This window comes from Brassica napus, chromosome C5 (genome assembly GCF_020379485.1).
Source record: "Brassica napus cultivar Da-Ae chromosome C5, Da-Ae, whole genome shotgun sequence".
NCBI classification, from domain to species: Eukaryota; Viridiplantae; Streptophyta; class Magnoliopsida; order Brassicales; family Brassicaceae; genus Brassica; species Brassica napus.
In genome coordinates, this window is record NC_063448.1 from 45706051 (window position 1) to 45777113 (window position 71063).

A 71063-nucleotide genomic window follows, 5' to 3' on the forward strand; every position below is an offset into this window, starting at 1 on the left:
CATCACCTATATCCCCAAATTCCTCAATCTGGAGAAATTCTTTTCTGTCATCACCATCATCACCTAGACTCCTCTCCGAGTTTACCTTCTGCTTCTTCGATTGTCTAGGAGACACAGGCGACCCGCCATATGAAGTTCCCCGCCTTGTCTTCTTCGCAACTGTTGATGCCAACATCTCAGTCTCTGGCCATTCTTCTCTGTCATCACCATAAGGAGCCACATTTACCTCCTGCTTCTTCGAAACTCTAGGAGACAGAGTTGAACCACGCCTCGTGGCCTTCACCAGAGATGGCGACCCATATGAAGTTCCCCTCCTCGTGGTCTTCTCCGGAGATGACGCAGGCGACCCATATGAAGTTCCCCGCCTAGTCTTCGACGCCTTCGACACCTCTGTAGATGCCAACATCGATATCCCTTCAACGCTTTTACGAATCCTCGATCTCTCCAGCGATGACAAACTCACAGAAGCATCGCGTTCTCCACCCTTCTTCGACTCTTGAACCGCTTCGTCACTCCCGTAATCGAAATTCCTCATCGCTCCGAAAATCATTACCTCCCTTCCATTCCTTGTGAACTTCGTCTTTACCATCTCTACAAGAGAAATCCCCAAATCGATTTGAGAAATTAGGGTTACGTTCAAACACGGATTTCATTTTGTTTGATTGCAATCAAACACATCTTTTGATCAATAAAAATAAACATGTGTGATAACCTTCCGAAAATTCCACTAGCTCAGTAGCAATACCCCTTTACGACCACGAGTGCACGGGTTCGAGTCCAGGCAACAACAATTTTAATTAAGCAAAACGACGTCGTCTTGAGATTTTGTGTTTAACAAAACAACTGAATGAAACGACGTAGTTTCACTAAACGGCAGTAATTAACGGTGAGTTAACATTGTCTTAACTGTCGGTTAACGGTGTGTTAATCTGGTTAGTCAACCGTAAGTTTGTAAATTAACTAAAAAAGTCAACAAAAGATCAGGGTTTTATTGGTCAGGTTCGAGTACAGGTTTCTTTTGGCAATTCCCGCAAAGTTCAGTGTTTTTTTGGCCGATTTCCCCATACAAATCCCTAATTTATCTTTATTTTTATTTTATTTTTAGTCCCATCTTAATCAATATACCGGAAATTTGAGTAACCTTTTAGTTATTTTATTACGGGCCTTAAAATGGGCCGAACAATCATTAAACTCTTTTAAAAGCGTGGGAAGGGAAGTTACGAGCGTAGTTAAAAGAAAAAAAAAGGCAATAAAAAAATCAACAACATTGCAGAGAGAACCCTAACTTCAACGGGAACCCAAAAACCAGAGAGATCTCACCAGATCGACCAAAAGCCAAAAACAAAGGTCAAATCAGATACTCTTCTAGATTCTGGGTTTCGCTTTTGGAATGTAGTGTACTAAGAAAGTTTCTTACTTTACTTGTAAGGCGTCAAGCAGACAGGCGAGGTGGTCAGCAGGAGACTAATGGTGGACGGTAACGGAACTAGTGCAGGCAACTCTCACCAGATTGTTTCTGCGGCGGTGAGAGCTACGGTTTCGTGCCGTAAGCTGAGGATAAACCCTAACAACGAGGTTAGGCCAGATAATTACGAGGATCTGCAGCTCGATTTCCCTAATCCGGTTTACAAGAATCTGGAGAAGTACTTGCCTCCGGACATGCTGGTCTCGAACAGGGAAGAGAGAGTGAGGTTCATGACTGACATTATGCTCAGTCACCTTCCTAGCGGAGAGCGTTCCAAGGTAAAGTTCAAAGCTTTGACCTTTTTTTTGTCTGAATTTGAGGATGGGTATTGTTTTGGAGCTGACCCACATGGCTTCTATGATGATTTGTCGTAGCTTTACATACAAACTGGTGTGATCTTGATCTTGATCTTGCTAAATGCTTATACATGAGCCCAATGATTTTAGGTTCATTTATCTTTGATGTTACAGGCTCAAAAGCACAGTGACTATAGGAGTAAGATAGTATCAAACTATCAGGTGTGGATCCTTTTTTTATTTATCTTTACTTGTGTGCTTTATCTCGCTGCACCAGTCATCAGCGAGTAGTTTGAAATGTTTTTTTTTTTTGTCTTTCTTGTCTCCTGCAGCCACTTCACAGGGAGCTGTATAATCTAGTTCCTAGACTATGTTTCGTTCCCTCTTTCCTAAAGGCGATAAATGAGAACACAGAGGATAGCTTCAGAAGCATCATATCTGAAGCCTCTCCTGGTGTTTTTGTCTTTGACATGCTCCTACCTAGCTTCTGCGAGATGATGCTAGCCGAGGTAATCTGCAATGCATCCTTTTTTATTTTTCAAAATTCTCTATACCCTTTTATGCTATTTTGTTAATGTACTACTGTTTGACGATGCAGATAGACAATTTTGAGAAATGGGTAGGTGAGACAAAATTCCGAATCATGAGACCAAACACCATGAATAAATACGGCGCTGTGCTTGACGACTTTGGCCTTGATACCATGCTTGACAAACTCATGGAATGTTTCATACGTCCCATTTCCAAAGGTAATATATAGTTGAAATCCAGTACACTAGACTATATTTAAGAACTCCATTAGTTATGTTACTGTTTTGGTTAAAAAGTTTCTTTCTATCTTTTGTTTTGTAGTGTTCTTCAATGATGTTGGTGGAGCAACTCTGGACTCTCACCATGGGTTTGTTGTCGAGTATGGTAAAGATAGGGATGTTGATTTAGGTGAGTCCTCTCCTGCAGAATTTTTCAAATATCCTTACTAGTTTGACTGATATTCTAGTTGAATATAAGCTCTTCTTATAAAAATTTGCAGGCTTTCATGTGGATGATTCAGAAGTGACTCTGAACGTTTGTTTGGGTAACCAATTTGTGGGAGGGGAGTTGTTTTTCAGAGGCACACGGTGTGAGAAACATGTTAACACAGCGACAAAGTCAGATGTATTACTCTCTTTTTTTTTTTTTAGTTGCTTTCTTGTCGTATAGCCGTCTGATGGCTAATGGCAACAACTGTTTTATTACGAAAGCAGGAGATATTTGATTATTGTCATGTACCGGGGCAAGCTGTACTTCACCGCGGGCGCCACCGCCATGGTGCAAGAGCCACAACATCTGGACACAGGGTCAACATGCTTCTATGGTGCAGAAGGTATGTATACAAATCGAAAAACTTGCCTCTTGACTGATCTGACATGGAACTTCTTTAGAATAGTCACTTGTTTTCTTATCAAACTTTTCCTTCTTGTTGTTCCACTCAGCTCTTCGTTTAGAGAGCTAAAAAGACTTCAGAAGGACTTCTCCAGCTGGTGCGGAGAGTGCTCTTGTGAAAAGAGAGAGGAGAAAGCACGGACGTTTGATGCTATAAGAAAGGTAAAGCATTTGATTGATCAAGCATGTTGCTGTCTCTCGTATAGATGATCCATATGCTCTTTATTGCTACTGCAGAAATATGTTAAAGCAGTGCATGCACCTCAGGCTTGAAGAAACATGCAGTTCGATAAAATAAGAAATAACTTATATTGGATGACTTTAGAACATGGGATCAACCCTTGTTAGGATTGCTCTTGTTTCAAGGTGACTTAAAACTTGAGCCTTTGTAGAAAATCATTTAAGGTAAATGGCTTTCGGTTTTATCTTTTCTGGACTCTTTGGTAACTATGTACATGAAATCTAGTCTCAAATTCACCTCTTCCACAACGAATTGTATCGTTTTCTGATGCTTTTTTTTTATGAACCTTTTAAAGAATTAGTGTTCTCTGGTTTTATTTGGTGTTGCTGCTCGTTACTAGTGAGTGATGGCTAGAGCCAGAAATCATGGATTATGTTCTTATTTGAGACAGTGTCGATTACCTCTGTAGTCTCTATTGAATAGAGAAAACTATTACGGAGATATTGCACGTTGCTCTAAATAATGGAAGAGAAAAAGAAATATTTGAATGTGTTATGTATATGTCTACTTATTTCATGGCAAGACAAATCGAATTTGGTTGTGAAACGTGTACCACCAACTCTAGTAGTTGACTTTAAGCTATTTCAATGAATCCTTGTGAATATTCGTCTTTTATATACTCGTACATTCATATATGATCGTACCGATTTGATTGAGCTTTCTATCGTGATGTTTAGATGAACACACCATTCATCTTCATTGAATACGGATTTTATGGGATCTCATTGTTTATTCTTAAATAAGAGATTTGATCTCTCTGTGTTTGCCCTTTTATTGTGGCCACACAACCTACGAAGAGTAATTCTGAATCTGCAGTGTAGAAGTTTATACTATTGCAACACACAAGGCAAAAACTCTGTACATACACACATAAGAACTTGCCCCAAAACACAGGATCAATACAAAGGATATTCTAGTTGTTTACGTTCAGAGTTGTAATCAAAATTGGGTTGCAATTAATTTGTGAATAAATGAAAAGAAGATTTAACTGAATCAAGTACGCAGTGGAGACGCAAGTAGTAATTTATATCCTGATTGGGTCTGGTAGTTGACAGACAAACGAACTGGAGAAACTAATGTTCATTCAACTGTGTGTTGTAGTAAGCTTCTATACAACGAGTCCCTAACATTTGTGACCCAGTCTATGATACCACTTGGGGCTGTTTTTTTTTGTCCCATAATCAACTATTCGAGTCACAGCAATTGAAGTTCTGATTCTACTTCTACCATTTGCACATCACCAAATCATAATCAACATATGAAACAAAAAGAGAAATCCTGATATCAAGTCACTAGAAAGAAAAAGTAGCACTAAACCACAAAGATTGACCACTTAGCTGCAATAGCAAATGGTGAAAGCAAAGAGGGTAAAAGTTCAACCATTGCAACAACAACACAAAATAGACCAAAACACCAAAAAGGAAACAAAGCTTTAGATAGATAGAGCAGGAGAAGTGTACTGACGACCGTTTTGAGTGAAACTACCACACTACCTCACAGTAACGATGTCATCGATCTTCAAAATCATCCTTACGCATTCAGTTGCGAGAGTGATTGCGCTGGTGCTCACAAGCAGAGGCTGCACCACGTTTTCCTCCAAGATATTAGTGATCTGCCCTTTCCTCACATTGATCCCAGAGTTGATCTCCCCTTGAGCATGCTTGTTCCTCAGCTCAGTCACAATGGCAATAGGATTCAAACCTGCATTCTCAGCCAGCGTGTAAGGAATAACCTCCAGAGCTTCAGCAAAAGACTTCACACAGTAACCTTCCATCCCATGGAGCACCTTAGCCCAAGCGCCTAGCTGCCTCGAGAGCTCAATCTCCGGCGCACCACCTCCTGCAATCAAAAACCTCTTGCTCACAAGACACCTGACAACACACAACGCATCGTGCAGACTCCTCTCAGCTTCATCAAGAACAAGCTGGTTAGATCCACGGACAAGAACAGAGGTGGTTCTCCCCATGTCCTTGATCCCAGTGATCTTCAAAATCTTCCCATCTCCAAGCGACGCTTCTTCAACAAGATCAGCAAAACCAAGCTTCTCAGCCCTAAAATGCTCAATGTTAGCAATCGGCAAGCAGTTCAACGTCTTCGTCACAAACTCAATCTCATCCCTCTCCACATCCTTAATCACCATGATCTTAGCCTTCGCCAAATAATGAAGCGACAAATCAGTCACAGCGTCCCTCAAAATACTCTTCTGAATCAGCAACACATTGCAACCAGTGGCCTTGATCTTCTTAATCATCCCCAAGATGTAGTTCCTCTCTTCCTTCAAGATCCTATCCATCTGAGTGTAATCAGAGACGACAATACTCTGCTCAATATCAGTCTTGGGAGGCGAGATCTGGAACTGAATCACAGCGATCTTAGCGTTCTCCATCCTCGTGGGCCCACCAGCAGCGTGGCTCACCTTCTTGTCAAATACCAAACCGTTAACAGTGTGCGTATCGTCCACAGTGCCACCAAGCTTCTTTACAATCTTGATATCACGCAGATCAACAATCTCCGGCTTCTCTGGATCTATAACAGATAAAACCGCATCCACAGCTAACGGAGCGAGTAGAGTTGAGTACTGGCTAACAACCTTACTGTTCAGCGACGTGCTCGCCGATTTAACTAACGAATCTCGATCCGTGAGCTCCACGGGGACAGCCATGGCGGTCAAGATATCAACGGACTTCGCGCAAGACTTGTGAAGCGCGTCCGAGATCACGGTAGGGTGGATCCCGGAACCTAAAAGCGTTTGGCACACTCTGAGCAAGGCTCCGGCGAGTACCACGACCGTTGTGGTCCCGTCTCCGGCGGCTGAGTCCTGCGATTTGGAAAGCTCCACCATCATCTTCGCGGCTGGCTGGAGAACGTCCATCTTGTTGAGGATCGTGGCTCCGTCGTTGGTGATGATGACCTCGCCGCTAGCCGTGGAGATCATCTTGTCCATTCCCTTGGGGCCGAGGCTCGTGCGGACGGCGTCGGCGACGGCGCGGGCGGCGTTGATGTTGGCGGAGCGGATGTCTTCTTTACGTTTGTTGTCGACGAAGGATTCGGCCTTGGATGCGCGAGGTCTCGATGCCGTCACCGCCGCCATTGTAGACTACAGAGGAGAGATCTCGAGATTTGATTTGATCTCAGAAGGGAAATGAGTTAGATGAGATCAGTTGTTTACAGTGGAAAGAGCCGCTGTAGGGTTTACGGTGCTCTTTGGTTGCACGAACTAATATCATCCTGATAAAAATGGGCCTGTTATGTATAAACTGTATTTAGCCATAAAGGCCCATTATATATCTCCGGTTTTCTAAGTTAATCCCAATTTTCTAGAAAAAACCGAAACAATAAAAGTAAACCGGAGCGAAGTTCGGTTTAACTGTTTGTTAAACTCAGCCATCGTCTTTTTTCCTCCCGTTCACCAGACAGGGAAGGGGTTTGTGGTCGGAGAATTTGCAGAGTCACACACACATGTTGAGGTCGACTCTTGGGTTAGAATGGAGAAGAAGGCCGAGACACTTCTTTCGCTTATCTCCAGACAGCTTCCGAAGACCCTTATCACGACGTCTCGCAGCGAATGGTGACGGTTGCTGTTTTCTAGCATGAGATTAGTGTTCGTTCTCCACCTAGTGCTTACTTTTGTGTACAGTTTACTTGTGGTTCACAGTCCGCTTGTGAGGTGAATCAATGGAGTTTAAGGTTCTCTACTTTTCTCATATCGAAGCATGAGCAGGAGATTGTGTCTGAGGAATTGTGATGGTTTTCATAAAATCTCAGGAATTGCATCAAGAATGGGACTGTAGAGGTATATCTTTTGTTAAGGTCTTGCAATGAAGTGAGAAAATCTCCTTTGATTCTGAGGTTTTTGTTTGTTCTCTTATGGTCTATTGTTTTTTGGCAGCCGTCACAGTATGATAAAGCTGTTGTCTTCTTTCACTTGGATTCAAAAAGGTGGTTTTGCCTTTAAGCATAGAAAGGGAAGTAGATGCTTATCTTGAGGCTTTTTTCGATGAAAGAGAAGACGGGTATCTACGAATACCTGAAACCTCTAGAAATGAATATTTGGCTACTGGTAATAGCCACTATCCGTTGCCAGAAAATATCTTAGACCAAACAAAGAGTGTCCAACTGAAGAGTATGCAACAGAACTGGCTGGTTGGTTGCTCTAAAGCTTTAATCTTCTATTGGCTGTAATACATTAGTGTGTCTCACTCTCACTTTCTTTCGTTCTTGCAGGTACCGTAGCTTTCTTTTCTTTTGATCTTCCATTGCATTCTCATGTTTAGTTTGCTGAGAAAAAAAAGATCATTCTTCTTTGTTGTTACCTCGCAGTAGTGGGGACGTTCGGGTTATAACTGGGCAACGGTTACCAAGAACGGAACCACGGTAAAGACTGGTGATGTTGTCTCTGTTAGCGGGAAAGGGAGACTCAAGGTAAGACTGTAAGAAGTGAGTTTAGTTAGTGTTTGGTTTCAAAAACGTTAATATGTTTTGAGTTAATTGGTGTTTTAATGCACAGATTGGAGAGATCAATGAGACGAAAAAAATGGAAATATGCAGTTGAAATCATCAGATATCTGTAGAATGAAGCTGTAACAACAAGTTATCAAAGGCTCTTTAGTTCTTCTTCTACTTCTCATAAATTGATATTTACTTTTTTTATTTGTTTGTTGACATTTTGTAGAATCATAGTAAAGTTCAAAGGAATAATATTAATCTTCAACTATCCTCCATACGAAATACCAATCAACTTTTAGTTGCATATAATTTATGATAAACGTACAAGAATAAATTTCTTCCCAATAAGGTTGAGAAATGATACAGAAAAGAGTCGAGAAATCAATTTATACAAAAGCTAATTATATTCTAAAGAGAAATATGCAATAAGATAAGCAATAATTCATACACCATAGGAATAAACCAACCAAAATGCAAGAAAATTCTAACACAGCTGAAAAGTACATAAAGACATTACTGTTTATGTACATAACATCAAAATTCAAATGATCTTAGTTTAGACAGACAACAACTAAGTTTATTTTTCGTTAACGATTACAGCTGAATCTTATCTAAAATAGCATGACTCTCAAACGAATTTAGTTTACCAATCACATTATGCCGTTCCTGAGATGATCATATAACACATCCGAGTCTTATTATTTTAGTATGTAATAGTAATTTAGTGTGATAATTTGCCGGACAACAAACAGAAAATTGGATGATTTTGTACATAAACTAGAGTCAATAATTTCCAAAAAAGAATATCTAACATCACATTTAGTCGACCTAAAGAGAAAAAAAAAAACCAGAGCACATATTTCAAATGTTTACAACTACTAGACTTTACATACAGCTACTTTCTTGAATTTGACATCAATCAATAGAAACTTAATAAGCTTCATCGGCTCTGTACGACTAAGAGATCACAGGATAGACACACGTATATAACAGAGAATTCTCGATCACTGTTACAGTAAAAACTCAGTTCAACATGTAAATCTATAAATGTAACGTGTAATCATCAGCATATGATGAAGAATCCCATAAATTGTGAAAATTAAATGATGTCTAATTTTTGACAAGACTCAGAAACCAAGGCACAGACACAAATACCATAACATGGAAATTTTCAAGTCAAACATATACAATTTAAAGAATCTAACATAATAATCATCAGCGTAGAGATGTCATTTCACATGTTTAAAATGATCACCCACGGTAAGGAGCATTAAAGAAAACATAACATTCAAGATGCAAAGAAACTACTACCACCATCTCTAGTCTTCCAGACATGTTAAATCTACAAGAGATACATCTATTTCATAAAATGAGAAACCTTATAGTAGATGCAAGCACCAAACTAAAGAGAATACTATAAGTTGATCTACGACTCCAAGATCCATCTATCTTACAAGATGAGAAACCTTATAGCTCTTACAAGATGAGAAACCTTATAGCTCATACAAGCACCAAACTAACGAGAATACTAACACTGTACATGTTTAGAACGATCATTCAGCGTTAGGAGGAGTATTGACACAAAAACAGAAACATTTGAAATTCAATGAAACTACCCCCAGAATCTGCAGGAGTCTCTCACCTACTTTTGATCTACAAGATACATCCATTTCACAAAATTAGAAACCTTATAATACATGCAATAGAGATTACACAAAAACAGAAACATTCGAAATTCAATGAAATTAGCACCACAAATCTGCAGGAGGCTCTCACTTACTACAAGATACATCCATTTCACAAAATGAGAGACCTTATAATGCATACAAGCACCAAACTATAAAGAGTTTTATTAACACTATTTTTAGAATGATCAGTGAAGCTTATGAGTATAAAACAAAACAGAAACCTTCGAAATTTAAGAAAACTACCACCACAATATGGAGGAGTCTCTCACCTACTTTTGATCTACAAGAGCTGGAAGATACATTCATTTGAAAAAATTAAGAGACCTTATAATACATGCAATAGAGATTACAAACACTGAAAACACAAAAAAGAAATACTCCAAAATCAAAGTAGAAAATCTACCTGTTCATCAATGGATATGTTAGCAATTAATTTTCTAGAATCTCACGGATGCTAGCTAAACCAATGATAGAAATATTGACTAGTCAGCTTAAATGGAGCTTAGAGATTCATTTCCAGTTTCTTTAGTTTATGTATATATATATATCACTTAACTTTGAAAATTTTCATAAGTAAAAAATCCCAATTTACAAGAGCAAAGTCAAGAAAAGCATATACCTGAGAAGCCTTTGCCTCAATGAGGATATGAGCAGTTTCCGAAGCACAAACCTGAACAGATGAAACTAATCTTTACTTCATGTTTGTGTCTCCTTCTTGTGATTTTCATAATTTTACCAAATAAATTACAAACAAGTTTGAAATGCACATACGGACATACCTGTCAAAGAAATCTGCTACACTTGAAATCTTCTATGAGTCTCTAACAATTTGAAGTAGCACATACATACCTGCAAAATTCAGAATTAATCAGTCTCTGCTTCACTTAAATGCCTCATTCTTACCTTGTGAATTTTTACGTTGTGAGTGGTAAAGTAATGAATGTGTTATACATTCATAGTCTTTTTCTTAGAACTTTCTTTACGACACTGATCAATTTTTTCTTAACACTATTTGAGAACTTTTTCAAGGCTCGGATAGTAAAGTACCGAATCAGTTTCCAGTTCATAGTCTCTGTCTTAAGACTTGGTTTAAGCCATTGGTCGTTTTCCATCCAACAAGCCAAAAACCGACATGTAGTCGTTGTCTAAATACTTTGCCAAGGCTTGTGGTGAAGTAAGGAGTCTGTTTTTGATTCATATAACCTGTCTTAAACTCTTTTTCAGCTTTTGGTCCTTCTCTGTCTAGCTGTTATTATGACTATTGTTTGTGTAAGACTTTTCTAAGCCGCAGGTAGTTTTTTCCATCCAACAAGTAGTAGTTGGTTTGTGTGCAATTAAACCGGTGGTCGTGTTTTGCCATCCACTGTTAGTCGTTTTTACATCCAATTCATACTCTTCATCTTGAAGACTTTTCATAAGCTGTGTGTAGAAAGAAACTCAATTTTTGGTCTATTACTCTCTGTCTTAAGACTTGGTTTAAGCTGTTGGTAGTCTTTCCCAGCAATCAAGTCAAAACCAACTCAATGTTTGTTTCATACTCTCTGTCTTAAGACTTGGCTGTGTGTAGCAAGAATCTCAAAGTCTTTGTCTAAAAACTTTTCATAAGCCGTGGGTAGTCTTTGTCTAAAAACTTTTCATAAGCCGTGGGTAGTCTTTGTCTGAAAACATTCTTTAAGACTATTCTCATAGAGCTGTTATTGGCCAGATTCAGTCTTTGTCTAAAGACTTTACATAAGCTGTATGTAGCAAGAATCTCAAAGTCTTTGTCTATAAACTTTTCATAAGCCGTGGGTAGTCTTTGTCTGAAAACATTCTTTAAGCCGTGGGTATCGTCAAGCAATAATTCTGTTTGGCGTAAAGACTTCCATAAACCCGTGGGTAGCCGTAGTATTGACTTCCATAAAGACTCTTCTCATAGAGCTGTTATTGGCCAGATTCAGTCTTTGTCTAAAGACTTTACATAAGCTGTGTGTAGCAAGAATCTCAAAGTCTTTGTCTAAAAACTTTTCATAAGCCGTGGGTAGTCTTTTTTTTTGGTAAAACCGTGGGTAGTCTTTGTCTGAAAACATTCTTTAAGCCGTGGGTAACTGTAGTATTGACTTCCATAAAGACTCTTCTCATAGAGCTGTTATTGGCCAGATTCAGTCTTTGTCTAAAGACTTTACATAAGCTGTGTGTAGCAAGAATCTCAAAGTCTTTGTCTAAAAACTTTTCATAAGCCGTGGGTAGTCTTTGTCTGAAAACATTCTTTAAGCCTCTTCATCAACTCATGGACTTTGTTTAAAGACTTTATAAGCCGTGGGTAACTCATAGTCTATGTCTAAAGACTTTACGGTGTACAGTTGGTTGGTCGTTTTATCCATCCCAACATTCAGAGTCTTTTTGTGTCTAAAGACCTTTTTGCAAGCCACGGGACATTTGATCCAACCAAACATTCATTCATAGTCTTTGTCTGCCTAAAGACATTTTTTTGCAAGCCACGGGTCGTTTGATCCAGCCAACCTTTGTCTAAAAACTTTTCTTAAGCCGTTTGTTGTGTTTTGTAAGCCGTGGGTAACAAAATTCTGTCATACTTTCCATCATTTACTTAGACATGCACTACCACCAACCAAACCAACCAATAGAGTTGTTGGGGCCATGATTTCAAACTTTTCTCAGGGTCTAGGCTTCACGCAACAGTGGGACAATCCCCAAATAAGAATCTGACAAAACACTATTAGATTAGTGTCTGCCTATGATCTTCTTTGGGGTTTAATAACAACCAAACTTGGAAACAAAACAGTAGAAGAGAAAGTAAAAGAGCTTAACTGTTTTACTGCTGCTACTTCTTTGCCTCCAAGATCCGATCTTATCTTCAATTGTTTCAGTGACTCTATCCAGAGGTATGATGTAATGGAATCTGTCAGCGATGGTTTCTCCACACAAACATACTACTGTAAACAAAACAAAAAAGAGAGGAAATATTACTTGTATGATGAAAACAGGTGAAAGAATAAAACTTGGAACTCAAAAAAAAATCTCTGTTAATTCCCTATGTCTATTCGTCATGAACACAATCGTTCAATCTGTAATCCTTTACTCTCACAAATAAGATATTAAGGAATCAACAATGGTGCTAGCACTAAGAAAGAAACCAAATAGATTCGAACGTATGTGTATAAGTATCTACCTCTATTCACTTTATATAATCGATCTTTAAGTCCCGATATAGAAGATAATATCCATAACTAAAACACCAAATTAAAGCACAATCACGCTTTACAAATAGATCAAACTCTAGCGTAAGACAGAGAAGTACCTCAACGAGGGTTTCACGAGTGAGTCAAGCGTTTCCCTTGTAGATTCAAACATCACTGCAACAAATAAATAACGAACGATTTAGGAATCTTGAAACCCTAAAGCAAAATCGCTAAGAGGATTACGGATCGCATCGCGAACTCCAAACAAGAAAACAACGGAACAAAAGCAAATTCAGGATCTACAGATTACATAAATCGAAAAGGAAACTTATTGATTTAAGAATCTCACCAGTTCCCCACATGTACAATTCCTCGAAGAAGGGAGAGAGAGAGAGAGAGACCTCCTCTGCTTTTATTATGTATCGTTGCGTCTTTTGTTAGCAATAATTTTCTAACGGATACATTTACGGTTTACTAACAAATTACGATCAAACACCAAAACCGAACCGGTTTAAGATCCATCAGATACTTTAATTAGGACGGTCCTGCTTTCCCATCAACTGTCCGACATATTAGATGGGCTTCAGTAAAGCCAATTAATTCAAATTTCAAAATCGAGAAATAGGATACCAAAACAAAAAGCATATAATTGGCTAATCTATATATATATATATATATATATATTATAATGAGGGAGTTTTTACTCTCTCCTAATCCTATCCACGTCATCAGTTTTACTTATTTACGTGGGATCCACATAACCAAGCTTTCCATCACGTTTCGAGTGCTGTGTTTTTTTTGTGTGGCTTTTACGTGAACTCCTCAGCCCATTAGTGATCCAAGTTTAAACATAAGCCTAGATACCTGCTGAAGCCCATTTATAACTTTCCACAGATAGACCCAAATAAACCCGGTAATCGATTAGGTTCACCTGCGTATTCAGATCACAGTACTCTTATGAAACTCTTCATCTCCCCCTATCTCTTGATCTCATGCCTCTTTACTCATTCCATCAATACCTTAAGCGTTTCAAAACCTCTAACATTGATTTCAGTATAAAGAGTCAATGCCAGAATCTGGAATCGAACATCTCAGTCGCCTCATCTTTTACTCAACTGTCGAAAATGCCTTTCTCCGTTTTTGTTTCCATCCAATCTGCTGTTATGAACTCCACATACGATGATCTTTGCCTTGGCTGTTATTCTAAGGTGATTTGTTGGCCACCTCTTCCGCTTCTGGGATTTATTGAATTCATGCCTTGTCCTACTTGATGAAAAGGTAACATCATCTTTAACTTAACATCAAATATTTGTAACATGGCTGCTTGGTAATCGCTAAACAATTGGTTTTAAAAGTTTCCGTCATCCAAGGCTTCATCCCCGCTCCTCATGCCAATCAGTACTGTCAAACTTTACGATTGCCAAAGTTGATGGATTCGAAGTTTGTGGGTGAACGAATATGTACAAGTGTCTGGATCACCCTTTCTTCTTCTGGTTCATTCCGACAATAACTATTGCTGAAGTGCTCCGGTCATCTCTAAGCTCTTGTAAACTGATTGTCTTTTTCACTGAGACATGTAAGGCCAATACTCACCCTTTCCAAGTTTTCATGCTTATATCCCTTTATTCCTATTTCAAATAAATTATATAATCCTACTACAGTTCAGTCGTGGTGTATTTTTCATTGTGGATGTTAATCAAATTCCCTGCAAGTATAGAACTTGCATACATGCATCTTATTTTATAACAACATCTAACCCACACTCGGCCTTCTGTTGGTAACATGTATCCTAACTCCACACCGGCCACCAAATTTTATTTTGGCACCACCATTCCCGCCATTGAATTGTTTCTCAGCAGGTTCATTATAAGTCTTAGAGAAAATCAGCTAAACTTTCATTTTCCTCAGCTAAACTATCATTTTCCTCACTTTCTTACAGAGGCTTGCATGCTAAACTCTAAACACTTCTACTTTATGTTGGAAAATTTATATTAAATATATGTGTTTGTTACTCTTTTTAAAACATATGCTGACCCACATATTGGGAGTTGCAGCAGCAGAGGTATTCCCACGTTTTGAGACCATTGGAGAGATTCAGAAGAAAAAAAACAACTTGCCTCAATTGGAGAACTTCACATGTACCTCCAAGTCCAATGCTCAGGTTGCTATTACTCTGTCATCCTATTTTGTGAACACTATATGACTGAAAAATGTCCCAACGAATATTCACTCAGTTCTCTTCATTAAAACCCATGAAGCTGATATCCTTTTAAGGCTTGAATCATCGGTGTCCTCCAGGAAAAATGGCTGGTCTTACGTTGCTTGCACAGCTGCAGGGAATTGGAAAAATCTGGGACGTCGCTCCGGTGCATCAGGTACGAAATACTCATACTCACTCAGGACTAAAACAATACAAAAGTTTCAATAAACATTTTCACTATGACGCACTTTTTTCCAGGTTCTGTTTCGAGTTGGCTGTTGACGATAGCCACAACAGTGCTACATTTGTGGTGCTCTACTTCTAGACATAAATGACCGAACATACCAAGAAAGAAGCACTCACCCCAGCACTCCATTCATCTTGCAGTTTTTAAATGGTCAAGGTTGCTCTCATTATAACACGGAGCTTAAACCTATGACAGACTAATGGTGGTGGCGGGTCCAGAGCTACCAAGATGCCTAGAAGAACTAGTTGTGGAAGCAATGTGTGTTCCAAATTCGCGTCACGCCTCACAATTACACACCCAACTTCCGAACCTTCACTGTCTCTGCAAGCACTGAAAATGTGGTCCTCAACACTCAGTCAGAGGTTGGCTAAACTAAGTTTTAATTTAATTTAAGTTGGCACTTTTTGTAAAAGAGTCAGGCAGTATCATCAAACTAATAAAAACCTACACATATTCTTTTAGTTACAGAAATTGCAGGGAGAAACAGTTCATACCGACAACTAGAAACAAGAAGAAATAATGTATGCTAGCTCTTTAGTTACGTTACGAGTCGCAGACCAAACTCTTAAAACTATTTCATTTTCAAGACTTATTATTAGTTAGGCTTCCTATGCTTGCGGCCCATAACCAATAACTTATTTAATTGGTAAAAGAACCTTTGATATCAACACACGAACCAATCTACAAAACTTCATCAGTAACTAAACAAAACTCAACACATGATATTCTGTCAAATACACGTCCGTAACTAAAACCTTCACAATCGACTCTTTACAACACAACAGCCCCAAACAACAATTGCTAAGTCCCTCACCGTCATCTACTACCGGAAACAAAAAAGCAAACTCAAAAATTTCAAAGCCCGCGCTTGCGTAACAATTAGTCAACCTAAGATGTACAAAAGGAGTCACAATAGTATTGGTGATTGTTTACACTGTCTGTGTTATGTGTTTAACCCAATGTTTTTAACTTACTGCATCAAAACATGTGCAGAAAGTAAACTTATGCTGAACTAAACATAGCGTGAACATCGATGCTCTTAGCATCCATATTGCTCTGTTCGGATTTCCTTAAATTCGTTCTTGAAACTATTTTGTATAGTTAACAAGTCCATAAATAAGACAAAGTCTAATAAATATTAAAAACATGTACCATTATCATTACCACAAAAACATACAAAATATACAATATATTCCTCCGTATGGATATGCACATGTATCGAAAATATATCCCACCTCAAAGAAGACCAACCATGTTAACTGCTTTTCCTACACGGAACATCCACAACAGCAACAAACTACCCCCCAGATCATAACCATCCGTCAACCCTCTTCATATACTATGTAGCACGGGGACGTCTATTTAGGTGCCGTACCGGTACCGGAAACATTTCGGGGACGGGTACTTCACGGGTACAACACTGGTACGGCTTGGGGACGGTTAGAGAACATAGCTATGAGTAAGACTAGTTTTCACGGGACATAATGTTTGTGCAATTGTTATTAAACTGTCACTGTTATCTTGCTTCTAATTTTAGTTGGCAAAATAGACATATTATAGTAAATTATATCTAATTATGTTAGATTCACTATATAAATTTATTTATTTTTATAAATATTTTATATTTTTTACTAGTATATATTTGCCGTACCCGTACCCATAGTTTTTAAATTTTCCCGTTTCCCGTCCCCGCTTCCGTCCCCGTTTCTGTCCCCGTATCCGTCCCGGTGCATCATAGTTCATATACAAATATCGAAACTAAACAACCCAAGATAAAACAGCGACTACATCTCCGGGCTATGTGAAAGGCCCCGACCCGGTTTCCCTTCCGCCGGTTCGTCCTCAGTTCGCTTGCCCCGACCCAAACTGGCCCTTTACGAAATATTCCCTTTAAATACGATTTTTAACCAGTTTTCCTCTAAGAGGTTCAGTTCAGTACACAGGGTTCACTAAGTCTAATCCAACAACGTAGCAGTCTACTAGTAATCGCAGCATAATAAACATGTACCTTACTGCCTCGGTACTTTGTTATCTGATAATCCATCCATACATTCCTTCCTTTCGGTCTTCCTGCTTCCCATCCGTCTTATCCAGCCAGCTCGATCTGATACTTAACCGAATCCCCTTGTTCCTTAGTCACTCATCCAACCATCCCCACGTGACAAGTAAACAGAAGAAACGGCTTGGTCTCCGACCAGCCATCCAGTACAGGCAGTACGCCAGTCTTGCTAGCGTTCCAGAACCAGTCACTGATCAAGCCTAGATCAGTCCGTCCAAACTCGGCCTTACCGGCCTTTATCCAGTCAGTAACCATACGCATCAGTAAACTCGTGCCTCATGCCAGACGATCCTCATCAGTACGTTACCCCATCGTTCCTCCAGTCCTTGGTTCCACTTCACTCGCTCCCGTACGTCCGCGACTAGATCGCTATCTATCCCATTCTACCCAGTCCGTACTAGAACTGGTACGGTTTACGCCCAGACTCGGTCTCACTGTCCTGCGATCAAACTCAGACCCACATATCTCGATCATAATCCATTCATCGTTTAGTATCCAGACGGTCTGCCGATTGAACATGAACCACCAGTACACGGCGCCGATCTGCACAGACTAAGCCGACAAACTCTGTTCTGTGGCTTGCGCACGGACCCACGGTCAGTATCCGCCGTATACCTCAGTAACCCGACCCGTTCCATCATTCAGTACGCGACTTGCCTTCAACGACTCAGACTACGCCGCACGCACCATCGCTCTATAGCCGGATAGTCAGATTAGGACCCGATCGGCCCTTCTCTGCGCACTTCATTCCTCTCCGTGCTTCTCTCTATTTTTCTCTGTATATTTCTCTCCCCAACCGTGTCCAGAAAAGATCCATCTTTCTGATTCCTAAAAATCAGATTAAAGCAGTGGTTGGACGGTTTCCACCCCAAAACCGTCCGTCCACAACCGCTCTCGCGCCCCTTCAGTCCGTAACCGTCCTAGACGGTTTCTCCCTCGGCCAACTGCCTTGTCAGTTTCTCCATAACTCATGCAGTTCCAACTGCTCTATAACCGCCTTAGCGGTTTATGTCTCAACCATCCCAGTCGGTTAGGTGTACAGGAACTGCTCTGGAACTACTCCTGTAACCGGCCTGGTAAACTATTCCGAAACTGCTTAGTAACCGGCCTGGTAAACTATTCCGAAACTGCTTAGTAACCGTTCTGGTAACCGCCTTGTAACCGCTTCGCTAACTGCTTACTAACCGCTCCAGTAATCACTCAGTAACCACCTCGGATAACCGTTCCCATCAGTTTCCTTAGCTTTCCAGTACACGTTCAACTCAGTACATGTTCCCCAACAGAACGTATATCCAGTCAGTACTTACATAGACTACTGATCTCGGAAGACAAGTCCAGCTGCCTTGTCTGAATCCATCCAGCTTAGTCTGACAAGCTCAACTGCTATGTTCGGACTGACAGTATCGTCTTAACCTGACTAATACTATCCTGATGACATGTCCAACATGTTTGTCCCGTCTGATCAGTCCGACCTTGGACTGATCCAGTTCAGACTGCGAAACGGGGATGCTACACTATGCCCCTAGTTTTTTAGAATGACGTGGACATGCTAACATACGACTACAAGAATTTAGAGTAAAAATGCAGTAAATATTTATTTTACACCGACTGTCTCTGCAATAACTCAAAAGCTTTGGCAAGAACCGGCTTGAACCGGTTTATATCAACGGTCACGTTCTGCCCTACCAAATAGGCCGACTTGAACGCCGTCCACCCGCGTTTCGCAACCGCCGATGGATCTCTAACGACCTCGTGATCGCGGCCGTACTGCCGCACAAGCGAGCTCTCCTCCGCCTCGATCTTGTACTCCAAATACGTCAGGTTCATCCCCTTCGCCGGCCTTCCGAAATCCGTCTCCGCCAGCCACTCGAATCCACCGATCGGAAGAATCTGAAACACCACCGCGTTCTCCGGCAAGAACACCATGTTTGTAAGCCCCGCGCCGTGAACGCCGAGCATCACGTCGCACGAGTTCACCGTCTCCGCGAAACTCGCGACGCCTGTGTTCGCTTCCGCCACCACGACTTCGAATCCGATTTCTCCCGCCGCGTTCGCGATCTCGTCGGTGTTCGTGAAGGCTCGCGATCTGGCTCTGGATATAATCAGGATCCGTGGCCTCCGCCGCAGACTTTCTCCGGTACTCACGGCGGCGTTTCTCAGCGAGTAAGTGTCTCTTAGGAACCTCCGGAAATCGGACATGGAATACTCGGAATGGGAAGGATCGATCGTCAGCTCTTTGAAGTACTCTGGATGGCGATTGAGACCGACGACGACGGTGGTGAAACAGTGCGTTTCATCTTCTCCGTCGATGTAAATCAGTTCGTAGTTCGAGAGACTCCTCAGTATCTCCTTAAATTTGTTGATCCACGGTTGATTCTTGTTCGTCACGAGGAACCGGACTTCTCCGTTGAATCTACGCGCCGTCGTGAAAAGAGGGACCACGACGTCGGTGAAATCGTGGAAGTTGTTCATCGTGTAGCCTCCGAGAGAGAAAACAATCGCCGGAACGCTGTGATTCCTAACGCATCGCGATGAGAAATTAGCGTTCTCTAAATGGTCAGCGTTTTGTGTTAATTTCACCGTCCATTCTCTAACGCGATTCATGGCCACAAGGTCACCTTTTCGCGCGTAAGGTCTCATTTGCCACGTGGAATTTCCCGAAAACGCAGATGTGATCGCCGCAAGAATCGTCGCGGATTTACCGTGGACCCTTACGTCGCCGTTTAACTCGCATATCTCTGTTCTTGATTGCTTCTTACATTTTACCGTTTCCTCCATTTTATTACCGTCTGAAAGTTCACGAAAAGAAAAAAAACCATATTCATAATCATGAAAATACGTAGAAATTGATGAAAACGATTAAAAAACAAAGAGAAAAGTTAAGAATGTGAACCTGAAACAGATTGTTCATTGGAGATTGAAGTGGGTGTAGTACAGTTAAACAAATCAAGATAATTCTTGGGCAAGCTTGTGTCGTTGCAAACACTTAGCTTGTCATCTTCAGAACTGGTTAAGCTCTGCGTATTTGTAGCGTTTGATGTAATGTTATTTTGAGTCGTCGGGATAATGAGAGACTCAGAAGCTCCAGATGTTGTTGTATAGTTGCTGTTAAACGCTTGCGATTTATGCGTTTCTGTTACTCTCAGTATCCTTAGACCAGTGTCCACTGATAATTGCGTTTCCACTGAAGAAAGAAGACGTTAGTTAATTGCTGTTTCCGCGTTTTCTGGCGCTTTGAAAGCGTTGTAAAGGGACTTACTGGTTGGTAATGGGTTGAGATAAGATTTAAAGATGGTGCAAAGAGTGAAGACGAAGAAAAGAGAGGCAATGAAAGCTCCATAGCCAAGTCTCTTCTGCTCGTTTTTGCTAAAGCTACGAGCAAGTATTGTATGGTAAAGAAGATCCTTCTCTTTCATCTCTATCGTCTCTTAAGTTACGCAAAACTTTTTATTTCCTTGTGCTGCAAGGAAATTCTAGAACCAGGGTTTACTCGGAAATGTAGAGGTGAATCAATGTTGGAGATAATTTTGTAAGAAGTATGTAAAAACTACGACAATGCTACTCGTGTTCAATGATTTTCTGTGAATGTCGGGATCTTAAGACAGGATCACGAACAGAAGTTCTACGTGTTGAAGATCAAAAAAATTTAAAGTTCAGTTTATTATTAAAAGAACAGGATTTTATTAATTAATAAGTCTTGCCGGCATTGGAGAGTACTGCAAGGATTTGGAGGGCATGAAGTTGTTAGTAGAAGAACAAGTCTTAGTAAGAAGCTTAACGAATGCTCCCCACGATTCTTCTTTTTAATTAGCTACGTTTTAATGTAAATTAGTGTATATATATGATGATCACCAAACCATAATATAGAAATAAGTTTTGATTACATATGTAAGATACTCGATTTCCTAATATTTATTCATTTCTTTTCAATCTTCAAAGACGGCAGCCGTATGATTTGTTTAATGTGATTATGTCAACCATCAGTTAATATTCTTTGGGAGAATGATTTTTCCTGCTGGTAAATTTATTTTCTCGTTTCTTCAAAAAAAAAAAACGCTCAAGGCTTCTACAATTAAGAATCTTTCACGTATCATCATTTGGCTGATGTAGTTTCGTTCATCCAATGAGAACAGCTGAAGTTGAAATCATTGGCAAAAGAATGATAGTCTTTGATACCATTCATGACCAGATTTTTCATTTACCATTCATCGTTGATAGTCTTTGTTAATGAAATTTTACATGGTATGATAATCAAATAAATAGATGTATAGGAACTTCACTATTTATTTTAGTTTGGGGACGAGTCTTGCATTCTCGTCAAAGCTATTTATAAAACTTTTACAAGCCTATCGGAAGTCGAAAGCAGTTTTAATTTCGAACTTTTTCAAAGTTTTACTATTTATTTTGTAAACTTCTATAAACTATTTGAAAAGCAGTCTTAATTTCAAGTCAGTTTATACATATATATATTTATCTTTATAGTATTTCCCATTTTTAGCCAATTTTTTTTGTACCAATCTTTTTTGTTTGTCGATTTCATGTTCTTTACCGACTTCCGATTTAATTAGTACTTTACTTTCTACTCAAAACAAACAAGACATTTCATAAATGTCTTTCATCGACTTTATTTATTTGTAACGAACTAGGATTTTGATTGAAACCATATTCAGGTGTTGACTGGTTTCCCCGCTACCACCCGCAAACGCAGCTTTTGCGGTTGGTAGCGGTTGACAGCGTTTCGAAACAATCAAATGAACCGCTTTGTACCGCTCAAAATCAAAAGCTCCTTCCCGCAAGCGTTTGCGTTTGCGGTTGCGGGCAGTTGCGGTTGAAAAAAAAAATATATATTAAATTAGATTTAGATTTCATATATATCCTAACTAATCCACATCACGTACATCTACCTATATATCCTAACTAATCCATTTTTAATTAACGTTATATATGTGTATATTTGATAATATCTCATTCACGTTAACCTAATCCAGTTTCAATCCATTGAAATCATGGCTTCCAACCAAGAAGAAAGTCAAGAGAACAACGTAAGTGGATTATGCTTTTATTCCAGTTTATTGTTTTATGATTTCTGATATGTTTTGTTGTTTAAATTCTCTGAATGACCAGTATATCATTCATATATATATTTGTATGTTTCGTAATTGGATATATGTTCACCTGGTCTTTGAATAGAAACTACAATTGTCAGATGAGATGACTCGTTTCTTGTTAGAACTGATAACGCTGGAAAAGCAAGATGGAAATTCTAAAGACAAAAACTTGAGTGAGCAGGGAAAGCAAAATGTTCTCAAAGAATTAAAAAAAACAGTTTCCAGTTGCGATCTTTTGGAACAAAGTGAAAAACAGACTTGATACTTTGAAAAAGCAATATGAAATCTATCGTAGAATTACTTTTGGGTCAACTGGTCTTGGATTTAATAGTAGAACAGGTAGTATTGATGCACCTGAGCATTGGTGGAAAGACAAAATCAAGGTACACATAAAGCCATGTTTTCACGTTACGTTAATTTTCTTGTTTTATATATTTCTTTTTAGTGATTATTTGTTTTTATTTCTAAGGCTTACCCTGAAGCTTCGAAATTTCGCTCACATCCGTTGCGTTTTATACCGCTTCTTGACGTGGTATTTCGAGATGAAACTGTCGTGGTTGAGGAGTCATGGCAACCAAGACGTGGTGTATATCATCATACTCCACGAGTTGAGTTAAGTGATGAAGAAGAAGTTCAGATTCAAGATTCACATGATCTTGATCTTATGGAACAAGATGACACAGCCTGGTTAGAAACTCCAATGAAAGATACTCCAAATGTTATCGAGACAGATCCTGTAATGCCGTCACAACAAAGTATGAAAGATACATCTCGCCGAAAGCGTAAGCGCAATCCAGTGGACTCCACGCTCGATCGTATTGCTGCGACAATGGAAGACCGAAATGGTATTCTAGAACAGATGGCATCATCTACATCTAAATCAAAGTCAACAAATGCAACTGAGGAACGTATGGCTCTTGTTGTCAAATGTGTGAGAGGAGTACCTGATCTAATTCCAATGACAGAGCTATATTGGGCATCACTTGACCTTATTGCAACAAATGATGTTGTGCGGGGCTTATTTATGGCTCTTCCTGATGATGAGAAACTACCTTTTCTGAAACGTCAAACTAAGGAGTCCCGTAATGATTTTTTTGATGATTAGCTTTAGTTGTTCTTTTCATAGGAATTTTGCTTTCATGTTTGCATTTTTGTTTTGACAATGAGTATCTTCTTTTGGTTTTGTTTGATTTGAGTTTTCGGTGGATTCTTCTGAGCTTACTTATTTATTTATTTATTGAAACTTAGATGACAAGAGTTTAATTTGTTTCAGGAACCAAGTAACGTGGAGTTGAAAAAAATCATGGAAACTATTGATGCTGATGACCAGGCTGTTGAAGCCATCTTATGTATTGAGCGTAGTCGTTTTTCCCTTAGAGAAAAATTAAGAACGGATCCTGAACGTGGGCTACGTATAATGCATCAACTGATGTATGAGAGCGACACACAATGCCTCCATGTTTTACGTATGAAACAAAGAGTGTTTCTTAAGCTCTTAAATACACTAAAGTCATACGGTCTTAAAGACTCTCATTGGGTAAAAGCTGAGGTTGCTTTAGGTATGTCTCTCAAGATTTTGGGACATAACCCATCACAAAGGAGCATAGCAGCAGAGTTCCAAGTCGCACAATGGACTGTTACAACAAAATTTAGTGATGTTATTAATGCCCTATGTTGCTTGCATTCAGACATAGTTTCATGGAAAAGAGAAGAACCGGATGAGACACCACCACGAATCATACATGATAAGAGGTATTTTCCTTATTTTGAAGATTGTATCGGGGCCATAGATGGTACTCACGTTCGTGTACGTGTTGGTGGAAATAAAAAGATCACATACTGGAACCATCATAATTATACTTCAATGAACATACTGGCAGTGTGTGATTTCAATATGAAATTCATATATACACGTATTGGAGTTCCGGGTCGTGCACATGACTCAAAGATATTGACATATTGTGCACGTCATGATAACTTTTTCCCATTCCCAAAGTCGGGGAAATACTTTCTAGTTGATTCAGTCTATCCTAACAGAAGAGGTTTCCTAACTCCATATAGAGGTGAGGCCTACCATCCAAATCATTTTGCTGGACGTCGACCAACCACTGTACTAGAGATGTTTAACAACAGGCATTCCTCTTTTCGGTCAATAATTGAAAGGACGTTCGGAGTGTGGAAGGGAAAGTGGTCTATTTTAGAAGGTCGTGTTCGCTATGACGTCGATATGCAAGAAAAAATTGTTGCAGCAACTATGGCGTTGCATAATTTTATTCGAGATTCTAATATAGATGACATCGACTTTAATGATGCCGATGAAACAGAGAATTATGAAGCTGGTCTTGAAGGAAACACATCTCCATCTCATGATGATCATGGAGTTGATCGAAATTATGATCCGACAGCTGATGCGTATATGTCAACTATTAGAGATGATATAGCAAGAAATATATGGGATGATCGTTAGCTTGTGGTCAGCTTGCCAGTTTTTCTTTAATATATCTTTTTAAAGTTCTGAAAGTAACCATGTTTTAATTTTATTAGAAGTCTAGAACGTATCTTTATGTCTTCTTTGTCAGTTTTCACTTTCTTTTTAACATTTGGAGAGTTTATTGTTTATGGAACTTCATTGGTTTTTCGTTATTCTTCTGGCTCATGCTTTTCTTATGCTTCTTGTTATGTCTACTTGGATTGATGTTGCTTGTTTTTAATTAATCAATCTTGTGTATATATTCGAACACAATATATCAAAACCAGTATACACTTGTACGCTAACCAGATATACGCACTTGTGCGCCAAAAAGTTGATTACCGAAACGGCAGGAAAAATTCATTACCCGCTAAATATATAGTTAGCTAGATAAATATAAAATATTTGTTTACCGGAATTTAAGATATGCATCTATCCCAAAAACATGTATGCTTATCTAATAAGCTAGTATAAAAATTGATCGATGTCAAACAAATACACAATTTGTTGTTGATAGCACACATTCTTTTTAGCGACAAAAGAAGGTAATTCTAGTCTTCTTTTATTGTTAACTTTTGGCTCTGTTTTATATTTCTATCAGTCAAGTTCATTTGTTTTCTAAATGAGTTTTTATACTATCTAATGTTAGAATTGATAATTATGGTTTCACAAGATATTTTGGCTTCTGCTTCGATGACGGTATGCTATTTACTATTAACTTTGTCTTTATTGGATTGCAAAGAGTAAATAAATTCACTATGTCTTGGTTTTCAGAAAGTTACATTGACGAACGAGATGACACATACATTACTTGAATGTATAATTGTGGAGAAACAGAGCAAAGATGAAGGCAACAGATTTTTTAATCTGTCCCAAAAAGAAAATATTGTCAAGAAGCTTAATGAGCAATTTGGAATAGAGATGAGTTGGAAGCACGCTAAAAATCGTTGGGATTATTTGAAGAAATTTTACAATATGTATAAGATGAATCCAGAAAATCCACGTCTCGGAACAAATTTTTTTGAGTATGTTGCACAGCTTGATGAAATATTTGGTGATTATTAGAATGCATGAAACAATAATCATGCCATAAATTTAATTGTTTTTAATTATTATTTATTATTTTGTTATTGGATTTTAAGTTTATTATTTTTAATCAAAATTTTTTATAATTATTTTTTTGTCTATTAAATATTCTTTATTAATTATTTTTATATATGTGGGTGGGTGGGTAAACCAGTCAGAAATGATCCGCAAACGCAACAATTTTCAAATGTTGTGTCAGTCATACAAAACGCTTAATAACGCTAGAAACCGCAACCACCCGCATCCGCAAACTCCCGCAACCGCAACCGCAACCGCTGCGTTTGAACCAGTCAGACCCTAAAACTCTGCAATCTTTTGAAATATTTTGAAATGATTTTTATTAAGCTTAATCTTGAGATTTACATCAAGATTAAATTAAACAGAAATTGAAAATGAAAATGAAACTTATTTTATATCACGTGCTTTATTTTACACTGACTATGCAACCGTTTTAATCCATGGATAATGTTCCATTGCAGTACCTGAAGGGATACACAAAGATAAACATCTTTCTCAAGCAAACTGATCAATTATTATGGATTTAGTAGTAACAACAACAAAAATTATTACCTGTTGCTGAAACTTTGGACAAAGACTGTAGCATCAAGAAGAATGTCACCTTGCTTTTTTTTTTTTTTTATGAAATGTTAAATTTATTGATCAAATAGAGGGTATATGTACATGAACACTCGTAAAGAATATAAATTCTATATCCTAACTATGTGTGCTAAACCACTCATGATATCTCGTGGACGTGATTCTGTTCCTGACGACTTTGTCTATAATGCGCGCAAGCTGACCTACTGCACGCGTCCGATGGTTGTGTCTAAGTTCATTCTTCTCGATCCATATGTAGTAGACCGAGACTTGAAACACTAGCCTCACAAGTATAGATATATAGATAGTCATGCGACCTGGCTGTAAGATACTGCAGTGTCGTGTTCCAATCAGGACTAGCCCCATTTGACAACAGCGTTCCAGTTACCTCCAACCAGAGTGTAAAAGTGTAGGGACACGCAAAATATAAATGGTCCCTTGATTCCTCAGGCTCTCCACAGAAGACACAACCTTGTATTTGACCCCAACTTCTCTTTCTACTGCATGTCGCTAATATGTATTTAACCGCCATCCACGTTATATAACTGAATCTAGGAACTCCTTGAGTAAACCACACTGCCTTACTCCACTCTTTGAATTCTCCTTGCGTACGAACAAGATTCCAGGTCTCTCCAGACGAGAATAGACTCTGGTACTCCGTTAAACCATCTTCCACATCAGTAACTAGATGAATTCGATACTCTTTAATCCACTCAGCCAGGCCTCTAATGGTCGAATCTCTGCAGTTGCGAAAACGCCATTCATTTCCAACGAAGACTTCATCTATGGTAGCATTCTGCATAACCCCTAGCTGTTGTGGACCACTATCCCCCACGAGATCAATCAACCTACCTAGCGGGTGCCACAGTTCAGTCCAAAATCGGATAGACTTGCCATTGTGAATCTCCATTCGTAGAAATTTTTGTGCAAGAAGCCGGAGCTTCAGCAACTTTTTCCACACCCAAGAACCTACTTCCCGCTCCTTAACATCCCAAAAAGATTCATTGCGAATCAGGTAAGTCCTTACCCAGGCAGCCCATAAGATGTCTGAAGCTTCAAACAACTGCCATATTAGTTTCAGAGAGAATACATGAACTACATCCTTTATTCTTCTCACTCCTAACCCACCTTCTTCCTTCAGGGTACAAACCTCCTCCCATGAAATCTTAGCTTTACTGGTTATGTTTGGCTATCCACTCCAGAGAAAAGCAGAGCACATACTCCCGATCTCGTCAATACAGCCCTGAGGAAGAGAGAAGGCAGCCACCAAAAGTTGGTTATACTAGCTATAACAGACCTTATCAACTGCAACCTTCCAGTGTATGATAGGGCTTTGCTCGTCCAACTTAGAAGTCTGTTACGTATCTTCACCAAAAGCGGTTCATAATCACTACATGACATCAACTTCGTAGTGAGTGGTAAGCCCAGGTAGGTAATCGGTAGTGTTGAGACAGAGAGGCCTGCTACACCGGCCGCAGCCTCAAGTTCATGTTTCCCTCTTCAAGCTGCAAAGACAGTGGACTTCCCCACATTGATACATAGGCCTGACATACTAGCAAACTCTTCGAAGACCTCAAGTACTCCTGCTAGCGAGCTTGGAGTCCCATCAGTAAATATGACAATATCATCCGCAAAGCTTAAGTGTGTCAAATGAATTTCCTGACACGATGGATGGTAACCAATCTTCCCTACTGCCACTGCTTTATTAATGAGTTTCGATAGCACATTGCTCACTATTACATACAGATATGGCGAGAGAGAACAGTCCTGCCTGATGCCTCTTGTACTTGGAAAAAATCCTTCTAATTCACCATTAACCGAGACTGAAAAGGTTGCTGTCTGGACACACCTCATAAGCCATGTAACGAAAAGCTCGGGATAATTCATTGCTCGAAGAGTTGCTTCCACAAATGACCATTTCACAGTATCAAATGCCTTTGATATATCCAGTTTGACGACTGATCTAGCAGATATCGACGGTTTGTGGTAGTCTTTAACCAATTCTGTAGCTACAAGTATATTCTCAAGCAAGAGTCTACCTTCAACAAAAGCGCACTAATAGTGTTCAATAGCTAGAGGCAGCGTAGCTTTAAGTCACCTTGCTTTCTCTAAAGCCATGTAAAGCTTTAAGACGAGCTATGGCCCACGCGTTGTTCTTTGCTCGAATGCATATGCCCATGTCTTTCTCTTGTCTCGCCTCGTGCGGCTCTTTTTTGTATCCACTGTTTCCCTTATAGCTTGTTTAGTGCATGTAAAGACTCTTACCAACATTAATTAAAGAGAGTTTGATTCCCTTTTGGTTATTCAACTCATGCAAATGTATATAACTTATTAGTGATAAAATTCAAATTTAAGTGTTTAATGATAAAATATTCCGATCGGACTATCATAATTTACAGTATACGAATGCAGTAAACTATTTATTTTACATCGACTGCTTCTGCAGTAACTCAAAAGCTTTGGCAAGAAGCGGCTTGAACCGGTTTATATCAACAGTCACGTTCTGTACCAAATAGGTCGACTTGAACGCCATCCACCCGCGTTTAATAACCGCCGACGGATCTCTAACGATCTCGTGATCGCGTCCGTACTTCCGCACGAGCGAGCTCTCCTCCGCCGCGATCTTGTACTCCAAATACCTCAGATTCATCCCCTTCGCCGGCCTCCCAAAATCCGTCTCCGCCAGCCACTCGAATCCACCGATCGGAAGAATCTGAATCACCACCGCGTTCTCCGGCAAGAACACCATGTTCGTAAGCCCCGCGCCGTGAACGCCGAGCATCACGTCGCACGAGTTCACCGTCTCCGCGAAGCTAGCGAGGCCTGTGCTCGCTTCCGCCACCACGACTTCGAATCCGGTTTCTCCCGCCGCGTTCGCGATCTCGTCGGTGTTCGTGAACGCTCGTGATCCGGCTCTGGACAGAATCATGATCCGTGGCCTCCGCCGCCGCAGATCCACGGCGGCGTTTCGCAGCGAGTACGCGTCTCTTAGGAACCTCCGGAAGTCGGACATGGAGTATTCAGAAAACGAAGAATCAATCGTCAGCTCTTTGAAGTACTCCGGATGGATCTTGAGGCCGACGATGACGGTGGGGAAACAGTGCGTTTCGTTTTCGTCGTCGATGTGAATCAGATCGTAGTTCGAGAGACTCCTCAGTATCTCCTTGAACTTGTTGATCCACGCCTGGTTCTTGTTCGTCACGAGGAATTGGACTTCTCCGTTGAATCTACGCGCCGTCGTGAAAAGAGGAACCACGATGTCGGCGAAAGCGTGGAAGTTGTTCATCGAGTAGCCTCCCAGAGAGAAAACAATCGCCGGAACGCTGTGATTCGTAACGCAACGCGAGAAATTAGCGTTCTCTAGTCGCTCGGCGTTTTTATCCAATTTCACCGTCCATTCTCTAACGTTATTCATGGCCCCAGAGTCTCTTTTTCTCGCGTAAGGTCTCATTTGCCACGTGGTATTTCCCGAAAACGCAGACGTGATCGCGGTTCGAATCGTCGCGGATTTACCGTGGACTCTTACGTCGCCGTTTAATTCGCACACCTCTGTTCTCGATTGCTTCTTACATTTTACCGTTTCCTCCATCATATTACCGTCTGAAAATTCACCAAAACATTGTCAGAATCATCAAATTATGTAGAAATTGATAAATTCATTAAAAACAAATACAAGCGTCAAGAATGTGAACCTGAAATAACTTGTTCTTTGGAGATTAAAGTGGGTGTAGTACGGTTAAACGAATCAGAATGATTCTTGGGCAAGCTTGTGTCGTTGTAGACACTAAGCTTGTCATCTTCAGAACTGGTTAACCTCTGCGTATTTGTTGTATTTGATGTAATGTTGCTTTGAGACGTTGTATAGTTGCTGCTACTCAACGCCTTCGGTTTATGCGTTTCTGATATTCTCAGCATCCTGAGACCAACGTCCACTGATAATTGCGACTCCACTGAAGAAACAAAGAAAGAACGAAAAAACGTTAGTTAATGGTTGTTTCTGCTTTTTCTGGCTCGTTGTCAAGGGACTTACCGATTGGTAATGGGCTGAGATAAGGTTTAAAGATGGTGCAAAGAGTGAAGACAAAGAAAATAGAGGCGATGAAAGCTCCATAGCCAAGTCTCTTCTGCTCGTTTTTGCTAAAGCTACGAGCAAGTATTGTATTGTAAAGAAGATCCTTCTCTGTCATTTCTCTTGCCTCTTAAGTAACGCAAGACTTTTTACTTTCTTGTTATGCAAGGATATTCTAGAAATAGGGTTTACTCGCAAATGTAGAGATATGTTGATGTGAATGAAGGTGTGTGAGCGAGGGAGAGGCTTGAATGAAGTATATAAGAAGTCGTTCTACGACAATGTTACTCGTGTTCAATGATTGTTTCTGTTAATGTTGGGATCTTAACACAGGATCACTAGAGAAGTTCTACGAGTTGAAGATCAAAAGATTTAAAAGTAACATTAGAATATTATTAAAAGAACAAGATTTTATTAATTAATAAATTTGGTGGTTGTCGGCATTGGAGATGAAGGATTTGGAGGGCATGAAGTTGTTAGTAGAAGAACAAGTCTTAGTAAGCAGCTTAATGAATGCTCCCCACGATTCTTCTTTTTAGCTTATTTTTAAGCAAATTAATAGTATATTTTTAAGTAAATTAATATATATTGAACACAACTATAGTACTCGAACTAATTATTAAAAAAATATGGTTGACAAAAAAAGGTAAATTAGAGTACTTATAAGAATTACAATGGTTACTTCATTATAATTCTAGGCAAAGATTATGAAAAACATGAAAATATGAAATATATATTTTTTCTTACAAATCAATATCATTGGTTGCAAATAGGTCTGAGACGGATCGGATATCCGGGCAATTTTAAGATATCCGGCGGATCCATAATTTTACTACCCTTATCCGGATCCGGGGTTCGCGGATATCCGGGTGTCGGATATCCTACTAAAAATTATAATATCCGGCGGATATCCGAATCCGGATTTGGATCCTTAAAATAAATAAAAAATAATATTAATATATATAAAATATTAACAATAATTTAAAAATAAAAATATATATAATGTTTTTTAATTATTTCTATGTATAATATTACAAAATTTACATAAAATTTATATATACTATTATAAAAATGAAAATATATTAAATAAAATTAGTTTTTATATATAGATATTACTATTTTTGAAATAGTTATTAATAAAATTTACGGATCCGGATATCCGGACTAAAAAATCAAGATATCCAGATCCAGATTCGGCTTTGACGGATCCAACATTTTACTATCCGGATCCGGATTCGGCCTCTCCGGATATCCGGATTTTTGGATCGGATCCGGATCGGATCTCGGATCGAATCCGGATCTCGGATAAAAGTTCCAGACCTAGTTGCAAACACACAAGTTAGGAATCACGGCATCATATCTTAACAGTCACTTAGACTATGATTAACCCAAAGTTCTTAGAGTGGGGTTCTTAGCGGAAGTTAAGAAACTGTTTCTTAACTTTTAACTAAAAAAACTAAGAACCGGTTCTTAAAGTCCTTATTTAAGAACCAGTTCTTAGCTTTTTTAGTTAAAAAAATTAAGAAACCGTTTCTTAACTTCCGCTAAGAACCTCATCCTACGAACTCCGAGTTAATCATGCTCTTAGTTCTCGGTATACTTTGTCATACTCGGTTCGGCCGGTTATTATTACACTGAGTAAAAAGTGAACATGCTTTAAATTATAAATGGATTGTAAAAGTATTTCTGAACTATTTGAACTATGTATATATTTGTTAAATCATACCATCCAATTGTTATGACAAATTAAAAATGTGATCGTTAGAAATGTTCAAAATATTTTTTTTAAATAGAAACGAAAGGAACAATGTGGTTGACTGTTATGAGTCTTATGACAAACCAAAATCTAAATGATTGATTGATTGTTCGTTCTTTAGTTTTTTGTTTCCTTGAGACCAATCAACGAAGGATGCAGAATCAATTTTGGCATGAAAGCTATGAATCAACTAACAGTTGGTGCTATTTTTTTAATTTATTTTAAGCTTGGTTGTTAAATTGTCTTTGGACTTTTTTTCCCAACAATCTCTAATTGTATTTTTCATTTTTATTTATATATGAATGTAATAAAGTATTTTATGTAAAATATATACATCTAATTAACTGATTCAATTTAAAATTTACCAAGTAACTAACCATAATAATAATAATAATAATAATTATTATTATTAATTAACCATAAATATTAAATATTAAATTTTACCTTAGTCTAATATCAGCGGATCAAGACGAAAATAATATAAATGGTTTATGACTTTAATGACATAGGCGGATGTGATTCATCTAATGCTAAAAGTGTATCATCACTCAACTAAACCTACACTGGACTGGTTATAAATATAATCATATGTGCATTTTTCTCAGTAATGGTTACTTCTGTTCATAATTTTTGGCTATAACTTGAGTCGTATTACTGGAATCTGCAAGACTAAACTTGATTATAATTAACCCCCAAAAACATATATATTGTATAATCCAAAACGGGCGGTGATTAACTCAACACCCTATTGAAATTTGTTAAGCAAAATATGGATTTTTTTCTTCATTAGTTAGGTGGTGATTAAAGAAACATCATAATAATAATAGCAATATAAGTTAGTTGTTAAGGAAGAAAGAGACATTCTAACCAGTTCCGTGTCTTATATAGCCTATATGGTGGGTCGCATGACGATGTACGTGTGCACCTTCAGTTTCAATATACGTTTTTGTTTGATTGAATTAGTAACAAAGAATATGCAAACATATATTAGTTAAATTATGGGTAGTGTAATCGGTTATATAATTGCTAATTTATGTTTTATGATAAATTTGGTAAGAAATAAAAAACGATTGTGATCAAACGATACACATAACTTTATGAATCATTATTTATACAATAACTGTTTAACATTTTAGAAATTCTGAAGAGAAGAATGCATGGATTTTTATTTGAAAGTAGAAAATTTAACTCATATATACAATGAGATGGACTGTAACAAATAATTAGATATTCAATAAAATAATAATTATATGTTAAGTTAGACCTATGAAAACATGTATTTCTTTGTTAGTCACATAATTATCTAAGTCAAATCCAGTGTGAAGACATTTATCTTTGGTACTCCTAAAAAGGAGAATTATATTTTTTTGGTAAAAAATGTTAAGAAAAAGGAGAATTATATATAGGCGTCAATGCTATAAGGTTTATATGTTTAGCGGTAAATCCAAAAACAAAAACGTGGAGGACTCTTTTTTATCACTTATGCAAGATACTCAATTTCCTATTATTAATGCATTTCTTTTCAAGGACTAAATTAATCTTAAATGACGGCAGCCGTATGATTTGTTTAAACTTTAAAGTGATTATATCAACCATCAATTAATATGTAAATTTATGTCGTTACAAAATACTAACGCTGAAGTTGAAATCATTGGCAAAACTATAAGAGAAGACGATGAGGAACTTTATGACCAGATTTTTCATTTACCATTCATAATACAGAGTCTTTGTTTATGAATTTTACATGGTATCATAATCACATAAAGAAATGTATAGGAAAATCACTGCTAGTTTTAGACTTACATGCTTGTTTCTGATAAACCTCTCGTGTTATATAACCTTTAATGATTTTTGGAGAATATTTTTTTTTTCTAAATAATGGACACTTTAGATAGAATTATGGACACAGTTAATTTCCAGCAACATCCACTGAAACTCATACAGAAGACAGTATATTTCAAAAACAGAATCAGTTTTGTTAAATAATTTTTTTAAAAAAATAGATGTGTAGAAGTAAAAAAATAAAAGACTAGTAGATGGTAGAGTTTTAATGATGGCCACGAAATTGATCTTGAGACCCAATCCGTAACAAGGATCAAACAAAAAAATCCCCAGGGCAGTGGCCTCAGATCAACAGCGCGAGGCACGACTCACGACTTTAAGAATCTCAAAGTTATAATAGGAATATTGAGTGCACATATAAAGTTTTTTTTTTTTTGAAAAAGGGCTTACACATATAAATTTTCATCGAGATAATCGAACTTATTGAATTATAACTTCATTGATTCTACATGGAAATAAAGTAAACACAAAACTAGTTCAAAATACACTAAACCAGCAAGATTAATTTTATCTGCCATGTTAATACAACGACTTTTTACGTGTACTTAATTATTTCTCTTATGCATAGTAACAAAGCGATACTAGTTATTAAACTATATGGAATCTTAGCAGGGAGACTTTGGAAATTTACATACGCAGACACGTCTGCTTTCGGTTGGTACTTCAAGGCTACACTCGCAAGAAAAGGGGTACTTTTTAATATCATTAAATCCTCTTATGCAAGTCTTGTTTCCATTCTCACCACAATTCTTTTCGAAGACTTGTCTTCTTGTGCACACCTTCCCGTTCACTTCTATTATCTTTTTATCAGAAAAATGATATTTTTATCAGAAAAATGATAAGTTGTAAATAATAAAGTTCAATAAGCAATTGATTGTGCGTGATTAACTAGTCAAAAATGAAAAGAAAATTAACATATCACGTACCTTTCACATGGTTGAGAATGAAGAACATGAGAACACAAGAAACCATGATCAATGTGGTAGACTTCATGGTACAACAAAAATGATTAAGAACAATACTTTCTTTGTTACACGCAGTAACTTATTGTTTGTTTGGCTTTTGTAATACACATATATGCATGCTAGTTTCTTTATAGATAATTGCACACGTTAAAAATAGATATTTACACTAAATTAGGAGGAACGTTTCGTTATATAGGAAGATATAAATGTGGTTTCAGAGAGATCTTAGGAAGAAAAAAATGCAAGGATGTGAGGGTGTTTAACAAAAATAAACAATTCTCAAATGTTATAACATTAACAGAAACACTCATTCCCCTAAACTGTATACATGTCTCTGAAAAAATGTTCTCTAATATGATAAGTAATATATTGACTAAGTGTCGTTAGTTCAACTGTGAAAAAAGTACAAGCTTAGAGTTCACATGATTGAATGATGTTTGAGACGAAACTAATATGGATTCATAGAACAGACATCCTTAAATAAATCAGCAAATGCAAGCACGGGCAGTTGCCTCACTGCGATTGAAGCGGCTTGACAACACTCTAGTTTCTCTTCTAATTTCCATCCCTTGAAACTCAATCACAAGAGTTTTAGTTTTGTACTTACAATATACAACCCTTGAGTGATACAAAAAGGTAATAACAAAATTTTCTTTTTTGATAACGGAGTGTGATGGCCCCATCAAAGTGGTCCAGACTAGAGACCGAAACGACCAAGGACCTAGCATGTGCTGGTCACCATGCGGGTCACCGTGAACGGTCTTCGGTCTCGGACGCTGGGGTTCCGCATGTAAATTCTCCAGTGGCCGGGATTCGAACCCATGCGGCGGAACTCACAACAAAATTTTCTTCACCTTTCAGCAGCTTCCCATATCAACTTGTGTCTCAAGCACAGCACATACAAACTGAATCTCCATACTTGACACAGAGCTGTCTCCATTCTTGAAATAGAGCGTTGAGCTCGTACGCTGTGGTTTTCTAATATGTCCATACCCCTTAAACAACGTGAGGCATGAGCCACGATTTTTAAGAATCTTAAAGTTATAGTTAGTCTGTTAATTATTAAACCAGAATGCAAATGTGGCTTGAGAGTAGGTAATTTTGAATGTCGGATATTATTCAATTCAAACCAAAATTCAAAGTAGTATCCGAAAGTCAAAGTTAATTGAAAATAATTAATCGGAAAGTATTCAAAAATATTACAGTTGTTTAAAAATCTAGTATAAACCACATAAACTATCTAAAGGTGTCGAATTAACCAAAAAGTCTTTATAAAAACTATCACTCTACAAGAATACTCTAAAATGTCAAATTAATCAAATTTAGGTAAAAAGAAAGCTTTCAGATACTTTTAGGTAGTTTATGTATTTTTTACTAGTATTTTTGAGTAATTATATATTTTTAATATTTTTAAATACTTCGGTAATTTTGGGATTTCAGATAATTCGGATACTGAATAAAAGTAGATCTGAATTAAATTCAGAAGGAATCAAACCCAACCCATAAATTACAATAAATGAATGGAGCTGTTGAGTATAGTACCAACAATCCAGAAGGAGTGTTCTAGTTATATAAAGAATGGTGAGTGCATATATAAGGTTTTCATCGGAATAACCGAACTGAACTTATATTAATTAGATTACGAGGGTGATTGGTTGAACTGTACCTGTAGAAATTTTAATATATAACTTAGTTTATAGAATTTTTTTATGTAAGTGTAACAAATGTATCTGTATGAATTAAATGATAAAAATAGTAAAAAGGAAAAGAGATTCTTACAATAATATTTTTTTCTTTAGAAAAGAAATACAATTGTTTCTTAATATTTTGGCTTTACCTATAAGAACTACATAAAGCATGATAAGTAAATTTTATGATTATTTTTTTTTTGTAAATTTTATGATTATATATATAGAAACTAAAGCTAAAATCATTTGGTTACATCCCAACCACTCACCCTCTACTGATTTTACATGGAGATAAGAGTAACAAAAAAATATTTTAAAAATACGTTAAACGAGTACTGCTAACTTTTTCTGCCATGTTAATACAACAACTTTTTACGTGTATTCATTTCTCGTACGTATGGTAACGAGGAGATACTGGTTTATAAAACTACATGGAATCTTAGCAGGGAGACTTTGGAAATTTACATTTGCAGATACTTTTGCTGTTCACGGTAGGGTTTTCATGGGTACACTCGCAAGAAATAGGGTGCTTGTTAATTTTCTTAAATCGTCTTATGCAAGTCTTGTTTCCATCTCAGCCACAGTTCTCATCGTAGTTTTTTGATTTTATGCACACCTTCGCATTCACCTCTGTTATTTCGTATCACCCATAAATAAAAAAAAGTTCAATTGTATATCAGATCCTTTTTCGTTGTGTCGTAATAACTAGTCAGAATCAAAAGAAAAAAAAAAAACATATCACGCACCATTCACATTGTTGAGAATGAAGAATACGAGTACACCAGAAACCATGATCGATGTGGTATACTTCATGATTCAACAAAAACAGTGATTAAGAAAATATATTCTCTTTATTACGTGCAGGAACTTCTTGATTGTTTGGCTTTTGTAGTAAATATACATGCATGCTAGTTTTCTTTATAGATAACTGCACACGTTAAAAATAGATATTTACACTAAACTAGGAGGAACTTTTATCGTTTCAGAGAGAACTTTTATCCTAGAGAACTTAAGGGTCTCTTAATTAATTTTTAATAGTATTTAAGAAGTAAATTTGGTTAAGAGACTTTGTTAAAAACTTTCAACCTTTTTGTCCTCCATTGCAAGTCTCTTAATCAAAAAGTTTTTTTAAAAAAAATGTAGAAAATGTTTTTGATTATTTTGTGAATATAGAAGATGAGAACATTTCTTCCCATGATCATTCTCTAAGAGAAACAGAAAAAGAAAACAGATTCACAAACAAGTATAACTGCACGTACTTCACCACTGATCCTCATGAAACAGTTTCTCACCGAAAGCTGCACAATTCAGTAGGCAAAATATTGTTAGGGAAGAACATGTTATTCCATGAGATGATTCTTCTTAAGGTGTGACAAAAAGAACAAATCCTATCGCATTGAGTAGAAGAACACAAGTCAGACAAGCAAAGCTTTAAGACATAACACAAGCACGTACAGAATCCAAGACCAATCATATATCTCAACAAAAATATGCGTAAAGAGACGAGTAACAATTCATTCCTTCAATAGTATGTCAAAGTTTTCATCTTTATCATACAAAACCGAGCTTTAATCCCATTACATACAAAAGATTGTCATCTTAGAGTTTCAGCCCCCTATTCCATGAACGACATTCTAGCTTACTAATCAATAAAATCTCCAAGTTCACTTTTAATTTCAAAACCAAGCAGTGATGAAGTAGATCTTGGCGTAAAAAAAATCAAGCTTCCATGATCAAAGATTACAATTTTAAAGAAATTTAAAAGATCAAAAACAAACCTCGCTGTCTTTGTCGAGCAAGATGTCTTTGATCCTAACAACCTCCTTAGAAACCATTGAAAACTCTTCAATCGCATCACTCAAGGCCTCAGCTTCATCTCACCTGTACATAATAAGTCAATACCAATCAGTTCTCAGACACATTGGTGCATCAGCTTTTTAGTTAACTACATACTGTTATGAACATGGCCTGTAAGAAGTCACTGGACTTAGTTTTCATACTGTTATGAACATGAACAGATTCGTTTTCATCATATGGAACAAGGCAAGAACAGAGATTTATAGAAGCAAAACCCAAGAAGAGATATAATCAAAGATCAAAACTTTATGGACAAACAATCAAATCCAGAAACTTAAATTTCATTAAAACTGAAAACCCAATTCAATCAAGCGTGGTAAGAAGAGTCATCAGAGTTGATCGTAATTGAAAGAAGCAGGACAAGACCAAGAACAGCAAGCAGAGAAATCTAAAAAGGGTGAGAAGAAGAGTCATCAGACTTATCACCGCCGTTAAACCACCAACCATTGTCTCCGCCGGAGCCGTTTCCATTATCATTATTGCCGCCGATATCTCCAGAAAGAAAACAGTTTCTCCTCCTAGCGATTGATTAGTAAAGCTTTCATTAGCAGTGGCGACTAATAGAGGGAACTGGGAAAAGGAGGGAAGTGGTGGTGGCCAGAGTGATTGCCGTGGGAGAAGTACCATCCAATTTTCCGTCTAGAGAGAAAGAGATGTGGAGAGAAGAAGAGACACGTGTCTCATAAGATACGTCCCTTAAATATTAAGAGACAGCCTCAAGAGACTGCGTTAATGATGCCCTTAGGAAGTAAATGTTTAGTAATTTTTTTTACAAAAATCTAACATGTTATTACAAAGAGAGAGACAGTCATTCACCTAATACTGTAGTGTGTTTCCGATAAAATCATTCTCTTATACTATAAATAATATTTGAAAAACAAACATTCAAAATTATAGCGGAGACATGATAGATGGATTGCTCGGGCGGTTTGCCTCACTGCGATTGAAGCGGTTTGACACTTTCAAGTTTCTCTTCTAAGTTCCATCCCCTGAAACTCAACCACAAGAGTTTTTAGTTTTGTGCTTACAATACCAACACTAAGGGATGCAAAGAGGTAACAACAAAACTTTCTTCACCTTTCAGAAGCTTCCCTTTTCAACGAATCGATTTGTGTCTCAAGCACAGCACACGCAGACTGAATCTCCATGTTCTTGACACAGAGCTGTCTCCATTCTTGAGATAAAGCGTTTAGCTCGTACGCTGTGGTTTGCTGATATGACCACATAACAAAGCTTCAGATTAGCCGTAACACAAAGAGAAGACTGCTATGTAGAAAATGTGTGAATAAAATACTTCATTATCACCTGATGGTACTTCCTCTCACGATTAACTTTTTCAATCTCCTCGTTCTGCTCCTGAGCTAGTCTTTGCATTCTGGAAAACAGAGACCAAGTAGTGTGTCGAGATCAATCTCGGTGTATTTAAGACCAAAGCCAGTAATTATGTAAGAGCAAAAGAGTGATGTCCCAAGAGTTTCTTATGTTTCATAAGAAAGAACAAGCTCTCACAGAGAAAGCAAATGAAGAAAAACACAAACCAAGTCTCATGGGCAAAAAAGCCAAAGAAGCATTTTATGCAATGAAATCGACAACGAAGTTATCAAGAACGCTTCCACAGAATAAATACACCAGCCCATCAACTAAAGAGCTTGAACACTTTAAATCACAGGAAGTTGCAATGTAACGAGTGAAAATTCAATTAATGCTGCTTTACACATAGATTTGAAAACAAACCTGGTCAAGAATACTTCTAGCCGATGATTGTTCTGTCTCCAAATCTCGGGCCCTTGTTTTGACATCATTTCCAAGTTCTCAAGCCTGTGAATGCAGTATGTAACAACTTGTCAGAACTCAGAAGAGGATACTACATTAGTGATTAGACGAATAATTAGTGTGTGCTTACTCGATCATCTTCTGTTGCAATGAACGTTGAGTCTTGTGAAGATACTGCTTCCATGCAGCATCATCATTTTTCTTGCTAGCAGGCGGCAATTCATGCTTGTAACGGGACTCAAAATCGATCCGTACAGGTGGCTTCCCAGCTCGAACACGCTCATACTCTTTGCCGAGGACTGGACAGTTCTGATATTCGTTTTTCCACCAACCAAAGGAGACACAATCAATCAGCACATGAGACATTGAATAAACAAGTTCGCCCATTTTACCTACAAACAGTTCTTACATTTTCAAGAAAAAGCTATATAGATAAAATCAAATCGTAAGATTCTAGTTGATTCAAAAACCCAGAAACTAAAAACTAATTGAAACTTATATAAATCACCTACACACTCGTGAGCAAAGCACCCTAACATAACAAAGGAAGTAAAACCCTAATCCACAATAAACCCCAATTCCAACAAAATTCATTAAACATAAGGATTCAGAGTGAAATTGACCTCGAAATCGAACTTGGGAAGAGGAGGAAGATCCTTGAGGAAGTCAGCAGGCTTCTTAGAGCTCCGACGCATCTCTTCCTCCACCAAGCGGTCCACCTCAGCCTTAATCAGTGGATTGCCGTAGTCATCGTCTATATAAGGAAGCGCATCGATAACTTCTGCGTTCGCCGCGCTCGCCCACGGTTTCGTAGCCTCTGGCGCCGCCTCCAGCATCAAAACCTCTCCATTGTTCGTCGCCATTACCGTCTCGATTGCACAGCCTGAAAGTGTCGAGGGAGAAAAAAACCCACGTGAAGAAAAATATAATATGGTAGTTACCGGTTCCGTGGACCCGACCCGCTTCCATTGGGCCTCAAGGCCCGTTATCAGTTAAAAAAAGTTATTAACAATTTATTAAAATATTGACAATTTATTGAGAATTTATATAATTATCTCTTTTATAAAATTTATTAACAAATATCTCTTATACTAATTTTTGGGGGACGTACGCAATGCTTTATCTATTTTAAGAAGCATTGAGGTAAATTTTTCTTAAAACTAGTTTTTTACGCGCGAGTCTGCTTTAATAATTTAATTTAATTTTGCAATATTTTTTAAGAAAAAGATAAATTTCATAAAAAATATTTTTATTAATATTATTAAAATATTATTTGATTTCCTATTTACATTGTTTTTATAAATTTGTTATTTTTGAACTTAGCTATTTATTTGTTTGTATTATAAAAGTAAAATTACTGTTACTAAAGTATTTATAGTTTCTTATAAGTACATAATTTTAATATCACATAGATTTCTCAGTACATATACACTACTATACTATGCTATACACTACTATGAATACTTTATTAATAATTAGTTTTATTTTTTAATAATATTAAGATAATATAATAGAAAATTGTTTTATATACATTTTTCTATGAAATTTATTTAAAGTGTGCTTTATTATTTTTCATAGTTAAGTTTTTATACAATTTTACCATTTAAATAACTAATATTTAAATATCAGTTTGTTTGTATACGTAAATGTATAAATGTATTTATAAACATGTGTATATTGTTTCTTAATAAAAAAATTAAAAGCGTCATATAGATTGTTCCATGCTTATAAACTAATACAACACTGTTATAAATATTTTATTATAATTTTATATGTATTTCTATTTGAATGACATAAAAGATTAATCCTTATGCAATATATCTAACTTTTTTGTATTTACCAAATTTTTAGAATGAATGTATTATTATATACTTATTTTATGCATATTTGTATTTAAAATACTCTTATTTAATTCTTTTAAATGCATATCTAATAGTTTTATATGTATATTTATGTCTAAATCATAATAAATATTTTGATAAAATTTAAATAATAGTAACTATCTGTTTGTTAGATATAAGAAAAGGAGAATATATATATATATATATATATATATATATATATAAAAAATTTATGCTAATATTAAGCAATATTTTATTTATTAAAATAAAAAATAAAAATCTAAAAAATTAAATATATCTCCTACTTGATATAGTTACAATATAAATTAGTGGTGGGATTATGATGTTTTAGCGGTTCACAAAATGTTTTCCCCGATTGAGAAGTTACTTTTCTCGGAAAAGGGTTACCATGTACTTCGATTTATTATTATTAGTGACCTAATTTAAAAAAAAATATTTTAGATAATAAAAAAAATTAGGTATGTTTCATAAAAACATGTTTGGTTAGTTAAATGAATATTTGGATTATGACTTTTTAAAAACAATTGTCTCAAAATTTATTAAAATCTAATTGTTGATGAGTAAATAACTATGTTAATTTATTAATTGATAAAAGGCAATTCAAAAGCATATAAACAAACTGTTTATCAACAATATGTGTATTAATTGTGGATTATTCTTACCACATTTTATTTTAAATAGAACTTTGTAAGCTTATTATAAGCCAAAACTGAATTGGTCCGGCAAGAAAGAAACGAAAATTGACCAATGTTTTTAAGAACCTTTTATAATCTATTATAAAATTAGATGTATATGCTATTTTATGTTTTGACATACTTTATGAATTTTCTAAATAAATTTTAGTGTTATGTTTTAAGATAGTTAACATATATATCAAGTTAGCTAATTTTAGTTCATATTTTGAAATTAATTTATAGATTTACTTTCGAAATTTTAAGATTTATAAAAATATTAAACAATGATATTGATTTAGAATATTTTTCATATTTTTATTTATATATGAATATTTTTAATAGTATATAGCCCTTATCGTAATATTGGCTGTGGACATAATTTGTTTTTTTCTTGTTAAACTCTTTTTATGTTAAGTTTTCAAGAATTTAGTATAAATACCAATATAATTTTTAAGATAATTAATACATTAGTTAATTTATCATTTTTATAATTTTGTATTTATTTTTATTTTACTTTCACATACATGATTATTAGAACATTTTTTTATGTTGATTTCTTTTTTAAAATGTTATTTTTGTTCGATAAAATTTTATTTTTAATTTTTAAATATTTAGTTTAAAAATAAAGTTAATTATTTCTGGCAAAAAAATTTAAACTTATTTAATTTTATTTTGAGAGAAATAAAATATCTGAATTTTTATATTTAAAAATATCAAATTAACATTTTGAGAATACATATTATTAATAATTATTTTAGCTTCTATGTGACCACTTTAAATAACATATAGCCTCAATTTTTAAATCATATGTGCTTTAGATTCATATTTTCTTTATTATTTCAAATTCTTTTATTTTTTAATATTATATTTTGTACGTAAAATTTATGTTATTCTTCCAAATATTTAGTTTATATATCAATATGATTCCTTTAATGATTTTGGCTTTTTCTAAATTTTACATTGATTATGAAAGAAACAATTTTTGAAAGTTCTATAAGTAATATATAAAATGTGATTAACATATTTTTCTTGGTGCTTCAAGATAATATATGGATATTCTCAATAATTTACGGCATCAAATTATATATAATATATGTTATTTGTGAATATTTTCAGTTACTTCTGTTTTTTAAAGCATATAGACCATATCATATTAAATGTTACATACATAATTATATTTTTAGTAATAATAGGCGATCAATACCAATTCCTATAAGGTACGTGAACAATCTCTTATTATATTAAGTTTTCAATAATTAGCTACAAATATCAATCTAACTTTAAAGATAAGTTTTACAAATTTTAATTTATCTTTTTATAGTTTTGTGCTGATTTTTATTTATTTTTACATACGTGATTATTTATAAATATGCTTTTTAAAACTTTGTTTCTTTTTGAATATTTTTATTTTTGTTAATTTTTTGTTTAATTTCAAATATATAATTATTTTATATATCAAGTTAATTATCTTTAATAATATTTTTATTTACTTTATCAAATTAAGATGCTGACTTTTATATTATTATAATGATATTTTTAAATTCTATGTGAACACTTAAATAATATATATCCTCAATTTTGAAATCATATGTTATTTAGATTCATATGTAATGAAAAAGTGATTTAGATTTACATTGTCTTTATTATTTGAAATCCTTATATTTTTAAGATTATTTTTGTTACTTAATTTTATGTTGATCTTCCAAACATTTACTTCTTATAATAAACTGATTCTTTTAGTTATTTGGCAATTTTGCTTACAAAATTTATTATTTATATTTTTTTGAAAGAAATAGCTTCCATTTTGAAATCATATTTTTTTAGATTCATATGTAATGAAAACTGCTTTAGATTCATATTGTTTTTATTATTTTAAAATCTTGTATTCTTTAAGATTTGTTTTGTTAGTTGATTTTATGTTGGTCTTTCAAAGGTTTACTTTATATATCAAATTGATTCCTTTAATAATTTTTCATTTTCACTAAATTGAATAGTAGTTTCCTTTTTATTTTGAAATAAACATTTTTTGAAAATCTTGAAATTTTTAAAATAATAATTAAAATGGTAATTTGACATATTTTGGTGCTTTAAAATAATATGTGGATATTCTCAATGATTTATTGCATAAAATTACATATAGTACATATTTTTGTTGAATATTTTCAGTAGTATATAACCTAAATTTTGTAAATCATATGTTTTAGATTTATATAGTTATAATTGTTTGAAAGTATTGCATTTTTAAATTAACTATTATATTTGTTTGTTATTTTTATGTTAATTTTTGAAACTTTATTTTATATAGTATAGATTTGTACATGATGTTTTTAACTTTGTAAGTTTAACTTATTTGATAGTTATTTATATTTTATTTTGAAATAAAAAATTTCGTAATATTAACATTTTTAGAAATACCAAATTGAAAAACGATTTGGTATATTTTTGGTGCTTTAAAATAATATGTTAACATTTTCAATGATTTATAATATCAACTTATATTTAGTATATGTTAGTTTGAATATTTTCAATAGTATATAACCTAAACTTTGAAAATTATGAGTTTAAATTTAGATTTATATAGTTATACTTGTTTGAAAGTCTTGTATTTTTAAATTAATTATTCTTTTCGTTATTTATTTTTTAATTTTCAAAAAATATTAAACATTATGTTAACTTAATATAGTATTTATATTTTTATAAATTTACCTTATTCGATATTGATTTATATTTTAGTTTGAAATAAACATTTTTTTGGTAATATTAACATTTTTAAAAATAGTAAACTTGTTATACTACGATTGGTCGTTTAAATCCTACGTGGACGCTCTCGATGGTTTATAGCCTCAACTTTTATATAGTATAGACTAGGAGTTAAATCGCGCTACGCGCGGAGCTATTTTGATTTTCAAATGTTAGCTATATAGTTTTTTTTTACATTGTATTACGAAGAACAACAAAATTCTGAATTATATGTTTGTGTGAATATATATTTCCTTAGGAAAAAACTGAAAACTATACATTTTTCAGATAGATGTTTTATATAGTTTTTCATTTCTTATATTGTATATTTACTTATTATTTAGTTTTTCTTATATAGTAGGACATTTCTCTCAAATTGTTTTTAAGTTTTTGTCACAAAAATAACGTTGAATAAGTAAAATGACCAAAATAGCCACCTTTTATTTTGAAAATTTTAATTTTAATTTTTTTTAATTTGAAATCCTATCCTTAAAACCCCACCCTTAACTCTAAACCCTAAATCTAGATTAGTTAACCCTACGGTATAAAAGTATTTTTACTCTTTAGTCATTTTTCTTATTAAGACTATTTTCTGACAAAAACTTAAACTGAGCGTCTTAAGGAATTTCCCTATATTGTATATTTATTTATTATATTTTTTTTGCTTTTATATCATAAGGTAAAATTACAATAGATATTTAATGTAATATTTCTACGTCTTATATTGTATACTTGCTTATTATTTATTTAACTATACATTTTCCATTTAATTATACATTTTTGAGATAGATGTATAATTTTTTTTATATTGTATATTTACTTACTATTTTTCTTTTATTATTTTGTATATTTACTTTTTCTAAATTTCTTGCTTTTATATCAATGATAATATTATGATATATATTTAATGTAATATTTTTATTTTTTATATACTATATTTACTAATTATTTATTTTTTCTTATATTTTTACTTATTATAATATGTAACATTTCTATCTTTTATATTGCATATTTACTTAATATTTATTTCTTCATATATAGTATATATATTTACTTATAAAAGTATTTGTAAATAATAAAAATGTAAAAAAATACATTTTCGGATAGATGTTTGATGTTAGTTTTTATTTCTTATATTGTATATTTACTTATTATTTATTTTTTCTTATATGGTATATTTACTTTTTTTTCTTCTAATGTTATGATAGATGCTTAATGTAATATTTTTATTTCTTATACTTAATTATTGTTGTCAAAATCAATATACTTAATTATTATTTATTTTACTACATTTTTCAGATTGATTTTTAATTTAATTTTTTCAGTTATAATATTGTATATTTACTTATTGTGTATTTTTCCTTATATTGTATATTTATTAATTCTAATATTACGATAGATGTTTAATATAATATTTCTATTTGTTAAATTGTATATTTACTTATTATTCATTTTACTAAACATTTTCTTTAGAGAGATGTTTAATTTAGTTTTTTAATTTCTTAATTATATTTTACCTATTGTTTATTTTTTTATATTGTATATTTATTTATTTTAATTTTCTTCCTTTTATACCAAATAATAGTATTATGATAGAGGTTTAACGTGATATTTATATTTCTTATATTGTACGTTTCTTTTACATATATTGTATGCTTGTTTTACTTATATTGTATATTTACTTAAAAAATATTTGGAAATAATAAAAATGTAAAACTATACATTTTTCAGATAGATGTTTAATGTAGTGTTTCTATTTTTTATATTGCATATTTACTTATCTAATTGTTTTTTTCTTTTATATCAAATTGTAATATTATTATAGATGTTTAAAGTAATATTTCTATTTCTTATATTATATATTTACTTATTATTTATTTTATAATATATTTTTCAGATAGATGTTTAATGTATTTTTTGTATTTCTTATATTGTATATTTACTTATTATTTTTTTATGTTTTATATTTACTTATTGTAATATTATAATAAATGTTTAGTGTAATATTTGTATATTGTATATTCACTTATTATTTATTTAACAATGCATTTTCATATATATGTTTAATTTACTTTTTCCATTTTATATATTGTATATTTACTTATTCTATTTTTCTTGCTTTTATATCAAATGATAATATTATGATATATGTTTAATGTAATATTTCTATTTATTATATTATATATTTACTTATTATTTATTTTTCTTTATATTGTATATTTAATTATTATTGTTTAATGTAATGTTTCTATTTCTTATATTGTTTATTTACTTATTATTTATTTTCTAATTTTTAAATAATGATGACTCGTCTCATGGGAGAAATTGTTTTTGCTGATGTGAACCCTATATGTAGCCTCAAAATGTTTCTTTTATTAGTATGTATTTCTACAAATGTATATTTACTTATTGTGCATTTTTTCTTATATTGTATATTTACTTATTCTAATATTACGATAGATGTTTAATATAATATTTCTATTTTTTAAAATTGTATATTTACTTATTATTTATTTTTCTAAACATTTATTTTCACACAAACGTTTAATTTAGTTTTTAATTTCTTAATTGTATTTTACCTATTGTTTATTTTTTGTTATATTGTATATTTACTTATTTTAATTTTCTTGTTTTTATATCAAATGATAATATTATGATAGAGGTTTGAAGTAATATTTATATTTCTTATATTGTATGCTTGTTTGACTTATATTTTATATTTACTTATAAAATATCTGGAAATAATAAAAATGTAAAACTATACATTTTTTAGATAGATTTTTAATATAGTTTTTCCATTTCTTATATTGTATATTTACTTTTTTATTGTATATTTACTTATCTAACTGTTTTACTTTTATATCAAATTCTAATATTACGATAGATGTTTGATGTAATATTTCTATTACTTATATTGTATATTTACTTATCTAACTTTTTATTGTAATATACTTTTCAGATAGATGTTTAATGTATTTTTTGTATTTTTTATATTGTATATTTACTTATTCTTTATTTTTCTTATGTTTTGTATTTACTTATTGTAATATTATAATTAATGTTTAATGTAATATTTTATATTGTATAATTACTTATTATTTATTTAACTATACATTTTTCAGTTATATGTTTAATTTAGTTTTTTCCATTTTTTATATTGTATATTTACTTACTGTTTACCTTTTCTTATTTTGTATATTTGTTTATTCTAAATTTCTTGCTTTTATATCACTGATAATATGACGATATATATCTAATGTAATATTTTTATTTCTTATATACAATATTAACTTATTATTTTTTTTTTCTTATATTTTATATTATTTATTCTAATATTACGATAAATATTTAATATAATATTTATATTTCTTATGTTGTGTATTTAGTTATAATTTATTCTACTATAAATTTTTCATATATATGTTTAATTTAGTTTTTTTTATTTCTTAATTGTATATTTACTTATAATTTATTTTTCTTATATTGTATATTTACTTATTAGTTTAATGTATTGTTTCTGTTTATTTATTTACATATTATTTATTTTTTCTTATATTGCAAATTTACTTATTATTTATTTTCTATTTTTTAGATAATAATGTCACGCGTCATCTTTCGGGAGAATTTTTTTCGCCGATGTGAACGCTCTATGGAGCCTCAAAAGGTCCCTTTTATTAGTAGAGATTACTATATATATCTAATGTAATATTTTTATTTCTTATATACTATATTTACTTATTTTTTTATTTTTATATTTTATATTTATTTATTCTAATATTACGATAAATATTTAATATAATATTTCTATTTCTTATATTGTGTATTTAGTTATTATTTATTCTTCTATATATTTTTCCTTATATTGCAAATTTATTTATTATTTATTTTCTATTTTTTAAATAATAATGTCATGTGTCATTTTTTGGAAGAATTTTTTTCGCTGATGTGGACGCTCTATGGAGCCTCAAAAGGTCCCTTTTATTAGTAGAAATTAGGGATTAACCTGGGCTAAGCCCGATATTTTTATTTTTTTCTAATTTACGTTGTTAAATTATTTATATTTAGGTTATGATATATATTTATATAAATGTTAAGATGCATGTCATAGTTAAAATTTATCTTTAAATTTTAACACGTTAAATTAACGTATTTTTTACTATTTAAATATTTTTTTTGTAATTTTCTTGGCTATCTAGTTATCATATTTAGCAAAACTATATATTGAGTGTTGTAATAAATGTTTTAGATATTTAATTAAACTGAAGAGTATTTTCGGATCGACCACATGCTCAACAATCGATCGATCCGTAAAAAGATGGTCGATCTCCTTGGCCAGGTAAGTACAATTTTAGCAAAAAAATCTTTGATTTTCAAATATTAAGTATATAACTATTCTTTTGAATATTATTTTTTTGAATTGTATTTTTTGATTAAATTATTGTATTATAACGTTTATGTAAATATTTTTTGTGATGTTTGAATTTGTGTTGTTAGTATACTTAACCTAGATGATATTGATGTTTAACAATTTATTTTTTCTGGAAATAAAAAATAATGATATATCAAAACGTATCTAATACTTGTTAAATGATAGTATAATGTAAATTACATCCATTATTTGAAAATAACCTTTTGTTGTTTTTATTTTTTTTAAATCAGAAATTATTTTTATTTAAAAACATTATTAATATATAATATAATAGTTTAAGTTTGGAAGATTAATCTATATATATAAATTATGTATATTTAAAAAAATAATAATTTAAGATATTATATATTGAGTAACTAAATAAAAGCTGAATTTTTTATCTTGAAAATGAAATATTTAAATTTTTATCTTCAAGTTATACTCACCAATCCAGCATTGATATTTATAACTCAGTATGTTTTTTTTAAAAAAACTTAGTTTTAAGTAATAAACTAATTTAATAAATTAAAATCATCACCTATAATATTCTGTAAACTATATTTGAAAACTCTCTAAAATTATATTTTGAGGATAATATTACTATTATTTAATTTAAGTTATTTTAAGCATAATATATGCTAAACCAACTTAAATTATATTTACAATAGGACCATCCTAAACTGGTTAATAAACCAAAAAAATACTAAACCAACATGAACCAATACCTGATTCGGCGAGGAAAGAAGTGTTTCGGGATAAACGTTTGAATGGTTATTAACAGTAATGGTTTGATCATGAAAGAGTTAGTATGAATATTAACAATAAAATTATGGATTAGATTAATTTAAATTTGTAAGAATACCTTTGAGTCTATGAAAATCAATTCAATTCCCATGAATAAGTTTGGCTTTTGGAAGTTGCGGGTTTCCCAACAATGAATCCACCTAACAAAAAGTTCGTTGTTATAAAAAATCTCCTTCAAGGTCATTAAAGGTTTTTGGAACGGCAAGAGTTGAAGGTGGAACCATTTTTTTGCTCGAGTGCTTTGAAGTTTTCCTTGATAGTGTGAGGTTGATATTGATGGAATAATGAATTTTGTAGGGACTTTTTTGATGTAAAACTATACATTTTTATTTTCTTTTGTTTAATGTGGTATTTCCATTTTTATATAATTTACTACCATTTTAAGATAGATGTACAGTTTAAGATAGATGTTTAAATCTTAAAATACTTTTTTCCAATTTTTTAAATGTTTATTTCCATTTCTTATATTTTTTATTTACGTAATATCTATATTTTATATTTTAAAATATGTATTTAAATCTTAATGTACTTTATCCATTTTTTTAAAATTGTGTATTTACTTATATTATATATTTTACATTTTAAGATAGAAGTTTAATGCTTAATGAACTTTTTCCTTTTTTTTAAAAAAAATTGTGTATTTACTTATTATTATATATATAATTCATATATTATATATTTATATTATTTACTTATTATTTATTTTCCTGTATATGTATTTCTATTTCTTGTACTTTTTATTTAATTAATATCTCTATTTTACATTTTAAGATAGATGTCTAAATCTTAATGTATATTTTCTATTTTCTTTAAATTGTATATTTCCATTTGTTATACTTTCTATTTACGTAATATCTATATTTTAAATTTTAAGATATATTTTTAAATCTTAATGTAATTTTCCATTTTTAAATTACGTATTTACTTATATTATATATTTACTTATTATTTATTTTTCTTTATATTGTGTATTTCTATTTCTTATACTTTCTATTTACTAATAATTTTATATTTTAAGATAGATTTACATTTTAAGATAGATGTTTAAATACCAATGTACTTTTTCCATTTTGTTAAATTGTGTATTTCCTTTTCTTATACTTTCTATTTGCATAATATCTATATTTTACATTTTAAGATAGATGTTTAAATATTAATATACTTTTTCCATTGTTTTTAAGTTGTGTATTTCTTTTTCTTATACTTTCTATTTACTTAATATCTATATTTTACATTTTAAAATAGATGTTTAATATTTAATGTACTCTTTCCATATTTTAAAAATTGTGCATTTACTGTATATATAATTCAAATATTTATATATTTATAATATTTACTTATTATTTATTTTTCTATATATTGATTGTTAATAATATGATAATTATATTTTACATTTTAAAATATAAAATATAGATATTTTTCTTATACTTTATATTTAGTTAATATCTATATTTTATATTTTAAGATAGATGTTTAAATCTTAATGTTTTTTCCATTTTTAATGTAAAACGGCAATGTTTAATAGAGAATTTGGACAAATAGTCAAATAGTTATATTTATGTTTTTTTCTTTTTTTATAAAATGGTAACGTTACATTATGGAGATAAGATGTTTTTAAGTGAAAAATGGTAATCTTACATATGTTTATTGTAGTTTTTTCATTTTTTATGTTGTATGTTACATATTATTTTTATTTTTAAATGTAAAATGGTAATCGTACATATGTTTAATGTAGTATTTCCATTTTTTATGTTGTATGTTTACATATTATTTATTATTTTCAAAATTATATATAATGTTTTTTTTTTACAAAATAGTATTGTTACATTATGGAGATAAGCCGTCTTTTTTTTAGTGAAAAATGGTAATCTTACATATATTTAATGTAGTATTTCCATTTTTTATGTTGTATGTTTACATATATTTATTATTTTCGAAATTATAAAAGAAACCTTTTGAGGCTCCATGGAGCGTCCACATCAGCAAAAAAACCTTCCGAAAGATGACACGTGGCATAAAATATAGTTTTATATTTTAATATTACTAATTTCGAAAATTATAAATAATATGTAAACATGTAGCATAAAAACGGAAAAACTACATTAAACATATGTAAGATTACCATTTTTCACTTAAAAAAACACAGCTTATCTCCATAATGTAACATTACCGTTTTATAAAAAAACAAAAAAAATTATATATAATTTCGAAAATAATAAATATATGTAAACATACAACATAAAAAATAGATATACTACATTAAACATATGTAAGATTACCATTTTTCACTAAAAAAAAGACGGATTATCTCTATAATGTAACATTACTATTTTGTAAAAAAAAATATTATATATAATTTTTAATAGAAGAACTTGGACAAATAGTCAAATAGTTATATTTATGTTTTTTTTTTCTTTTTTTATAAAATGGTAATGTTACATTATGGAGATAATCCATTTTTTTTAGTGAAAAATGGTAATCTTACATATGTTTAATGTAGTTTTTCCATTTTTTTATTTTGTATGTTTACATATTATTTTATTTTTAAATATAAAATGGTAAACTTACATATGTTTAATGTAGTATTTCCATTTTTTATGTTGTATGTTTACATATTATTTATTATTTTCGAAATTATATATAATGTTTTTTTTACAAAATAGTAATGTTTCATTATGGAGATAAACCGTCTTTTTTTTAGTGAAAAATGGTAATCTTACATATGTTTAATGTAGTATTTCCATTTTTATGTTGTATGTTTACATATATTTATTATTTTCGAAATTATATATAATTTTTTTGTTTTTTTTTATAAAACGATAATGTTACATTATGGAGATAAGCCGTATTTTTTAAGTGAAAAAAGGTAATCTTAAATATGTTTAATGTAGTTTTTCCGTGTTTTATACTGTATGTTTACATGTTATTTATAATTTTCGAAATTAGTAATATTAAAATATAAAACTATATTTTATGCCACGTGTCATATTTTGGGAGATTTTTTTTTTTGCTGATGTGGACGCTCCATGGAGCCTCAAAAGGTCCCTTTTATTAGTATAGACTAGGGATTAACCCGGGCTACGCCCGGGATTTTTATTTTTTTCTAATTTAAATGTTAAATTATTTATATTTAGGTTATGATATAGATTTATATAAATGTTAAGATGCATGTCATAATTAAAATTTATTTTTAAATTTTAACACGTTAAATTAACATTATTTTTACTATTTAAATATTTTTTGTAATTTTGTTGGCTATCTAGTTATCATATTTAACAAAACTATCTGTTGAGTGTTAGAATAAATGTTTTAGATATTTAATTAAACTGCAGAGTATTTTTGGATCGACCACATGCTAAACAATCTATCGACCCGTAAAAATATGGTCGATCTCCTTGGCCAGTTAAGTACAATTTTAGCAAAAATATCTTTGATTTTCAAATATTAAGTATATAACTATTCTTTTGAATATTGTTTTTTTGAATTGTATTTTTTGATTAAATTATTGTATTATAATGTTTATGTAAATATTTTTTGTGATGTTTGAATTTGTGCTGTTAGTATACTTAACCTAGATGATATTGATGTTTAACAATTTTTTTTTTCTGGAAATAGAAAATAATGATATATCAAAACGTATCTAATACTTGTTAAATGATAGTATAATGTAAACTACATCCATTATTTGAAAATAACCATTTTTTTTTTAATTTTTTTTAAATCAGAAATTATTTTTATTTAAGAACATTATATAATATAATAGTTTAAGTTTGGAAGATTAATCTATATATATAAATTATGTATATTTAAAAAAAAAAAATTTAAGATATTATATATTGAGTAACTGAATAAAGCTGAATTTCTTATCATGAAAATGAAATATTTATATTTCTGTCTTCATGTTATACTCACCAATCCAGCATTGATATTTATAACTCAGTATGTTTTTGAATAAACTTAGTTGTAAGTAACAAACGAATTTAATAAATTAAATTCATCACTTATAATGTTCTGTAAACTATATTTGAAAACTCACTCAAATTATATTTTAAGCATAATATTACTATTATTTAATTTAAGTTATTTTAAGCATAATATATGCTAAACCAACTTAAATTATATTTACAATAGGACCATCCTAAACCGGTTAATAAACCAAAAACAATACTAAACCAACATGAACCAATACCTGATTCGGCGAGGAAAGAAGTGTTTCGGGATAAACGCTTGAGGTTATTAACTGTAATGGTTTGATCATGAAAGAGTTAGTATGAATATTAACAATAAAATTATGGATTAGATTAATTTAAATTTGTAAGAATAACTTTGAGTCTTTGAAAAGCAATTCAATTCCCATGAATACGTTTAGCTTTTGGAAGTTGCGGGTTTTCCAACAATGAATCCACCTAACAAAAAGTTCGTTGTTATAAAAAATCTCCTTCAAGGTCATTAAAGGTTTTTGGGACGGCAAGAGTTGATGGTGGAACCATTTTTTTGCTCGAGTGCTTTGAAGTTTTCCTTGATAGTGTGAGGTTGATGTTGATGGAATAATGAATTTTATAGGGACTTTCTTGATGTAAAACTACACATTTTTTTTTTTTTTGTTTAATGTGGTATTTCCATTTTTATATAATTTACTACTATTTTAAGATAGATGTACATTTTAAGATAGATGTTTAAATCTTAATGTACTTCTTCCATTTTTTAAAATGTTTATTTCCATTTCTTATATTTTTATTTACGTAATATCTATATTTTATATTTTAAAATAGATATTTAAATTTTAATGTACTTTTTCCATTTTTTTAAATTGTGTATTTACTTATATTATATATTTTACATTTTAAGATAGATGTTTAATGCTTAATGAACTTTTTTCCATTTTTAAAAAAAAATTGTGTATTTACTTATTATTATATATATAATTCATATATTATATATTTACATTATTTACTTATTATTTATTTTCCTGTATATGTATTTCCATTTCTTGTACTTTTTATTTACTTAATATCTCTATTTTACATTTTAAGATAGATGTTAAATCTTAATGTATATTTTCCATTTTCTTTAAATTGTATATTTCCATTTGTTATACTTTCTATTTACATAATATCTATATTTTAAATTTTAAGATATATTTTTAAATCTTAATGTAATTTTCCATTTTTAAATTTCGTATTTACTTATATTATATATTTACTTATTATTTATTTTTCTTTATATTGTGTATTTCTATTTCTTATACTCTCTATTTACTAATAATTTTATATTTTATGATAGATTTACATTTTAAGATAGATGTTTAAATACTAATGTATTTTTTCTATTTTTTTAAATTGTGTATTTCCTTTTCTTATAGTTTCTATTTGCTTAATATCTATATTTTACATTTTAAGATAGATGTTTAAATATTAATATACTTTTTCCATTGTTTTTAAGTTGTGTATTTCTTTTTCTTATACTTTCTATTTACTTAATATCTATATTTTACATTTTAATATAGATGTTTAATATTTAATGTACTCTTTCCATATTTTAAAATTTGTGCATTTACTTATTATTGTATATATAATTCATATATTTATATATTTATAATATTTCTTATTATTTATTTTTCTATATATTGAGTATTTCTCTTTCTTATATTTTATATTTAGTTAATATCTATATTTTATATTTTAAGATAGATGTTTAAATCTTAATGTTTTTTTCATTTTTAATGTAAAACGGCAATGTTTAATAGAAGAACTTGGACAAATAGTCAAATAGTTATATTTATGTTTTTTTTTTTATAAAATGGTAATGTTACATTATGGAGATAACCGTTTTTTTTAGTGAAAAATGGTAATCTTACATATGTTTAATGTAGTTTTTTCATTTTTTTTATGTTGTATGTTTACATATTATTGTCATTTTTAAATGTAAAATGGTAATCTTACGTATGTTTAATGTAGTATTTCCATTTTTTATGTTGTATGTTTACATATTATTTATTATTTTCGAAATTATATATAATATTTTTTTTTACAAAATTGTAATGTTATATTATGGAAATAAACCGTCTTTTTTTAGTGAAAAATGGTAATCTTACATATGTTTAATGTAGTTTTTCCATTGTTCATGCTGTATGTTTACATATTATTTATAATTTTCAAAAATTAGTAATATTAAAATGTAAAACTATATTTTATGCCACGTGTCATCTTCCGGAAGAAGTTTTTTTTGCTGATGTGGACGCTCTATGGAGCCTTAAAAGGTCCCTATTTATTATTTTCGAAATTATATATACTGTTTTTTGTTTTTTTTATAAAACGGTAATGTTACATTATGTAGATAAGCCGTATTTTTTTTAAGTGAAAAATGGTAATTTTACATATATTATGGAAATAAACCGTCTTTTTTTAGTGAAAAATGGTAATCTTACATATGTTTAATGTAGTTTTTCCATTGTTCATGCTGTATGTTTACATATTATTTATAATTTTCAAAAATTAGTAATATTAAAATGTAAAACTATATTTTATGCCACGTGTCATCTTCCGGAAGAAGTTTTTTTTGCTGATGTGGACGCTCTATGGAGCCTTAAAAGGTCCCTATTTATTATTTTCGAAATTATATATAATGTTTTTTGTTTTTTTTATAAAACGGTAATGTTACATTATGTAGATAAGCCGTATTTTTTTTAAGTGAAAAATGGTAATTTTACATATGTTTAATGTAGTTTTTCCATTTTTCATGTTGTATGTTTACATATTATTTATAATTTTCGAAAATTAGTAATATTAAAATGTAAAACTATATTTTATGCCACATGTCATCTTTCGGGAGAAGTTTTTGTCGCTGATGTGGACGCTCTATGGAGCCTCAAAAGGTTCCTTTTATTAGTATAGATTTAGGGGGACGTACGCAATGCTTCACTATCCTATGCAGAGACTCTGTTCCAAAAGATTCCCTCTTTTCGATCTCTATCATCGATCGCATTCAAGTCTTGCAAATCCACACAGTCATCAAGATTGTAATATTACTTCCTAACAAGGCATTGCATACTGAGAGATCCATGTCTCAAGAGTCAAATACTTCACCTTCAAGCACAGTCGGCTACTGATAAGAAAAAAAAAAGATTGACCAAATGGGCAAAAAAATATAGGAGTACGTTGTATAACAACGTAAGCAACGGTTCTAATGCATGATGTGTGGCTTTAAGAAGCAAGGTTTATTAAGAGGGAAAGGAAGTAAACAATCTTTAATAAATCAAAAGATTAAACAATGAAGGAGGAGAACACAATGGTGACATTGTTGTTGTGTGAAAGTGGTGGAACCACGTCTTTGCCTTTAAACTTAAGGTGAAGTTCATCCAACAGTTCGGCCATCTTGTCTAATTTATCTCTCTTGTTAAGCAGAAGTTCCACAAATGAAGCCACATGCATTGATTTTAAATCCACACAGTGCTTGTTCCAAGAGACTCCATCTTTTGATATCCAGCATTCTTTCAGATTAAAGCCTTCGAATTTCATGTAAATGTCAAGAAACTCCGCCTGTATAATAGAATATACAAAAGTGGTTCATGGATATATTCGAATTCGATGATAGCGGGAAAAGAAGAGGTTAATGGTGAACTTACCGACATGGTGTTACTAGCCCATGCACCTAATCTTAGCTTCTCTAAATAAGGTGAGTTTTGTAACAGTCTTTCTATGCCAGGAATAACATACTGAAAGATCTTTGTATCAAGAGTCAATGATTTGACCTTGAGCACCGGGAAAGGAACACCACGAATCTCAGCAATTGATAAAATCTAATAGAAAGAACCAAAAAAAAAAGATTATGAATATTTATTAGTACAGAGCTTACAGACTTTTTAAACGTTCTTAGAACTATTGAAATCCAACTAATCCATATTTAGGCAACCAACTTGTATACCTGAACAAAGTTTCTCCCAAAATTAAGCTTATCTGCATTCTGTAACTTTCTAGCATCTCTAGCACCCAGACTTGGAGAAAATCAGCCTCGAACTGAGAGTCCATTGAGACAAAGCAAATTTCCAGCTCAGCTTCGGTTAGAGAAGCGACATCAGGCAAAGGATATGATAACTGAGAGTTAAACAATCTGAGACAATGGATGTGTGCTGCCACAATCTGCGTCGGCCCCGCAACCTTCACGCTATTTACTTCTAACGTTCTCAGGCTTAGGGATTTGCTGAGATCAAGAACCTTTAGTTTACAGCAGTAATACAACTTTAGCTTTTCCAGAACCGGACAACCGGATAGAATCTTGGCCATGGATTCATCAGAGAGTCTAAACTACTCAAGGATAACGTCTGCAAGGATATCCAAGACACATTGCACTCGAGAGGAACAATTGTATGAGCAGAGATGTTGAGTTGCTTGAAAGAAGAACTGTTGTAGAAGAAATCTGGAAGCTTGTGCTCATAATATTGATTCAAGATTTGGAGGGACAGATTCTCAACGTTGTGTGACATGGCGCACTTGATCCACAGGTTGATGTAGGGTATATTCTCAGTATAGGGTGTTATGAGGTGAAAACTCTTCATGTTGGGAGCTGTGTAGCGAGTTAGGGTTTCGTTTACCGAAGCTGCAGTCAGTGTATTCACATATAAGGAGAGAGAAGGTATATCGCACCATACATGCCTCCATCCTCTAGACAAGAGGGAAGTAGTGATTGCTAATTTGGTCGGAATATAGCAGAGCATGTGTTGGAGGATCACATCTGGTAAATTGCTTATCGAGTCTACTGCTCCTTCGATTTTCTTGTTGTCATTTTCCTTTGCGACATATATTCTTTGGGGACAGCTTTTATATATAGGGTTTTCTGAAAACGTTATATATAATCTCATATTTCTTAATCTTGGAAAACCCCACATTTGTTTTTTTGACTAAGGGCTTTCAATTGAAAAATATAAACTATTACAAAATAAGACAAGAGTCTTATAGTTGGGAAAAATTAGCATGAAACAAGTTTCATGAAAGAGTGAATCTCAAACCTATGAAACAACAAAAGTAGAGACTAGACAACCAACAATGCAATAAAAGACAATAGCTAATGATAACAACCACGATAAGGTCGACCATGCTTTCCTCTCCCTCGAACTGTCTTCTATTCCATGTCTTGGTATTTGATAGGAGGCTTTGCCTCCCTCCCACCTCTTGTCAAGCTAAGAGAGCTAGATGGCTCTGTCTCAACTTCAATCACACCCCCTAGCACTGTGAAACAAGGACTCTCAAATGCACTAGCTTGTGGTGTCGTGGGATCAACAATTATAGTATCTTGAACCTCATTGTTGATAATTTTTGATGGACAAACCTCCATAATTGTTGTTGTAGTGGGAGTAGACTATGAATCTACTAATGTGGATAAAGTAGTGAAAGAGTTACGTGAAGCAGCTTGATCCTCTTGTTGCGAATTAAGAAGATGAGTTAGTTGCGAACCTTGATTCTCCTTTACCATGGAAAACCCCATATTATCTCAGAGATTTTATATTAATATTGTAACTAGATTTTGATCCGCGCTTTGTTCTTCTTAAAATTCGATTTAAAAGAGATAAAATACTTATAAAATGTAAGATTTTTTCGTATATTTTATGTTTTTTTTATAGCAAATTATAATTGTAATGTTTTCATCTTAATTTTTTAAAAATGTGATTTTTGAGGTTTACAAAAGAATAATTGATTTTGTGAAAGGAGTAAAAAATTATATGCTTCTAATTAATGAATTTAATTATGGATATTTTATATATGTAAAAGTTTTTTATTTACAGTTAATTTATTAATAAACTATTATATTTAAAATTTAATATATTGTAGTTTTTCATTATGTCTATCTTAGTTTTTCATTATGCGTATCTTAGTTTTTCATGAAAATAAAACTTATATGTAAAATTTAATAATCAAACTAAAAAACAATTAGAATGCTATGGGTTTAATATGAATTTATATTTGTTCATAAATAGAAAACACTTTAAATTGAGTTTCATTTTGTCAGCCTAAATTACTTAATTCGGCCCAAATGGCCCAAAGAAAAAACAATATGTACCGACAAAATTCTATTGTGACCATTCACTTTTACAAAAAAAAAACAGAAAAGGGAAAGTTAAAATAATTTGGCTGAATTCGTAGGATGTTATTGCGCATCAACGGTTCAGTGGTTCTCTCGCGATCTCGAGAAATCTGATGATACGGCCATTCAGTCTAAAGCAGATCAGCTTCTTGGTTGTCGAAAAGGTTAGAACCATCTCCCCAGTAACAATTATAATGTTAGATTGATCTGTTCTTGGGTAAGTGTCCTGCTACATTGCTTTAAGTCTGTTTCTTATTTGATGTATATGCAGTTGCAGACATCGTACTTTGGAGAAATGAGAAGAATACTTCTCTCTGGAAGCACATTTACTTCGTCTGCAGACCAACTTTTGTTTGTGCTGTTGCTCTGTATGGACTCTCGTTTGTGCCGTCAAAGATGTAAGTACTCGTATGCATCAATCTATGCATGTTTCTCTTTTGAAATCAATTGTAATTTATTGACATATTTTGCTGTTTCGGCAGCTTTGGGTTTCTTCAAGTCAAGAAAATATCTCCGTGGAGATTCGAAATTTCGGAGTCTGTAGTGAGAGATCTTAGCAGGGATATTGTAGTTGCATGGAACCACGGAGTTCACAGTTTAAATTCCTTAAGCAAAGGAGGAGACTGGATCAAGTTTTTCAAGGTACAGTTTTACTCTACACATTTCTCTGATGCTCACTAAACATGAAAATAACTCATGTCTCTCGTTTATTCATACCAAAAACAGATTGCTGGATCACCAGACAATCGAAGATAGAGAGCTCTTGTTCTTCAAGGTTTATAATCCTTGCGCTTTGCAATATCCAAACGATTGCTTGGAGACTAACTAATCGCAGGTAGCAAATCAAAAGGAGCAATAGTCATTAGAGTTGTGTCATCCCCATTGTCCCTGATAATAAATTTTTTAAAAAAAATTAGTATGATAGACAAATAACTACTGTAAAAATAAGCAATATATTATGCCCTTACATATCTTTAAATGCTTCTGCGTCGGGTATTGTAGGGTTGATGATCATTTGAGAAGCATCAAAGGCATTATAGATTTGTAATTCTCCGGTCATTTTAATCATTTAGTAGGGTAGATGTTAGACAGTCTTATTTATACTGTTGATATGCCTTGAATCTGGATGTTACATCTAGGCGATGGATGTTACATCACGTACATCATACCGACTCGGTTGCATCAAGAGCGTTGCATCAAGTTATTATGGATGTTACATCTGATTGTGGGCTTAGGCCCATGAGTCTGTATAGTCTAGGGTTTTAGATGCGAGATGCTACTATATATATCTTGTATTCGAAGTAACCCTAAACTTGCACTTTATAAGCTCAATATCGCTTCCAATAATAAGATCTCTCTTTGCCCATGGACGTAGCCCTAGGGGTTAACCACGTTAAATATATGTGTCGTAGTTACATCGCTTTTATTCATCTGTTTCCGCATCTGTTCCTTCTCACGTCTGTCACAACAAACTGATATCAGAGCTCGGGTTTGGTGATCTGGTGAGAAGATGTCTAGAATAAACGCGAAGATCGACAAGTTTGAAAGGAGAAATAGCTTCAGTATTTGGCAGATTAAGATGCATGCGTTGTTGAAGCAACAAGGCATCTGGGGACCATTATCAGGGAAGAAATCTGAAGTAGCTGATTTGGAGGCTCTGGAAGAGAAAGCGTTCTCAACAATTTTGTTGTGTCTAGCAGACGAGATTATCATCGAAGTGTCGAATGAGAAAACGGCTGCTAGGTTGTGGCAGAAGTTGGAGAGTTTGTGCATGAAAAAATCTCTGACGAATAAGCTACTTCTGAAGCAACGCCTCTTCGCCTTGCGTATGCAAGAAGGTATTGAGCTTCGCGACCATCTTGACAAGTTAAATTCGATATTACTGGAGCTGCGTAACATCGATGTTAAGGTGGAGGATGAAGACACGACACTAATCCTGTTGGTATCTCTGCCGAACTCCTTCGAGAACTTCGTCCAATCGTTCATTGTTGGCAAAGATACAGTGAAAATGGAAGAAGTTAGGTCGGCGTTTCATAGTCGGGAATTGCGCCATAAGACATCCAGCTCAGGGACAGACAATCAAGCATCGGGGTTGTTTGTCAGTGGTTTGAAGGAACATGAGAACATAAGGACTTCAAAAGATAGGAAGTTATTTCCAAGGGGTCCTAAAGCATCTGATATTTGCAACTATTGCACAAAGAGAAGAGACATTAGAAGTCAGACTGTCCCAAGATGAAGGAGCAACAGTTTGAGTCTGTTGCAGTAGCCGAGGATGAAACCAAGTCTGACGACGACATTGCTTTTGTTGTGCACGGACACACACACTCTTCTGATGTGTGGGTTCTTGATATGGGAGCATCCTACCATATGACACCAAGGAGAGAGTGGATTTCAGAGTACACAGAGGTACTTGACAGCAAGATTAAAATGGCAAACGACTTTGCCTGCAAGATTGTTGGGATCTGCTCAATCAAGCTAGGACACATGATAGTAGATTCTGCACATTGAACAAGGTTAGGCATGTTCCATCAATGACGAATAATTTGATATCCGTGAGTCTTCTGGACAGGAGAGGGTTCAAATATTCGGGTGGCGATGAAGTTTTAAATGTCTACAGGGGTTTTGATGTGATTCTGAAGGGTTTCATGAACGGTACTCTGTATTTGCTGAAGGGTACAACGGTTACCAGTTCAGCAAATGTTGCATCGCCAGATCTCCGGTTTGTGTAGCTTGGCATCTTATGTGGTTAAAACAGATGGTCATAATATTTTATAGAAACAATTAGTTGGAATCAATATTTTGGTTCATCTTTTATACCTCATAAACTGATATTAGACTTTTTTGAATGTTTGACATGCTACTGGACGTTGTGAGAACACGTTCCAGGAACCCAGCTGCAAAACAGGACAACAACCTTGCCAAAATACATCAACAGAACACGTTAGTTATTATTTACTATACTTATTAATTCATAAGATGAAACAATGTAGGACCATCTAGAATTAGTTATAAGATAGAAAGAACCCTGCCTTAATTATATAAGTTTGGTTTTAGCTTGTCAAAGTGATGCACTTCTGCGTTTATGTTAATGATAGTTTTATATAAAATTAAAATTTTTAAAAATAGCTTCAAGTGACCAAAGATAATTGAATATATTTGTTAAAAAAGTAGTGTTTTGAAACCCGACCCGAACCCGCGGTTGAACCGGTAAACCTGGTGACCCAGAAAAAATCCGGTTTGGGTTTTGTGAAAAACTCAATATTTAGAAACCCGCAAAAACCCGTAAAAACCCAGTAAATAACTTTAACTTCTTTTTTTAGTTTTTAATTATGTTTTTAGATTATGTTTTATATTATAAATTTCCAATTAAGAAATTAGGTGATGATTAAAAAAAAAGTTAGGTTTTCCCTTTTCAATTTTATATTTGTAATTTTTAGATTTTGATGAAGATTTCACTATGCCACCTGAAGAAAATGAAATGAACGATGGTAGAGTGAAATGAACGATGGTAGAGAGAACCAAAATTAGTTGATGTGATTTGGTGTTAGTTTATTTTCGTTATTGACAATTTATTACAATGATCTTTTACTTTTGGTTTATTTTGTATTTGAAGTTTAATTTATTATTCACATTACACATTTAAATATTTATAAATTTTATGTCTTGATTTTTTTAGATGTCATACATCTAAATATTTTGTCATACATCTTACCTTGTTAGAGAAAATTTTAAATAGTTTAAACTATTTTTTGATATTTTGTATGTCAAATGAAAATAAAAATATAAAAACTAAAGTTAAGTATTTTCTAAATGTTTTTAAACATAAAATATATACATATCCAAACTATTATTTTACTTTCTTAAAAAACATTTACAAAATATTAAACTTTAGTTTCTATATTTTTATTTACATAGCTGATATATTATTATATAATAAAATTAATTAATTTATTAACCTGCGGTTCACCCGTGATCGACCCAATGACCCAGCAACCCGGTAAGTCGTCTGGTTCAGTGTCCGGATCGGGTTTAAAAACATTGCAAAAAACAAAAGACAAAGAACATTATTTAAATGAATTTTGATTAAAAAAAACAATTTTGGTTCCTCCAAATTAAACAAATCTTTTTAAAGCACACGAACCGACCAGCATTCTTCCACCAACGCTATTTAGTTTGTTCCAAACTTGCAAAGAGCAATTATAAATTCCTACAGTTTGATTCTTAGTCTTTATACGACACGCATACACAGCTTAAACCAAAAAATAATTATCATTACCACTGAAAAGATATATGCAAGTTAGGATCAGGGATAAATATAGTAGATCGGTATATTAGGATGTAATGTATAAAACAGAGTTTGAGAGAAATAACCGTGTGTCAATCATACGGAAAATGTTAATATCAGTTAAGTCTGAACCTGTCATAACAGTTTATGGGATTGTCATCTTGTATTGACGGTTGGTTGTTTGACATTGTCCACCAGCAGCAGAAATGGAAACATTTAGATTGGTAGTCCTGGCCATTCTCCTATAGGTAGGCCTCGTTGAACTTGGTGCATGTGACTTCTTTTGCAAGAAGCATGGATCTTATTACCCTATAGTTAGTGAAAAAGGGTTATATTAGATAATGGTTTACGAAAGTAGTGAATTGAAGTTTAGATTACGTTTACAAAGAAAACATACCAAATGATCGGTTAAAACCATCTCGAAGGAATCACCTCCAAAAGATATGTTTTGCTTTCATGAATGCAAGCATTTAATTTGAACTCGCCATGAGTTATTGAAAGGTCTGAGTTAGTTGAGAGGAGTGAAAGTTGTAATATTAGAGATTTTTTTTAGCTAAAATGATATGTTTTTCACACAGTAGGGATGATGAATATTTGGTTCGGAATGGGTAGGTTAAATAGGATATTCTAACAAAATATTTTGTAGTTGTGGTTAGAAGGAATAGAATAAAGTGAATATATGTTTTTGAATTAATGAATTTTCTTTCCTTTAATATTTAATCATCATGATTTATAGAATATTCGCTTTTAAAGATTAGCCACACGTGATATGCAAGTTCTTGAAACAGAATAATAAGATTATGTTAGCCAAGTGATATTGTATTAGTTAAGCGTAGAAATAGGTAAATATCCTTTCTGAGTTTTTTTTTTAACACTGGGTAACACATTACATCATCGTATAATCTCTAAATCTATTAGATATGATGATCAACTACCTGCAACATATGCGATAATGATGAATAGCTCCACGAATAATGATTCCACGATGAAGCTCTCCCCGAAACACTTGAAACCACAGATGGTTCTGCATGTACGACATCCTCGATGGACAGGCTCTCACCACAACAGGCGACCACAACGAACGGCTCTGCTTACAGTATTCTGGAACCTCCGAAAGCTTTGCATCCTATAATTTGCAAGAAATTGCATAGTCTGGGATTTGAACCCCAGACCTGGGTGTAGAAGCCTTTAAACCTTAACCAATAGACTAAGGTGCTTCCACAATAGGTAAATACCCTTTCTGAGTTAGTGCACCAATTTATTATAAAGATACCAACTGTAATATCTATAAATACAAATATTATCTATAGCGATTTAACATACTTATGTTTTGTCGGTTTTGCAGGAAGTTGGTTATGTCTATCAGATTACTTTCACCGGTTAATGTCTTTCAATTTAAGTTTGGTGGTTTTATTATTATGCTAAACGACATTATACAAGCTCAGTGGCATTCTATTGTAATTTTATAAGAAAAGTTAGGGTTAAGTACCAATTTGTACTTCTGTTTTAATAGATTAGATGCTAATTTTGTTTACGTGGCGGCTTGAGAATCAATTGAGAATTTTGTTAGTCCAAAATTAAATTGCTAGGAAATATTATATTATATAGTATGTCCATTATGGACCATTCATTTATCAAAATGAAATTATTATATATTTTTTCCTTAAATAAAACCTACGGAATTACCTAATATGATTAAAATATATATGAAAATTAATGATTTTAATTAATAAAGATTTGCTAAAAATCTATATACTTTCTATCATTTTTTAATTATTTATTATTAAAATAAATTACACAATTACATTAATCATATAATAAAAATTTTGATTTTTTATATATGTTGTATTTTGAATTTTTCAAAACGAGTATAAATTACTAAAACTGTTAAAAGTCTCACATAAAAATCTGTGATCAAGGTTTAATTTTTTTTCTATAAGAAGATACAATTATTATAAAATCATATGAATACATAATTTTATTTTAATAGGTGTTTATGTTAATATATATGTATATATATATATATATATATACATATATATTTCATATCGTTTAAATTAAACTATACATCATATGAAAATACATACTTATATTTTGATATCTGCGTTGAACTTATATTGAAATGCAAATATTTTAATTTTGAAATCTTCATTTTTTTTAAATGATTATAAATTATTGAAACCACTAAACATTCCACATTAAAAAAAATTGTGGGTGTAAAATTTTGTTACACAAATATGCAAATAATCATAAAATCATATGAGTAGAAACCTCATTTAATAAATATCTATATTAAAAGTATACTATAGATCTATGTTAATATCATTTAAATTTAATTATATATCATATACGATAGATAATATTGATTGTTTTGATTTGTTTACCCTAAAATGAGTGCTAATAAACAAGAGCGGTCGTTTGATTTATATGAGCATACCAATTTATTAGATAATAGTAACTGATTTCTTAGTTATTTAAAATATAATTATTATTTTATTATTTCATAATATGTACAAAAAATATAAAATAAGTAATAAATATAAAATATTTATTCTGCACAAGGCGCAGATCTTAACCTAAGTATGTATCTCTTTAATAATTTTAAATCTTAAAAAAATTATAAATGTCACGCCAAAACAAAATAATGAAATGAGAATAATCTCAAAAATCAATATTTATTTCGAGCAATAACCAAAATGAAAAAAAAAAACGACACAAAAATGAGAAAATATTGAAGATAGATAGGATTGACACGTGAACGTAAACTTATCATAGGCATAATTAACTTTTAAATTCCTATATCATGATATAAAATAGAGCTGACATAGTTTCATTATAACCAAATAGTAGGCCTGAGATTCTTCGGCCTAAATGTTAAGTTCTTATGCGATAAGTTATTTTTTGACCTAAAATATTTCTAAAAATGGGATCAGCTCATTAATAAACAAATTATGTAATTAACAAAAATTTTTTTTTTAAATTATTTAAGGGCCGAAAATATTAATTCGATCAAGAATATAAATTTATTTTTCCATACAATAATTTCATAAATAATTTTCATATAAATTCACCATGTGCAAGGCGCAGGTTTTATCCTTGTATGGCAGTAAAGCACTCGAAGCAATTTTAATACTGAGGGAGAGACATAGAAAACACAAACCATGACGGCCAATGGATTGCGGAAAGATATTCAACACCATTCAGTGCCGCTCTTATTATTTAGAAAACCAATAAATATTTTAAGATAAATTTTAATAAAAAAACATTTGAGGGCTTAAAACTTATATATAACTAGAATAGTACCCGTGCTTGAAAGCGCGAAATTAATTTTTTTATTGCCAAATTTATTAGCACGTATATTTTCTTAGTAATATTTTTAGGCATGAGCATTCGGTTTTGGTTCGCTTCCATAATGTATTTTTCTGGTCTTCAGTTTTGTTTTAGTTCGGTGTGGTTTTTGGTTTTCAGTTCAAGAAATATAGTAATAGTAACCATTAGGTTATTTATGAATTTTTTTTTTTTTTGTATTTAGTTATTTTGGTTCTTGTTTTGTTTCAAATAACAATGTTAGGAACCCGATAAAATTTCAAATTCAGTTGAAAAAGTGAGTCTAAATAGGAATATGATATTTTGGATGTTGATTATGATTTAAGTAGCTATATTTTTTGTGTTACACTTTCTGATTTATATTTTGTGTTACTAAATGTCGTTATATTTTAAATATGTTTAGAAAATTGTATACCTCAAGATTATATTATAAATGAAAAAATATCTGCTATATTTCTACTTACCTAGATTTTTATCCACCCTTTCAAACTCTAGAATAAATTTTTAGGTGAAAATTTATATTATTCTATTCTATATATAATTAAAGTGTGGGGTAGCCTAATTTGGCTCATCAATTTTATCATCCAACAAATGGTTACATCAATTTGTCGCATTTGAACTATAACATTTCAGTTTTTCTATTTTCAAGTCAAATTTTGTATTTTGATGTATTTTATTACAACAATTTACATATATAATATTAATATGGATTCATGTTTTGTAGTTTAAAATTTCAATATAATTAAATTTTAAATATATAATATTACTCACTTTGTTTCATATTAAGTGTCATTGTAGAATAAATTTGTTTATATTTTACAAAATAAACGTCGTTTTAGAATTTCAATGCAAAATTTATGAGAATTATTCTTCAATTTTTTATTGGTTAAAATATTGTTAGGCATAGAGATAATGATGTTTTTTCTTAGAAAATATACAAAATTAAATATTTTTCAAACTGTGAGGGCAAATCTTAAACGGTAATTAAAATGAACATGGAGTATACTATATTAATGTCTGAATAAAATTACAGTAACAATTATGTAAACTAAGAAATATTTTCTATACAAATCAATACTATGAAGACCTTTAAATTTAATATTATTTTAATAATATTAAAGATTGAATTATACTTATAATATATAAAATTTAATCACATTGGGCTTGAGTGAAACAAAATTTTGGACCTAATTTACAAACCAATGAATTTATGTATAAATATCCGATTTGGTTGTTCATATAAATATTATATGGAAATGTTATTTTTGTGGAACTAAAATTTTGAATCTCTTTACGTTTTTTTTTTCATTTTATATCCAGAAACATTATAAATATCTTGTATTTTTGGCATATATTTACATAGTTATATGATATTGTTTTGTTTTTATTTCTAAGGATTTGGGATATAAGAAAATATTATTAGGGGTATAATATATTAACAACTATTTCATTTGTTTCAGCTGTGCTAATATTATTTACAAAAACTATAAAATGAACAACAAAATTATCTGAGTTTTTATTGTTCAGGAAGCAAAAATATCTGGATCTGGAAATTAAAAAAGAATATTTCTTAATTAATGAGATTGTTTTAAATTTTTATTTATAACCATGATAACTATCTTGTTTGCGTACAGTTTTGGTTCCCATATATCTTGTATATATTGTTACAACAATTAGTATACAATTGTAACTACCTAATTTCATAAAAATATATCTCCTTCCTCTTATCTATACTTCTTATAAAACATTTTTAAGGTATAGTAGATGATAACCATGAAAACCTAACTTTGAATAGTAAACATCAATTCATCTGTGATTTATTTGAATCAGTCCGTCTCCAAGTTGGTTATGAACATGTGTGAGTTCTTTGAATCACTACATCTTAAAGCTTGATTTTGTTATACAATGAAACTATGTATATTCACTATACCATATACGATATCGTAGAATTTCCAGTACGAAAGTAACATAATGTATATGTGAATCATTCTGTAATAAAACATGTTTTATAAGTCATTATATTGTAAAAACTATAAGATAATATCATAATGTATATTTGAATCGACCTCTAATATAACATGTTTTATGACTCACATAGTGTTAGGTGAAGGCACGATGAACTCTAAATAAAAAAGCATATATTTTGGTCTATTGTTGTGTATAAACTTCAGTGATCGTATCTACTGATTTGCCAAACGATATTTATTTACATGGTTTAGACTGATTAACTAAATAATGTGTTGAAATAAAGTATATATTTAATAAAAGCTAATTTAAATATATGTAGGAATAATAGGAAGGTTAGTTAATATGATATATAGAAATAATAGGAAGGCTAATTAATAGATAAGTCACAACATATTCAATAGGTCTAAAAAATGTATGCCATGGTAATTTTCAAATAGGACTAATTTAATAGATTAGACTAGATCT

General features: G+C 32.4%; 9 protein-coding genes and 3 pseudogenes across 13 annotated transcripts in view; 4 read left to right on the forward strand and 8 right to left on the reverse strand.

Moving 5' to 3' along the window:
- LOC125587621 overlaps positions 1 to 1018 on the reverse strand; it is an 8551-nt gene extending 7533 nt beyond the window's left edge. Inside the window, exon 1 of the mRNA XM_048758433.1 lies at positions 1 to 1018. This exon is cut by the window's left edge and continues 1061 nt beyond it. Coding sequence (XP_048614390.1) covers positions 1 to 589 — 589 coding nt within the window. The 5' untranslated portion in view covers positions 590 to 1018.
- Positions 1019 to 1222: 204 nt separating this feature from the next.
- BNAC05G35150D (2-oxoglutarate and iron-dependent oxygenase domain-containing protein CP2) lies at positions 1223 to 3740 on the forward strand. 2 transcript variants are annotated; one of them, XM_013877201.3, is made up of 10 exons: positions 1223 to 1347; positions 1441 to 1743; positions 1936 to 1983; positions 2094 to 2270; positions 2360 to 2510; positions 2614 to 2700; positions 2792 to 2916; positions 3006 to 3124; positions 3234 to 3345; positions 3421 to 3740. In XM_013877201.3, the coding sequence occupies exons 2-10, from the start codon at positions 1468 to 1470 to the stop codon at positions 3454 to 3456; spliced, it is 1131 nt and encodes a 376-aa protein (XP_013732655.1). In that variant the 5' UTR covers positions 1223 to 1347; positions 1441 to 1467; the 3' UTR covers positions 3457 to 3740. The 2 variants fall into 2 exon arrangements, with proteins under 2 accessions (XP_013732655.1, XP_013732656.1); XM_013877202.3 differs by having other exon boundaries at positions 1235 to 1743.
- Positions 3741 to 4661: 921 nt separating this feature from the next.
- On the reverse strand, positions 4662 to 6630 carry LOC106436251 (T-complex protein 1 subunit delta). Its single transcript, XM_013877210.3, has one exon. It carries the CDS (start codon positions 6513 to 6515, stop codon positions 4914 to 4916), a length of 1602 nt encoding a protein of 533 aa, XP_013732664.1. The 5' UTR covers positions 6516 to 6630; the 3' UTR covers positions 4662 to 4913.
- Positions 6631 to 13639: 7009 nt separating this feature from the next.
- Positions 13640 to 15645, forward strand: LOC106436249. 4 transcript variants are annotated; one of them, XR_001287078.3, is made up of 5 exons: positions 13640 to 14015; positions 14093 to 14313; positions 14792 to 14898; positions 15012 to 15112; positions 15196 to 15645. XR_001287078.3 is itself a non-coding variant. In XM_048758434.1 (5 exons), exons 2-5 carry the CDS (start codon positions 14196 to 14198, stop codon positions 15260 to 15262), a joined length of 366 nt encoding a protein of 121 aa, XP_048614391.1. In that variant the 5' UTR covers positions 13640 to 14015; positions 14093 to 14195; the 3' UTR covers positions 15263 to 15645. The 4 variants fall into 4 exon arrangements, 2 of the variants coding, with proteins under 2 accessions (XP_048614391.1, XP_013732662.1); XM_048758434.1 differs by having other exon boundaries at positions 14795 to 14898; positions 15036 to 15112; XR_001287080.3 differs by having other exon boundaries at positions 13641 to 14015; positions 14996 to 15112.
- A 3010-nt stretch (positions 15646 to 18655) lies between these two features.
- LOC111211956 (alpha-1,3-arabinosyltransferase XAT3-like) lies at positions 18656 to 20659 on the reverse strand. Its single transcript, XM_022713312.2, has 3 exons — positions 20503 to 20659; positions 20137 to 20427; positions 18656 to 20032 (listed from the first exon to the last, which is right to left on the reverse strand). The coding sequence occupies exons 1-3, from the start codon at positions 20657 to 20659 to the stop codon at positions 18843 to 18845; spliced, it is 1638 nt and encodes a 545-aa protein (XP_022569033.2). The 3' UTR covers positions 18656 to 18842.
- A 1795-nt stretch (positions 20660 to 22454) lies between these two features.
- Positions 22455 to 23485, forward strand: LOC111211958 (annotated as a pseudogene).
- A 169-nt stretch (positions 23486 to 23654) lies between these two features.
- LOC125587298 (protein ANTAGONIST OF LIKE HETEROCHROMATIN PROTEIN 1-like) lies at positions 23655 to 24818 on the forward strand. The gene has a single exon (XM_048757537.1). The coding sequence runs from the start codon at positions 23655 to 23657 to the stop codon at positions 24816 to 24818; it is 1164 nt and encodes a 387-aa protein (XP_048613494.1).
- A 1921-nt stretch (positions 24819 to 26739) lies between these two features.
- LOC111211960 lies at positions 26740 to 27414 on the reverse strand. The gene has a single exon (XM_022713313.1). The coding sequence runs from the start codon at positions 27412 to 27414 to the stop codon at positions 26740 to 26742; it is 675 nt and encodes a 224-aa protein (XP_022569034.1).
- Positions 27415 to 28798: 1384 nt separating this feature from the next.
- Positions 28799 to 31338, reverse strand: LOC106436245 (alpha-1,3-arabinosyltransferase XAT3). The gene is made up of 3 exons (XM_022713314.2): positions 30535 to 31338; positions 30197 to 30454; positions 28799 to 30104 (listed from the first exon to the last, which is right to left on the reverse strand). The coding sequence occupies exons 1-3, from the start codon at positions 30689 to 30691 to the stop codon at positions 28930 to 28932; spliced, it is 1590 nt and encodes a 529-aa protein (XP_022569035.2). The 5' UTR covers positions 30692 to 31338; the 3' UTR covers positions 28799 to 28929.
- Positions 31339 to 34627: 3289 nt separating this feature from the next.
- LOC111211962 lies at positions 34628 to 39205 on the reverse strand (annotated as a pseudogene).
- A 225-nt stretch (positions 39206 to 39430) lies between these two features.
- LOC106436241 (pre-mRNA-splicing factor SPF27 homolog) lies at positions 39431 to 41350 on the reverse strand. The gene is made up of 6 exons (XM_013877200.3): positions 41078 to 41350; positions 40585 to 40763; positions 40416 to 40499; positions 39987 to 40056; positions 39759 to 39892; positions 39431 to 39670 (listed from the first exon to the last, which is right to left on the reverse strand). Exons 1-6 carry the CDS (start codon positions 41315 to 41317, stop codon positions 39616 to 39618), a joined length of 762 nt encoding a protein of 253 aa, XP_013732654.1. The 5' UTR covers positions 41318 to 41350; the 3' UTR covers positions 39431 to 39615.
- Positions 41351 to 58138: 16788 nt separating this feature from the next.
- LOC125587622 lies at positions 58139 to 60340 on the reverse strand (annotated as a pseudogene).
- Positions 60341 to 71063: the final 10723 nt, after the last annotated feature.

Coding starts and splice junctions, on each gene's coding strand:
- BNAC05G35150D (XM_013877201.3), top strand. CDS start 1,468: ATGGTGGACGGTAACGGAACTAGTGCAGGCAACTCTCACCAGATTGTT. Junction 1,984..2,093: donor AGATAGTATCAAACTATCAG/GTGTGGATCCTT, acceptor TGTCTCCTGCAG/CCACTTCACAGGGAGCTGTA. Junction 2,701..2,791: donor AGATAGGGATGTTGATTTAG/GTGAGTCCTCTC, acceptor AAAAATTTGCAG/GCTTTCATGTGGATGATTCA.
- LOC106436251 (XM_013877210.3), bottom strand. CDS start 6,515: ATGGCGGCGGTGACGGCATCGAGACCTCGCGCATCCAAGGCCGAATCC.
- LOC106436249 (XM_013877208.3), top strand. CDS start 14,196: ATGTACAAGTGTCTGGATCACCCTTTCTTCTTCTGGTTCATTCCGACA. Junction 14,314..14,791: donor TGTCTTTTTCACTGAGACAT/GTAAGGCCAATA, acceptor TGGGAGTTGCAG/CAGCAGAGGTATTCCCACGT. Junction 14,899..15,035: donor CCTCCAAGTCCAATGCTCAG/GTTGCTATTACT, acceptor GGTGTCCTCCAG/GAAAAATGGCTGGTCTTACG.
- LOC111211956 (XM_022713312.2), bottom strand. CDS start 20,659: ATGAAAGAGAAGGATCTTCTTTACCATACAATACTTGCTCGTAGCTTT. Junction 20,428..20,502: donor TCTCAACCCATTACCAACCA/GTAAGTCCCTTT, acceptor TTCTTTCTTCAG/TGGAAACGCAATTATCAGTG. Junction 20,033..20,136: donor CAATGAACAATCTGTTTCAG/GTTCACATTCTT, acceptor GTGAACTTTCAG/ACGGTAATAAAATGGAGGAA.
- LOC125587298 (XM_048757537.1), top strand. CDS start 23,655: ATGGAAACTATTGATGCTGATGACCAGGCTGTTGAAGCCATCTTATGT.
- LOC111211960 (XM_022713313.1), bottom strand. CDS start 27,414: ATGGAGATTCACAATGGCAAGTCTATCCGATTTTGGACTGAACTGTGG.
- LOC106436245 (XM_022713314.2), bottom strand. CDS start 30,691: ATGACAGAGAAGGATCTTCTTTACAATACAATACTTGCTCGTAGCTTT. Junction 30,455..30,534: donor TCTCAGCCCATTACCAATCG/GTAAGTCCCTTG, acceptor TTGTTTCTTCAG/TGGAGTCGCAATTATCAGTG. Junction 30,105..30,196: donor CAAAGAACAAGTTATTTCAG/GTTCACATTCTT, acceptor GTGAATTTTCAG/ACGGTAATATGATGGAGGAA.
- LOC106436241 (XM_013877200.3), bottom strand. CDS start 41,317: ATGGCGACGAACAATGGAGAGGTTTTGATGCTGGAGGCGGCGCCAGAG. Junction 40,764..41,077: donor TTCCCAAGTTCGATTTCGAG/GTCAATTTCACT, acceptor AACGAATATCAG/AACTGTCCAGTCCTCGGCAA. Junction 39,893..39,986: donor GTGAGAGGAAGTACCATCAG/GTGATAATGAAG, acceptor TGGTCATATCAG/CAAACCACAGCGTACGAGCT.